Source organism: Amblyomma americanum, chromosome 3, assembly GCF_052857255.1.
Source record: "Amblyomma americanum isolate KBUSLIRL-KWMA chromosome 3, ASM5285725v1, whole genome shotgun sequence".
Classification (NCBI taxonomy): Eukaryota; Metazoa; Arthropoda; class Arachnida; order Ixodida; family Ixodidae; genus Amblyomma; species Amblyomma americanum.
The window spans coordinates 68,892,002-68,964,090 of record NC_135499.1 but is presented as its reverse complement, the minus strand read 5'-3'; the positions used below and the strand labels follow the sequence as shown (position 1 = coordinate 68,964,090).

Here is a 72,089-nt window from a genome sequence, read left to right as displayed (position 1 = left end):
GCTCGAACGGACTGTGGGAAGGCCTAACAGGGTGAAGTAGGCCAGGTGGAGCGGATGTAGGGTATTTGTTGCGCGGACACTGCGTGCAGCTGGCCACGTGGCGTTCTGTCGTTGAACGCACTTTCGGCCAGTAAAACCGCTCTTGGGCTCGACGCAGCGTGCGAGCCGATCCCAGATGTCCGGAGGCAGGGTCGTCGTGCATGACACGCAAAATGGTGGAGCACAGAGCCGTTGGAACAACGAGCAGGTATCGTGGGCCCACAGAAGTGTGGTTCTTTTTCCATAACAGACCGTCGCAGATACCAGAACGGCCTGTAACTCCCTGGTTGCTCGCGGTGGTTTTGCGCCCGTAACAATATTATCAAATTCGGCGGTTCTTATGATGTCACCACCCTCTAGACTTTTCAGGGAATTTCGCTATATAGATAACCTGGGTGGTTTTCGCAAGGCGGCAGCCTAAATGCTACCGTATTAATAATAAAGATGCCAATTCAGCACTGACTCTCAAAAGCGTGAAAATGTCAGATAGCACTAGTCCTTATTTAGGATATAAACGCTTTTGTAAAGAGCCTCTCCCAGATCGGTTCATCCAAGAAAAGGTTTTTTTTAATACTCCTTATGATTTCGCGTTCAGTGCGCCAAACGGGCATCCCTCTGGATTTGAAATCACTGACTAAGTCACATCTGGTGTTGAGTAGTTCGTGTGCGACTCGGTCAGATGCCAACTTTATCAGCCAAGCTTGGTGACGCAATCTGTTCAACTCATTTCCTTCTCCTTTGTTGGCTGCACTCAGCAGAGGCCTTGCCACTATATTACCGGCACACACAGTGCGCGTGTGCATTCACCACAGTAACCACGACAGTTCTGACAGCTCCTATTCCTATTTCTTGTTTTTCTTCTTTTTTGTTGTTGCTCCCAAGCTCCGTGGCTCTCTTCCAAGATGCCCACGCCCCAAACTACCTCGGCGGGTTTGCCAAATGATTTCCTTCTGAGCGCGGCAGCTATTTTTTTTATCCTCTTGTAGCAGTTCGCACCTGGTTGGTAAAGATAACGGCACTGTACTAAACAGCGGCGATAAGCAGCATATTATATGCTTAGTCTCGCCACGCTGAATATACATTGATTAAAAACGCTACGAAAGCTTTAACACTGGTGCGAACACAGCTGCCTCGATGCCTTTATGTGAACGACGCTGTCTCTCAGGAATAGGGATGCTATTGCAACAGGAGAATGCAGGGAAATTCTGAAGAGAAGTGAAATCAAGACGCGACGTCAAAGCGTGAAGAACTAGATGCAGTGGAATGTGCAGTAACATTTCATTTGTAATGTACACTTCCTTCAGGAACAATATTAAAATCTATGACAACTTTTTTTGCTTCATTCCTGCACAAATTGGCTTTGCGAGAAACATTAATGGCACAGACGTCGCCAGACCTGTTTTTTATACCCTGCTCTACTGCACGCCGCACCGTGAGTACGCACTGTTCATGCCGCGTATCCTGGCGCACACGCTTGACCAGTTAACTGACCCCGCCTGGTGCAGTTTACTGCCGCGATTAATGCGCCTGAATTCTCCTGCTCATTGACTCTTCTTTTCACTTTCGAACAAACGCATAAATCTTTCGTGGGCGTCACTTTTCGTCAGCCTTATCGGTTGGTTTATACTGAAGCTAATTTTTCACTCATTTCTTGCTTTAACCGGAGAATAATACTCACTGTTTCTTACCTGTCGTGCCACAACGGCTGCAGTGCAGCACAAAAGTCGAAACAGAAGGCACAATGTCTCATGATGTAATTTAAATGGTATAGTATTCATGACCACAGTATTAAACACTAGCTACACCTTGTTTATAATATCATACACTTTGTGAAAGCGAAGCAACAGCTTCTCAACATCGAAGCCTCTTAATGGAAATATTTTATGAAGCGTAAATAAATTGTAGAAGTAATAAATTGCGTGTTCCAGCACCCGAAGCGAGACATAGGCTACTAGGGAAGCCGTAGTGGAGGGCTGTGGATTAATTCACAGCAGCTGGGTTTCTTCAACTCGCGCTGACATTGCACAGCGCACCGGCTTTTTGAATTTTGTCTCCACCGGCAATAGGCTGCCGCGGCCGCGATCAGACCTGCGACGATGTTATAAGCAGCCGAACGCCAAAGTCACACAGCCACGGCGGCTCGGCTATGATGCGCAATCTAGGAGGCTGTACAGAAGGAAATACTTAAACTTCACCATTAGATGAATGATTGTATTGTGCCTTTCCGGTTTAGGCCGATCAAGCCGGCCTTCGCCGTGCAAGGGCCGATGAGGTAACATTATTCGGCACAGTTTCAGCATTATGATGCGTTATCTGAAGAACAGAGATAGGATTTAAACTTACGGCACTGTTTTAAAGCGAAAGCTTTACTGCTCCAGCCAGGGAGCCATTTTGGCTCGTCGCGCACATCGGCCGTATGGGCGTGGACTGACCTTGAGCCGCCTTTGCCTAGCAAAATTTTATTTTGTGCTGCGCTTACCCAGTGATCTTTGTATACAGTTTATTTCTTAGTGTCCCTGACAAGATAAACTACTGCATTCATTTATAACACATCACTTTTTAATTCGCACCATTTAAACGAATTGAATGATTTGTTGGAGTAAACAGTCACCACACTTCAATTTACGAACCTGCTGCTAAATACTTTCTCGCATACCGTAAGTGAAAATGACATAAACATCACCTGCCTGACAACGTTCACTGCAGGGCAAACGCCTCTCCCCTATCTCTCGAATAAAACTTTTCCTGCGACAATTGCAGCCACCATAAGCATGCAAACTTGATAAACTCATTCGCCCACCTAACTTTCTGACGCCCCTGGTAGGCTTTCTTTCTCGTGGAATCCACTGCGTTGCCCTTAAGCGAAAATAATTGTGTAGTGATTAGTATTTTGCGTTTTGCGAAAATAACACCTAAAGACTAGAATATTCTCCTTGATATCGCTATTCCTTGTCATTTCACCCAATATTACTTGCAGGAGGCCTCGCAGAGTATAAAATGTTATTGATATGATGACCCAGGATTGCACTACACGGGAGAACAAGGGCATTTGGGACAGGCTGGCTTTAAAATTACAAAAAGCGTTCCTACTGATCACGAAAACCGGGGCTGTCGCAATTTTTGAGCACAATATTGGTTCACACTTTCCTCAAGAATAATCCGGTTTGTATCACGAGAAATCTGCAGCGATGTTCGTTGTCGCACCCCGAGAGAGATGGGGCGATTGGACTTCTCCTGTAGGATCACAAGTATCGAGGCAATAAAGGTTTGGTGACTGTTCATTCCTTCTCGACCTTTACTGGGAAACTAATATCAGCGAACAATGTTCGGCTTCCTTGGTCGCCCCCTTTCCCTAATAACCATCACCTCTGCTCACCGAAAACAGGTAGCCACGCTTACTAGAGGCATTTGCGACGGGTTTTTCATTAGCCAGTCATGCAAGCCTCAACTCAGAATTGTTCCATGCCCGTTTAAATCTAATGCAGGCACATATGGGAGCTCGGGTAAGAACTTGCTATCCCGTACCTTCCACCAATGTACTACTGACTACGCGATTGTTTGGAAGAAAAAAGAAATAGGTATACAATGTCATTCGCTCCATCTGAATCTCCACAACTTGCGCTGCTATAGTGCACACAACCCGTTCTTACTCTGTAACAGTTAATAGTAAGCAAGGCAGCAATGTGGCCTAGTTGTTGTACATTTGGTGTGAATAACACGCCACACACTAACAAAAACGACAACTCGAAAGGGGGACAGAGACAAGCGCGCACTAACAACTGAGATTTATTCTGGTACGAGGGTACATAAATACATTTCATGCACATGCTGAAAACAATTAATTCATTGCCAAAGGCTGTGTCGCATGCTCCTTCGTTTCTTGATTAGATGACACTTGATGACAACACCGAGGGTGTGCTTACACACTCGTCTTCACCAGCCTCCCATATCTCAAAGGTTTCTTTTATTTCTCTGTCTACCTTTTCCTTTGCCCGAGCTAAAATTGTAGTCCGTTCAAAGTAAGGTGAACATGTGCGATTTGCACAATGGTGGCAAGGTTTCCAGGATTCGTTGTTTTTCCTCAGTTATTACTCTGCTCTTTTAACCTGGTGTTATAACATCTGCCTGATTGACCTATGCAGCACATGCCGCATGACAAGGGAATTTTGTAGACTATACCGGTGGCACATTCTACGAACTTTTCTTGGTGTGCGATACCACATGTGTTAGCTACTTTTTCCTCGATTTGTTCATTTCAAGACAAACGCTCACTAATTTTTGGGGTGCGGTAAACACCAGGGGAGCACCATATCTGTTTGCTACCTTGTTTAAGCCGTGCGAAACATTATGTATATAAGGAATGACAAGCACACCAGCACCCTGCTCTGCATACTTTATTTGCGGTCTTTTACTATCCAGTAGCTTTTGTTGATTCTTTTCAGCCACAAACGTTATTAGCGCGTCAGGGTTTCCACTCATCCTTAGCCTATCAACTTGCCTCTTGATGCTACGCTCTACCTGATGAGAAAACGACTTCTTAAGACACTGCGCCAAACTGTTAGTTGCTAAACTCCTTTTCACCAACCGAGAGGGCACGGAATGGTAACTTCAGAAGCTTTTTCCCGTTTTCGCCAGGTACGTCCAATATGTGTGCTTGCCACCTTCTATGTCCAAGAATCTAATCACAGAGTTCTGTGCCAGCTCCAACGTGAATTCCAGCCCGGCGAAAACCTCTCGGAAAACATCTAATATGCTGCTGACTGACAATCGGTTCTCAATCACAAAAGGGAAACAAAGCAGCAAATCGTCAACAAAACGAAAGGCCTTGAGTAGTTCAAACTGTGTCAATCTTGATTTCAAGGCCTGGTTTCCCCTTGCCATGGTTCCACTTGTCACAGCGCTTTCTAAAGTTTTCAGAGATAAAAGAAGGTGGGAAGCACACGTGTTGGACGTACCTGGCGAAAACGGGAAAAAGCTTCTGAAGTTACCATTCCGCGCCCTCTCGGTTGGTGAAAAGGAGTTTAGCAAGTAACAGTTTGGCGCAGTGTCTTAAGAAGTCGTGTTCTCATCAGGTAGAGCGTATCATCAAGAGGCAAGTTGATAGGCTAAGGATGAGTGGGTACCCTGACGAGCTAATAACGTCTGCGGCTGAAAATAATCTAGAGAACCTACTGGATATAGCAAAAGACCGCAAAAAAAAGCATGCAGAGCAGAGTGCTGGTGTGGTTATCATTCCTTATATACATAATGTACCGCACGGCTTAAAGAAAGTAGCAAACAGATATGGTGCTCCCCTGGTGTTTACCGCACCCCGGAATTTAGTGAGCCTTTGTCATGAAATGAATAAATCGAGGAAAAAATTAGCTAACACGTTTGGTATCGCACACCAAGAAAAGTTCGTAGAATGTGCCCCCGGTATAGTCTACAAAATCCCCTTGTCATGCGGCATGAGCTGCATAGGTCAATCAGGCATATGTCTAAACACCAGGTTGAAAGAGCACAGTAATAATTTAGGAACAATAACGAATCCTGGAAACATTGCCCCCTATTGCGCAAATCACAAATGTTCACCTTACTTTGAACGGACTGGAATTTCAGCTCGGGCAAAGGACAAGAAAGAAAGAGAAATAAAAGAAGCCTCTGAGATAAGCGAGGCCGGTGAAGACGAGTGCGTAAGCGCACCCTCGGTGTTGTTATCAAGTGAGGAGTCACATCTAATAAAGAAACGAAGGAGCGTGCGACACAGCCGTTGGCAATGAAGTGATTGTTTTAAGCATGTGCATTAAATGTATTTATGTACTCTCGCACCAGAATAAATCTCAGTTGTTAGTGCGCGCTTGTCGTGTGTCTCCTGTTCCAGTTGTCGTTTTTGTTAGTGTGTAGCACTTTATTCACACCAAAACGTAATCGTAGTTTACCATCTTTTGCATGACACTGCTTTTGTTGAAAGTAACATGTGAAAACTGCTCTATTCGACTTAGGTTGTTTCCGTTGCAGGGCGAAAACTAAAATGAAATCTTTACTGTGCTAGGGTTTCGTTATTAAAAGTAATGAGTACAGCATTTCTTCTGCGTAAGGCTATTTACACATTTTGCTAAGTGCAACGCCTCGGTATTAAACTTATATTTCGGAGACATTAGAAAAGTGATTTTTATAATATAGTTTTGGCTCACACACACACGTGTTCAGATCAAAAATTGTATACTGCTCTTAAAAGAAAAAAGGAAGCGACTACCGTGTGATGCACCTCTTTTTTTCTTACTGTGCATGGCATTCAGAATCTACAATTCTAGCGCAGCTGCGGGCGAAAGGTGCCTAGAAAAGTCATATTTTTTAGGTAAATCGAATATAGACTTAAAGAAACCTATCTGCCGATAAGTGTGTAGTAGAAATCGATACATGCAGAACCACCAAAGTGAATACTGTCACAACTGTAGAACGCTTCAGCAAGAGGAAGTGTTTTGCGACATGGGTTCGCTAACAGGATTACGAGAGGGAGTTATTTCCAAACAGTGTCAAAACAGTGCACCCACAAAGTCCACGTCGGCCTCGCACAGCTTCTTAAGAGTCTCGTCCAAGCTGTCACCCTGGATCTAGATGATAAACTTCGCCTCTCCCTTGAGCTGTGAAGAAAATAAGGCTTTAGAAAACTTCAGACCCTGCCACAGTACTGGAAAGAATGTGCTTAATTACTGTGCATGCACAGCGTATTTCTGGATGTCTGGTTGTCTGAATGCAGACAATGAGGACTAAGGGATTGACTAGTACCTCTGACTCAATGTATTCTCCTATGCACTGCAGAGTTACCTTGATATGGTCGTTGTTCAGCCCGGAAAAACGGAAAAAAGTGGCAGGTTGCGTACTATACGCTCAGAACACGATTAATCCTGTATAGAAGCAAAAAGGAGGTAAGCCATCCTTTATAGCGGACTTCCTTTTAGGTGCTTGGTATGCTGCACAAGTCCTAGGGTAGATTTCAATCACTAAAAATATGGAATGCTTAGACTTGGCAGCAAGGATACATTCCTACTTGAAAGCACAGTAACTTGATACATTTAGTAATGGGAGCAGGCATTTTAGCTCGGCGCCGGAGATCTGACCGTTACCAAACAGAGGAGACTGAAACCTCGGCCAGAATCTTGTTAACTGCTATAACTTTGCAAATGTTGAAGACTTAATTTGTTTCCTTTGCCAACCGTAGCTTTTTCTTATATTTAGTAATGGAAATCTACCCCACGACTTTGGAACCTACCCTGCCGCTCACAGAGAGTGCGCCGGAGTACAGCCTGCTTCCTTTATACTCTTATACAGGCTAATTCACGTTAATAGAATACGTAGTAAGCTCGCATTATGTGATAACTGCCTTGCGGTGAAGCCAAGCTACCTACAACTGGAGTTCCTAAATCGCTGCGACTAGGAATGGCCAATTTGTTTTTTCATTGGAATGCTGAAAGAAAAGGGCACAAAGCGGTCGGGCAATAAACGCGCTCAAAGCGAAAAACTAGCTCCATCAATCAAAGGTCGAGTAAGATGTTTAGAGTGCTATCGTAGGGTCATAAAGGCCAAATGCAATGTATAATCATGAATTGTCTTTGCTAACACGGAAAAAGTTGGTGCATCAAAGCTGGCCAATGAGTTATCTGTAATCTAGCAAAAGTACAATCGCAACGTCTAGCCGCGCAAAGAGAAAGCATGCATCTGAAGTTCAGTGGTTAATAACTTACCAGGAAGTAATACATGTTCTCTCTCAGACAATGTGGCTGTCCTTGAACAGCAAATAAAGAGCACTGTATCTTGTTTTCACCACTCGCAAGCTTATTTTTGTTTACAGGTGTAGCTTAACGCGAAAGCGACAAGACGTCTTTGATTTACAGTTTTTAGAGACTTGTTCCTCCCCTTAATACATTTGTGAGAAGCCCACGTTAACTGTTGACCGGAAACGCTTCCAAATGCCCAATGATTAGCAACCTTTTAAAAAAAAGCCAAGTGCAGGCTAGAAAAAAAAGTAAGAAGCCCTCGCTACCACCTACAGGGCCCAAGGTATTACAAGCTGCTTTCAACAGCCCAAGACAGCAGGACACAGAACAAAGAAAGAGAAACATGGCGCTGAGCTTACAACTGGATTATATTCGAAGTAAACAAGTAAAGTTATATACGCATAAAGCGATCCCACATACACACAGTCACACATAGATGCACTTATTAAAAATAAAAATATAAATGGCTCAAGCACACGTGTTGTACCCGTCTCGCATGATGCCCTTCGTGAAGCATTGCCATTTCTCTTGAAGATAAATCTAAAGGTAATTTGCTAACCCACCCATTACGTTTACTGGTAACATGGAAGGCCAAGCAACATCTCTAGTGGCGTGGTCATTATGAAAAAATAGCAGTTCAGTAACATCAAAGAATGGTACACTTTGAAACATGTTGCAATGTTTTCCCGGTTTTGTGGCGTTCTTTCCCAAGAATTCACGTGACCCATGAGCATGGTATTAAAGCAATGGCCAGTCTGGCCTGTGTACATAAGACCGCAAGACGAAGGAATTTACTATGCCATGCCCATCTTCCAGGGAACAAACCTATTCCTACGGTTTATACTGCAGGCGCTCCTTCGTCTCAAATCTTTCCACTTCCTCTCAACAGTTGCCCCCACCTAACCCAGTGTATTAGGAGCTGAGAAAAGTACAATTACGCCATACTTGGCCCCCATTTTCTAACAAAATGTGACAATGAATAGATATAAGGCATGAAATCAGCCTTCTTTCTTTCTTCAGGTCTACAATGCGATGTTCGCAGAACCTTGCCAGTAGTTGTCACAAGTACCAAGCCCGTGAAACCAGCCTCCCTGCATTTATGGGCCTGGGCTAAAATCTACTGAACATTCTATGAGGACATGATCTTTTGACAGCCATACCAACATACCCTGTGACAATATCGGATTTCATGTGCTTGGAATAAAAGAAAACAGTAGTTTACACGAGACTTTTCCTTGCTAGGAGAGTATTGCCAACACGCCTGATTTGGCTTTAAAGTGCGCTTTAAATAAACGAATTACAAGATGCTTTGCCGAGCCTTCATGGGTAAACTCAGTCCCGAACCATTTCGTTAAAAAAAGCAAAGCAACTGAGACACGAATTGAAGGAGTGTACGATGGGGGGCTAGTTGGTAATCCATGAACTAAGATCGAAAACCACGCAAAGGACGATGCACAAGGAAGAAGTAGACAGGACGAGCGCGGTCCTGTCTACTTCTTCCCTTTGTATCGTCCTTTGCGTGGTTTTCGTTCTTAGTTAACTGAGACACGCTTTCAGTATCCACGGACCCAACAAAAACCAGCGGATCATCCACGTATCAAAATATGGGAAAAACTTTCCAGCTAAGTTGTTGTCTCCTTTCCTTTTATCTGGGCATATATAAATGTTACTAAGAATGGAGGGCATCTGTGCATACCCATGACTAATGCATAATTTACCCTCCCTCAGAACATAAGTGTTCTTGCGATAAAAATACGAAAGTTCCAGAAACGTATTGTAGCGAGGTCTCGCAATTATTTTCACCGCTGATTCAAAAGGCGCTTAACGTAGCGTGTCTGTCCGTGGCTGTCTTCATTCGCCTTCATAATCGAAGGCATACGAATAGATTTCAATGGTTAATTCAAATTATGTAACAAGCAATTATACTGCTTAGCAAGCATTGTGATGCGCAGACGAGATCACTGAAAGGAATATTGTCTTTCGTGGTGCGATAATTCGAAATACTAAGAAATCACTGCAGGATTCGTGAGATTTTTTCAATTGCGAAGCTTCAGGGCTCTGTTGAGACTCACTGGAGAAGCACTTCTCCGAAAGATCACAATCATTCTTCTTTTTTTTTCTAATCACAGAGGCTAGAGCCTTCAGTTGACTGTAGTAACAGCATGTACTGCCGTTAGAAAATTGCGCGTTCGCAGTATATAAGGCATGCCTTTCATGTTCGGTAAGGTTGCACAGCCTGGTAAGGGACCAAAAGCCATTCCGGTTGTGTTGATTGAATGGCATTTGCTGAGAGATTGATCAGAGCGATATCGCTCAAGCTGTGATCATAGAGGCAATGAGTACAAACAAAGCTGTCGGATGTTGATTGTTTTCTACCTGTGACGGATCTTAATGCTAAGTACAGTAAGCGCAGGCAATTGCAAAGTCATCAAAAATGCATTCGAACACCTTTTTGCGCTCTTGCATGGGTTTTTATGGCTCCTCTAATAGACTACCAATCCAAAACCATTGCCGGACAGAGTGGCGGGAGTGTTAACAACCCCGGCTTATGGTGTTGTCGGTTTTCTGGTTATTCTGCGTTTTGAACCCGAGATCATTTCTGGGTAATGAAACTCTTGGATATGCGGTAATGTGAAGTGACATTTTTGTACTCTAAAAGTTGCCCCTCAGTTCTTTTCATTTTAAAGTCAAAAGAGCTACAACTGGGGCTAGTTGGAAATGCATCCTTGAAGGTATTGGTGAGCGCTACCAAAATACGGAAAGGGACGAACACACAAGACAAGCGCTTTGTCTTGTGTGTTCGTCCCTTTCCGTATTTTGGTAGCGCTCACCAATACCTTCAAGCATGCTTTTCATTTTATTCGCTTACACAGCAGCTGCTGCTTCTTTGCTAATTACTCACGCTGGGCCTGCCTCCGAAAGTTTATCGTTATGGAGTGAAATATCTTAGATTTCCTTGCTGTTAATGCACTCCGTGTAACCCTTGAGAACTATTCAGTTTCCAGCTTCACTCCGCATTCAGTTTGTGGACATTGAGCGCTAATAAGGGGAAGGTGTATTTAGAATTGAGACTTAATTAAGAGTTCCGAAGACTAAGCCACACGCTTGGGAATGCAGATGTCAAAAGACGTAGAATTAAGCCATTACATGGGTTATGCGCAAAGAACGCAGCAAGAAGCACAAGCAGACAGAGGGGATCCGCTGGTCTATTGGTCCATTTCATGAACGTGACTGGGAATGCCTGGCTCAATATTTGTGCTGTATGCAATAAGACCAGTGTCTGGGTCAGAACTTCAAATTCAAACACGAAATCAAGCACCAAAGCCTAAGAAAAGTCCCGAAATGTACGAAAATCGGGAGACTCGTTTCAGCATGCTTGCCGCAGAGTTCATGGGGGCACCCATGACGCCGGAGGCTCCAACCACGATGAGCGCACAGACGAGCACCACCTTCATTTTGAACTGGCTAAAACTCTGCGGCAAAAAAAAACGAGAGGAATAGAATGGCTGAAATAGCGTGCTCGACTAAGGTACTGTGCGCTCATACCCCTTATATATGCAAGCACTCTATATCACGATGACCTTGGCCAGGACGTCAAGCTTCAAGCCAACCGTCCGGGTTTTATTTTTCAATATTCTGCAATAATTTACCGCCTATGCTTGCGCAGCTCTCATCTGGCGTTGCGAACACGAATATAATAAAGAATATATATAGACAAGACAATGAAAGAGCAAGGTCCTTTTCTGTGCTGAGAAGCCGGGGCGTCGTTTACAGGAAACTCTGCCACCACTACGAGGTACGCACCGCTCGTTTTCATCGTCAGCCGGTTTCGCTCTGCCTGGCTGGTTCTCCGTGTTTTAACGCGACAGCGTTAGGACCCCCATGTCGGAAAAAAATTGTCCGGCGTCGGCGCTGGGGACCGTTTGAAGCCGCGCAGCCGGGACCGGCCGCTCCGGCAACTTAAGTGGGCCACCTAGGTCACGTGACCTTGTGGCGTCATCACAACCTGCCCACCAAATTGAGAGCAAACTCATAACCGTGGCAGATGATAGTTAAATAAATTACGTGTCATGAGAGGTTGCTCGGGAAGTGCAACCCGCTGCACCACTGCGCCAGGAGTGCTGTGAGAACTCCCAGGGATCTATGAATGTAAAGTCGAGAGTTGCCAATTCCACATGTGGGGGCATTGAACCATAAAAGCTATCGCGCCACACTCTTAACGCTAAGCTCAAGTGTCGAGTGTCACGCTCTTATCAATCCTTTTCGCCTCGATGTAACTCGCACTGAGATGCGCATCCAGCACGTGATCATTACGTTTTGCACCCTCCTCGCCTCTTGCGCTCACCACAGCCCTAACATTCGCGCAGAAGCCGGCTTCATTGTCTTTATTATCGCTTCCTGAAGAGATCACATGCCCTAGATTGCAGAGAATAAGAAAGCCAATCGATCTAATAAACCGGAAGGCACGGCAGCAAGGTCTTGCGAAACTGTCGTTTGAAAGCTCAGACATCGAAAGCTCAGGTGGTCGACAGCCTGTGTGCCACAATCGAGAAAGAGTGTAGAAAGAAAGGAAGAAGGGGGTTAAAAATCTCAGCGCTTTAAGAAACTGGACGAATATCATCTACAACCGTCTTTCGCTCCGCCGATTTTGCTGTCGAAGATTATTCGAGTTTTCACCGCTGTCATCGATGTGCTACAGTATGAAAAGTGCCGTCAAAGGTATACAGCGTAACAAACAGCAGTTTTGCTTACTTGCCGGCGAGTTCAGCATAGCCGCAATGTGGAACTGGACTGAAAGGTTCAGTCCTTGTGGGATGTGAGATTTGTTTTCTTTTTTATTTTTCACTGTGAGCCGAATCAATGTTAAGAAAGACTGAAAAGGAAGCACTTGCATGCACAACAATCGTGGTAAATATTTTCTGTATATTTTGCTCTATGTTAGTTATACTTCAAAAATGAGCTAAAAGAATCTTAAAATGCAAAATATGGGGGGGTGTGTTTTTGTACTAATTTATATCATAAACGGCTCATTTTTGCTGCTATATATGCAAGAAGACTAAACCCATTTTCGCTCGGACAGAACGATACAAGTACTCACCTTTGGTCCTGGCTATTGAAGAGTGGAATTCGCTTCCGTCTAGCATTGCGAATATCACTGGAACATCGTCATTCCAAACAGCTCTTTGGTCATACTTAGAAAATTCCAATGTAGAATGATGTGCGTTTCTAGTTTTGTGCGTTTTGTTTGCTTCAGTGTGTGCGTGTCGTCCCAAACGTTCCTCGAAATGTTAGATGCCATCCTTTTTAACTTCTGAAGGTGTAATTTTTGTTATTTTGATTTGTGGGATTTGTTACATGTGCATTTTTCCAAGCATCTGTTCATAGCCACTTTTTCCTATTATCTTGTACCCTACTTCTTAACTTGTTTATTTCTGTGTTCAGCCGTTTATGTTTTGTGTTGTATATTTAAGTTTTCCTTGATGAATCCCCCCCTATGTAATGCCCGCATTGGGCCTTTAGGGTATTGAAATAAATAAAATAAATAAAATAAAACAGCACAGTTGGATAATTTTGTGCTAGGTATTTTATTTAAGAGGACTTCAATATCGTGCAAAAAAAAAAAAAACTTCCCCGATCTACCTGGTCAAGCTAATTGCGACTTAAGTCAATAGTACATTTAACCTGTTATCTTTGTTTACCTTTTTATAAGCTTGAAAATTCGAGTTGCACGCAAATATTCCTGCAGTCTTTCCTGGGCTTTCCTCTTGCGATAAGCCGCATGAGCTGCTCGTTGCGATTCGAGCGGCAGTTTCTTCTGTTTGGCGGTTTCTGAAGCCGCTTGTACGCGCTTCTCAGCACGTTCCTGAAGCGACTTCATCATTCGCCTCTTCGTTCTTGTAGCTGCATGTGTACGCAACGACGTTTGCCCGAGTTTCTTCGAGACTTAGCGCGAGAAGTCGTGGCTTTTTCGCTAGTGACCCATCTAGTGCTGATGCACTAAAGGAAAAGCGTGACCTCAGGCTTTAGAACATTTTGGCAGTAAACATGAGGAACAGCTGCAGTGTGAGGAAAATTTACGTTCAAATGGTTCTGCACTTTGCGGACTTAACGTAACCAGCAGCATGTACTGTATATACTAACACGTCAGCGGCGTTCATGACCGTAAAAAGGAAACTGAAGCGAATAAGTCTGTTTCCATATTGCCTCAAACTTCTTGGTTAGAAGTTCATCAAGCACTTGCAGCGTCAGTAGGCTTACCTTGTTTGCGTACTTCTAGCATGTTTCTGGTGCGCCTGCACATGATTCTCGTTCCTAAAACCAGAATCGGTGTTCACTTGCGCACCGGCACGAATCCTTTAGCGGAAGCGTTCATAAAATGTTTATTCATATTGTATTTATTTTTTTAGAGTCAGGAAATCATAACAGCTTTCAAGAGGTGCTGAGGAACTCCAGCTGCTTTCGCTTCCGTCTGTGTCTGCTAAAAATTATTTTTTCATGACTGTACCTACGGCGTGCTATGATTAGGCCCAGGAGAGGAGGGCATATTACAAAGCATGCAAAGAAATAACTGCTGGTTAAAAGTTTATGTAGCACAAAAAAAGAGCATTCACGCACACACCACCATAAAAATTCCGGAATTCAACTAACCATTACTGCCTGTATATCAAAAAACTGTATTCTGTCGGCAATTGCATGATTAATATAAAAATAAAGCGGGTGAGAAAGAAAGCCGGCGATTGAGGCACCCGTGCATTTAAGTGCTCGACGAATCCGAAAAAAACTCTCAAAGGTACCAAAATGTTTCACGAACGCTTAAGTGAGAACAACCTTACCGAGTCGTATATATTCTGCAGGCCTTGGAGTTCTTCTCGTGACTCTTTTGACGGTGCCGATGGTCTACTCCTTAGTACCTGTTTTTCTGTACATTCGTGGCTGTTAGAACTGTCGCATGAAAACCAGAAAATTCCACTCGTGGCCCAAATTTGCACTGGAAATGATCAGCGCAACACCTGGTGCGTTGACACGCATTATGCCCTGGTAAGCCTGAAATTAGCTGTTCGGGATATTCTCATACCGATTGGAACTAGTCTTGTGCTTGCTTCCCTGATTTTTCATTCTTTTCTCATTCCTTTTAATGCCTTGACTTATTCAAATTGGCTCATTATGGCGGCGCTACGGCGCTGGCGATATGCCCTCTCGGCACACTTCTAAAAGCTAAGAAGTTTATGAAATTTCATACTTGGAATTTAGCCTATTGATCAAAAACAAAAAAAATTCTCTCATAATATATTTTTTATGACGTGCTTCGCTTTTCTAGCTTAGCCCCGACAAACTTTATGTGCTTCGGCATTCGAAAAGATGTGGCGCTGCAAGTATCAAGCGATCGGGTTTCAACAGTGCAACTTAGCACCAAAGCATGCCGCATCTCCTGTAGTTGGACCGAATTAGTAAATTATGATTGAGATCGTTTACATGCCTGAAAATAGCTATGTATGCCCGTTAGTGAAAGGTTTCGCGATTTCTAGTCGGCGTCGCAACGGCAATACAGCGGTAAAAGTATAAACAGGCGCTCCTCGTACTTTGAAGTTTTCAGTCATCAGGTTTAAGGAGCCAGACTCAAGAGCAATCTGCTTCGGCCAGAAACGGAGGATTCATAAATAAAGAAACGCTGCGTTTACGCGCTGATGAGAACCTGTGTCTGCGCGGTTTGCGCAAATTTTTCCACTTTGTTGCTTTTGTAAGGCTTTCGTGAAAAAGTGCGGATATGGCAATCTTGCACGCCTTGCTCTGCGCAATAACAGTACTTCAGTGCTTCAACTATAAACTAATGTTCTTTGAAGTATGCTATACGATGCACAACAGCGCAGTGTTTTCCTTTTACTTTAGTACTTCTAAAAGTACTTGGTATTTTATAGTACTTTAGTACCGATCGACCATTATGAACAGGCGAGAAAGCATTGCTGGGCCCACTACAGTGCTGCATGGGAGATTTTTCATAAATGAAAAAAAGGAGCACTCTTAACCCAAAATAAAATAGAATTATAAGATCGGTTACTTAGGTTAAGTGCTTTAAATTTGCACTGGAAACAAGTTTTCTGAAACTACTAGCGTGTCAGAGTGTCCTGCGCCACATAGGTTCTCGAAATACAGGACACTTCTAAATAAGAGAGTTTTTTTCAACCGGTGGAGCGGGCAGTGCGTCCAGAATTCTCCTAGACTTTCATTAGCTGAAGCTTCCGACGAATAGATCGAGAAATCGCGCATTTCTTCGGTCGCGTTTTGAAACCAAGTGACGTGTGCGAGTCCCCGAGTCTCGAGGCGAAGATATGATGTACTCGCGTTGTTCTCGACGTGTCAGGTAGGACTTAACTGTGTCTTCGTTGCGACGAGGTCGAATAGTCTTTGGAGAGTGAATCTCTGTAGCGCGTGCCTTGAAATAGCGAACTACTAAGACATTGTCGTAGTTCTAGAGCAAATCACTGCTTGTCAAGGGTCACTGTGACGCACATGCACACAGCTAGTTGGTTGGCGGCTGTAGAAAATTGTTGAAATTTTTAAAGAGTTGCCAAGGGGTACTAACTATTCGCTGGACCTCTTGTTATGCTCAGAACTATGCTTGTTAACTCCTTAGGTTCCGTGCCTTTTAACCATGGTTAGCCCGCTAATGAGGGATGCCAGTTTCAAATGCTTCCCCACCGTTCATGAACACGCTGTGACATCTGCCTTGCAGCTAGAAAACTGCAGTTTTTGTTTTCAGTTTGTCTCTTTCAAGCGTGGTGGCGATTTTTAAGATGCTCGTAACAGCTGTCTGTAGAAGGCTATAATGGGCCCCTCCGCTAGCGTGGCACAACCCCTCAAGCGCGGCAAATCACGTGATTCAGCAGCGTCCACGGTTCATTTTGTCGACGGTCTGGATAGCAGTGACTCTGGCGGCCGCCTAATCTTTCGACTCTAGCTCACAGGGCGAATACGAACCAAGGAACCTGCGCACAACATCGGTGGCTGCGCCTCGGTTACTTTTTAATTGCCCCCATTTGGCTCGACTCAGCGGCCGTCTTGAAAGGATGTTGACGTTACGCATGCTATTTGTATCATCTGTAGGGTTTTAACATCATATGGCGCGCATTTCATACTGCCTGCACTGCGAAAGGTTTGCTCAAATGCTCGCCCAATTGCGTGCCCAACTATAGGGCCTTGAAGGATTGTTTTCAAATCGGAAAACTGTAACAGCTAGATCTCTTCTTTCTCAGAAGTATTTTCTTTTGGATAGACAGGGATTTCGCATGTTCTGAACGATTTTTAAAATTTTCTTTTTCTATGTAATGCCAGCACATCTTTGCAAGTTCCATTCATATTTTATATAAAAACCTTGCCTTCACAACTATTGTTACCTAGCAAGAAACACAACGCTTTAACCAAGCTTGTAATATTAAATACAAATAATACCTTTATTTCAACATCAGGGTTGTTAGGGGTGCTCCCAAAAAGCGTATGACTGGCTTAACAGAGGGGCGCTCCCCGTATGTAAAAACCGGCAGCTACAGAACACGGACAGAACAATAGAAAAAAAGACTACAGTGCATAGGTAAACATAATATTCATAAAAAGTTAGTGAACATCCTCTTGCGATAATAAATAGGTGAAGTCAGCACAATTAACACGAAACGCTCAAGAACACTGAAGAATGCAAAACTAAGAATAACAATAAGAAAAAGGGTGAATGGAGCGAACTTGCAGCAAGAAAAAACCCGTATCATTAGGTCCTCAGGGCTCATTGCTACGATTAAGAAGAGTAGGAATTATATGTCGGAGCATTTGACGACCGTAATTAGTACAAAATGATGGCACATACCAGAAGTCGTTGTGACGTGTTTGGTAGTAATTAGCTTTGGGCCGTAAGTTAGCTGTGCCATCAAAGAATACGTCATGATTTTTTCGTTTTCTTTCATATCGTTTACTTAGCAATATATTATATAGGTCAATAATTGGAGTTACTTGTAATGATGCGAAAAGAGGTTGAGTGAGCTGCAAACGAGGCATTTGCAATGATACGAATGACCTTTTTCTGTATTTTCTGTAACCTATATGTATTTGACCATGTTGTTGTACGCCACACCAGATGAACATATAAAGGTTAGATAGAAATAGGGCGTTATAAACTAAAATTGTTACACTCATAGGTAGTAAAGAGCGAATTTTGTATAACATGCCTGTGCATTTTGCAAGTTTTTATAACCAGATTGTCGATGTGTATCTCCCATGAAAGATTGCACTGCAGTGTTACACCTGGACACTTTACTGACGCCGCTATTTCAATGCTTTGAGAACGAAGCGTTAGTGTAAGTAAATTTTATAATGGTTTGTTCTGAGGTATAAAAAGTACAGCTTTAGTTTTGGTAGCGTTAATTTTCAATAAAGATTCGGTAGTCAATCCGACCAATTTGCGCAGAGTTTCATTAGCTTTTAATGTAAAGTCACTAAGTGTTTTATAGCCCTAAAATATGCTGATGTCATCTTCATACATTGCACCTTTAGCGCTGTTGTCAATGTTCACAATGTCGTCAATATAGATATTAAACAGTGTAGGTCCAAGTACACTGCCTCACGGCACGCCAGAATGAATGGATCTTAAGTGCGATGAAGAATTGTTAATTACAACCAGTTACTGGCGGTGCTCTAAATATGTTATTAAAAACCTATGTAATGTGCCGCGAAATCCATAGTGCTCAAGTTTAAGGAATAAGATTGTGATTTATGGAGTCGAATGCTTTGGAAATATCCACGAAAGCCCCGAGAGTTATTTTTTTTTCTTCAAATATCTCTGATATAATTTCCTTCATGGTTAATAACGCTGTTTCTGTTGATTTTTCTGCGACAAAACCAAACTGGAAGCTGATATGACTTTGTGTTTGTTAATAAAGCTTATAATGCGCACTTGTAACAGCTTTTCAAAACATTTCAAAAAACTGGCAAGATCGATATAGGTCGGTAGTTGGAGAAATTATTTTCGCCTCCTCCTTTAAAAAATTACGAAAATCTTGGGAATCTGTAGCTTTTTCGGGAACGTTCCTGAGGAAAATGCCAGGTTTATTATGTATTCTAATATCGGTGCCAATATGTCCGATGTGTACATCGCTGGCAATATTAGGAGGCCGTCAATGTCCTTACTTTTACTATTTTTCAGCGACTGTAGGACCAACAGAACTTCGTTAGTTGTAACAGGGGTTAAAAATGCGGTTTCGCTAACCTTTTGACTCATGCTGTTGAGGTATTGGTTTTGTTGCGTGCCGTCTGCAATGGACACGAAAAAATTATTGAAAGCATCTGCTAGTTGAGAACCGGACAAGCGAGTGCCCTGTGCGACTATTTCATCTACTACAGTCTTCTCTTTTAAGTTCAGCAAATTACTGAGTCTCCCCCAAACAATATCAGAGTGCTCTATTACTTCGCCGTTAAATTAGTTACTCATAATGTTTCATTTGGCTTGCCGATTTATACTGTTAGCTTTATTTCTCGCAGCATTAAACTTCTTCAGATCGTCAAAATCTTTTCTTTTTAGAAATTGCTTAAAAAGTATGTTTTTAATTCGTATCGCCTTTAGGCATTCCTTTGTTATCCACGGCTTACGAGCCTTCGAAACTCGCACTCTTGTTTTTTATGAAAAAGACTCACAATACAGCTGCTTGTAGGTGGAAATAAAAATACTATAAGCTTCATCAACATTGGTGTCCTCATAGACGCTGCTCCAATTTACTTGCGACAGTTTATCATAAAACGTTTGTAAAGTAGTCTGGTTTGTGTCTTGAATACGCATAAGAAACTTTTTTTGCAGGTTTGTGAGGGGGGACTGTGAGATTTGTAATTAAATAAATTGGTAGGTGATCACTAAGATCAGCTGCCAGTGCACTGGATATTGACAATTCATCACATGCATTAGTAAGGAAGGTGTCTAGTAACGTTGATATTTCGTGCTTAATGCGTTTTGGTTGATTTATGATATTGAAAAATGCATTGGGCTCTAGTATAGCGCATAATTCTTATTGAAATGCTGAGTTTTCAAGCAAGTTTATGTGCAAGTCCCCGCCTAATATGAGTGTGCTATTTATGATCATTTACCCATCTGAAGTAATCGCCTATAAAATGGAGAACTTTGTTACTGCCTCCGCTGGATGGGCGATATGTGGCAGTAATAATAAAATAATAATAATAACAATAGGAATTAGATTTTAGGGTAAGCACCTCGTAGTCATTGGTTACAACACAGAAATTGTCAAGTAATTCGCATTTTAAAAACGTTTTCGGCAGCATCGCAACCCCCCCCCCCCCCCCCCCCGACCTCTCTTAGAGCTCCAGTTAAGGAAAAATGCGGTGTATTCAGGTATATTAAGATCAGCAGAGTGGCTTTCGTACTATGTCTCAGAGATCATGACAACTTCAAACGTAAAGCTAAAGCTGGAAATAAAGGCACATATATCATCGCTTTTGTTTCGCGCTGATCGAGCATTCAGATGCAGAAAAGAAATGTTACTGCTTTTTGTCTGATAACGGGTGCTCAGCTCGTAAGGTGTCAAGGAACCATAACTTGAAGCGTTCACTGATGCGATGAGCTCGGAGTTACGGTATGTTGCAGTCTTAACGATAGCCATACGAAGAAGCCAAAAAAGTTCAAAAAAACGAAGCTTTGAAAAAATGCAAATGTAAACTGCAATGGGCATACTTAGAGTATGGCACAGAAACTATTTTTTTGACCACGTCTGTGCACAAGTTGTACACTTTACAGGGCATGGCAAAAAAGTCAGTAATTTTTTAATCTAAAACGAGGAAAAAGGCACTACAAGCTCTCTTAGTACAGCCATCACACATGTATTTACAAACCTCATTAATGGTTAGTCTAGCATCATTGTAAGAAACAAGGGTTATGATGAGGAAGCAGTAAACAGCTGTTCTAAATGTCAAAGTGTCAATGTCTTTATACCGAAAAACACAAACAAGAGGAGCATATTCACTTGTTTTCATTTCTATCCAATCTTACACCTGTGAAGCAACATTCTATTTTGGCGGTCCATGTGCTGATAACAAAAACGCTTAAGCGACCTTCGCCAGGTCAGCCTCACAGGTAACATGCAGGATTGAAGAGTTTTCACTTTTTCGCATTAAAAACTTTCCTTGTAACACCCACACGTCTTTTCAGTTTTTCTCCTTTTTGAGTTTTCGAGCTTTGCCTAGCAGCATCTTGTTCTCGACACATAAAGGCTTATTTATGTACACGAGGTCACTTGTGTCAAATCCCAGCCTATCTGCTTTCAGAAGTTTCTTCCGAGCAGCTGACAGCAACTTTTCACGAGCAGTTCTTGAGACGAGCTTCATCACAACATTAGGTTTCTCCTTATCTTTCGAAGGCACACGATGCACTACATCAATGTCACCGTCAGTAACACTTGTGCCCAAACATTTTGCAATGTCCGCAACAGCCTTGTCTAGGTCTTCATTCATTAGCTGCAACCAGAAGTTCTTGAATTTCAAGGTGCATGCTTCTACTATATTGTTTCAGCATATTAGCCCCTTCCTTGCCTGTTTAAGCTCCTCCTTCAACTCTTCGTTTTCCGCGCGACGTTGCGCAGCTTCGGCCTTCACTCCAGCAATTTCCTTCCTGTAACGCTCAATATCCTTAAATTCTTCAGAACCATCATTCACAAACCCAATGGAGCTACGAATGCTACCAAGTTCAGTGTGGATTTCAGTACTTGAAGCATCAACCTTGGCTGCATCTTTTTTTATTTCTGTGGCGAATGCATCTAGCTTTACTCGGCAAGTACCTTCACAACACCTTTGATAGTGCAAGGTTGCTTTTCCAGAGCCTTTGCAACATCCCCTAGGGCACCCTGGTCAGTTCCCGACATTGCCGGATGGCGAAAGCCAACAGCTAAAACAGCACACCGAAGAAAATTCGACATCAAAGTGGACACCTGTGGCAGCAGCAGCGACGAGACTATCAGCGTTGTGTCTAGGAAGCTTTATAAGAAAGAATTCAACTAACCTGAAAAATTGCAAGAAGCTGGTTAGGACCAATCCGTACGCCGTCGCCGCTGCTGCCAGAATGACCAACATGCTCCGACGAATACACCGCCCCCAGAAGAAGCGATAACGGTCCGCTGTTTGCTTTAAACTTGCGTAGATGGCAGGCGTGTCGATTCAGTCACAGTGAAGTCATCGTGCAGAAGGAAAGTCCGCGATGCGTTGATGATAGACGCCCGATCCTCGAGCAGGCAGCAAAACGTTCTTGGAAACTTGCAGTTCACTTGAATAGCACGAGCCTCAACCTGAAAAATTGCAGGAAGCTGGTTAGATCCAGTCCGTACGCCATCACCGCTGCTGCCAGAATCGGTGCTTTCTGTGCCAGAAAGTGTGTTAAAGTATCTTCATTTTGACGTATTGCACTTTGTTTCAAACATGATAGTTTTTAGACCAAAATTTGCGAAAGCCAACAAATTATGGATATTTTATGTGCAGTAGAGAAAGATCTGAACAAGATCATTATACGTATGTCACTTGCAATGCGCGCAGCTCTTTTCAATGGGAGCCAAAGAAGCCCAATTCTTCTGGTCAATGAGCTTCCTGACCGCCTTTTCTTGATACCGCCCACTGCAACAGCAACTGCAGACTGTGAACAAGAATCAACCCAGATGGGAGTTTAAATGGTTGGCGCCACCCTTTATATTCCATATGCGGAAATATTTACTCCATCAATATGGAGTAAAAATGTGCTAAATTTGCTATCTTCCTCTTTGCACTAAATAATGGGGCATAATGACGGATTCTTCTTATAACTCCCATTTTAAATGGAGTTTCTCGGTCTCAATGTGCTCAAACTCCCCAATGAAGTAAAAAAAAACCACTTTGCGCCATCCGTCGCGCCACCTATAGCGTCTTGTCTGCTTCTGGTGTCAGTCGTCTGATAATGGCGGTGAGTGACGACCCCCTGGTTACCATCGTCACTGGATCTCTGCTCAGTTCTGCGCCTTCACGGGCGCCTGCCGCGGTACAGGATATCGGTTTGTCACCATTTTCCGCTACAATACGCTTGTGAATTGAACTGCTCTTGTGAAGCCCCCAGTGCTCTTACCATACCTGACCTTCCTTTGTTAGTGTCGCCACTCTGTTAGATCCCCGCTTAGGCCTAATTTTCAGAGCTTTTTTTCAGTGTGGTTCTTGCGGTGTGTTGTAGCAAATTATAGTGCGCTGCATAACATGGAACTTCGATATAACATAGTTTCGACGCCGATATCTTGATTGAATTGCTGAGGTTACCTTTTTGCCTCAGTTATATTGAAGTGTCAAGCATTAAAGAAGAGTGACTATGAAAGCAAACACTGGCCTAGCAAACTACCTTCAGGGGTGTTTTCATTTTCAACTTATTATGCTCTGGTTTTTAGTCAAATATATCGTGGTGCATGACCGTGAATGCTACTCCGCGACTCCTTTTCAGTTTTGAACTATTGATTATAATATTACACCCCTTTATCTACGAACATAGCCAGCCAAACAAGCTCGTACTGCAACAGCAGGCGACAAGCAGACGACTCCTGCTGCCTACGCCGACGCTGGGCTTGCAGACGGCGATAAGAACGCGTGACGCGGGGTCCCATTAGGGCAGCGCAGTTCCCTAAGTTGCCCCTGCAGCTACTGCCCCTCCCCCAGGCTGCACTGAAATGTCTCCCCCGAGCCACTAAAAAAGTTTTCATGAGCCTACGATAGATTTTGTTTTCTTTTTGCTGACTCTAGCGAAATGAGTGCATTTTTGAGTGAACAATGAAAAGAACACTGAAAAAAAGTAGATGATGTTTTGAAGAGAATCGCTCGAGAAATTGAAAATGCCGGACAATTCAACCTGATTAGGCCAAATACAAAATAGGTGCAGTAGCCTTTCGGTTTCATTCTTTGTTTTCAAGGTCAAGCAGGCTTCAAACAAGGATCGGCGAAATCAGACTTGAGCTCCGCCTGAAGAATACGAGGCGATAGCAATAATGTGCTAATGCCCATATATGGGGAATTGGTTACTCTGTACTTCACATTCATAGATCCCTGAGAGTGGTTCTACCGCTACTGGAGCAGTGGTGCAGCGGGTAAGCGATGCGCCACTGCCCTGCGACATCAGGCGGTGCCACCGATGGGGCTTGTGAGAACCAGGATGCTCTTCCCGAGCAAACTCAAGGTCACGGAGAAAGGTTTCGGGCAAACATCGTAGCTAGGCAGGCGAGTTGGTGATACATGTTGAAAAATAACCGCGTGAGAAACGAAGACGAAAGGGGAGAAAAACACAGGGTGAGTGCTCGTCCTGTGTTTTTCTCCTCTTTCGTCTTCGTTTTTCGCGCTGTTATTTTTAAAATAAACATCTGCGAAACCTGAGAGTCTGGGTTTTTAGTGCTAGAGCTAAATAATCTGGGACCGAGGCTACACTGAAGGGATTGGCCTCCAGTGCACAAGTGAACATTAAATATTGAAGAGAATATCCTTGTCAAGCGCGTTTCTGTTGAAGGGTTGACAAAGCGGGGAAAAGGATAGAGCGGAGCGCTTCAGCTACCCACGTCCACAGCTTGCTCCCTTCGCTGTTCGTGATGTAGTGGCCCTCCCTGTCTCTCCTTATGTCATTGCTACCCTGGAAGTGCGGCGTGGCGCTGACGCCACCCGGTTGCGCATGTATATCGTAAATTGAGATCCAAATTCAGGCGTATTATCTGATTATCTGACACGGGCGCTTCCGACAAGCCCGGTCGATGTTAAGGCAATGCGCATAGATTCTCTTTGTGTGAGCGAACGCTTGCTATCGTCTTTACAGAGGCGTTGCTGCCGCTTGCAGCGAATGTTGGTAATAACTTTTTCTTCTGTGTTTGTTCCTCCACGGCTCTAGCTGTACGGAATTTATGCAATTATATCGCTGTGTTAATTTTGACGCGTAATTTTCATTTTCTTGCTTGTACCCTATTTTAAAGTATGCCACTCCTACTGGGGCCAGAATATTGGTATGGCGTATTATGAAATAATAAAGTGGATAATATAATGACAGTACTGGTAATACTTTTATTCCCAATTTGCATGTTCCATTTTCGGTTACCGGCCTCTAAAAGCCAGAAATGCCTTCAGAGACTAGGTGGAGCAAAATCAGCTAAAAAAGATGTATCGAACACAAAGAGAGAAAAAAATTCGAATATTGCCTTTTCAGAAGACAGGGAGAAAAATTATCAGACAAAACTGCTACGCATCAATTTCGTCGCAAGAAAAGATGTTTTTTGTGGGGGGATTAACGTCCCAAAGCGACTCAGGCTATGAGGAACGCCGTAGTGAAGGTCTCCGGAATTTTCGACCGCCTGGGGTTCTTTAACGTGCACTGACATCGCACAGTACACGGACTTCTAAAATTTCGCCGCCATCGAAATTCGACCGCCGCGGCCGAGATCGAACCTGCGTCTTTCGAGTAAGCAGCCGAGCGCCATAACCACTTAGCCACCGCGGCGGCTGCAAGAAAAGAAAAACGCAGAAGCCAGTAACAGGGATGCTGGAGAACAACGCAGTCATTTATAGCACAGGAAGTATCATAAGCTCAGGATTACGCCGTACGCGGGAAATACGCAAAGTGGACATTTAATAATCGTTATTAACATAGAATCCAAGTTCGATAATCTTCTAGGGCTAGAGAAAAACAAGGTAATAATAACAACGATCCAGAAAGAAAAACAGTAGCGCCGAAAAAACACACACAGTAGAAGAACGACGTAGGACAAGCGCTAAAAGGTGGCAAATAGGCAAGTCCTGCCAGTCGTCTTTTTGGCTCCACGGAAGCTTGTTCAGCTCTGCGCACGTGTAGCCAGCGATGTAGATAGGAACGGTTGCAGCAAAAACTTAGAAAACACTTTGTGAAGTGCTGCACCGGTGTGGTCTATGAGATACCACTGACCTGCGGGAAGGCCTATGTGGGCCAAACGGGCTGGTGCATCAATGACCGTGAAGCAGAGCATGCGCGCTCGCTCAAAGGAGTAGGAGGGCGCATCTACCCAAACACTGCGCAGAGTGCAAGGTGCGTCACCGAGCGGCCGAACATTCGGCGGGGGAAAATTGCAATCAATGCAAAAAGTGTGAACCACGACTTGATGTGATAAAGATTCTTGGCAGGACAGACAGACAGACAGACAGACAAACAGACAGACAGACAGACAGACAGACAGACAGACAGACAGACAGACAGACAGACAGACAGACAGACAGACAGACAGACAGACAGACAGACAGACAGACAGACAGACAGACAGACAGACAGACAGACAGACAGACAGACAGACTTTATTGAGCAAGTGAGTTTTAGACCCAGCTGGGTCCCTGGTCCACTGCGCGGTCCCGCACTGCATCAAGTAGGTCATTTCGGGACATGACGTCGGGAGCCCGAGTCACCGCAGCAAGCTGCGATGTCGGGTCTGCAGAAATTAGCAGGACCTCCCAGTCCTACCAGCTCGAGATGGCGTGCTGTCCCCGCGGGGGATGGTCAGTAGGGCAGCCGAAAAGGATATGGGAGAGTGTGGCATAGGGTCACCGCATAGGGAGCATGCAGGGGATGTGCCGCAATAGTGGGATAAAAGCTGAGGGGATGACAGAGAGCGGGTCTGGAGGTGCCTGAAGAGGATCTGTTGGGAATGCGTAAGAGAGGGGTGGGGAGGAGGGTACGTCCGACGGTCCAAACGAGGTATTTGCGTGAGCTCCACAAAGGTGTGCGCCCGCTCCCTCGAGAATCCTGGATCGAGACTGTCCTGAGCCCGGCAAATCAAACCTCGGGCCAATTTATCGGCAGCCTCGTTTCCAGGGTTTCCGGAGTGAGCCGGCACCCACTGAAGCTCTACCCTGCGCGGTAAATTTTGGGTAGGGGTGTTCAAAAATTGCCAGGCAGTGGCGTGAATCCTACCCCTGGCAAAGTTGGACAGAGCCGCTTTGGAGTCGCTGAAGATGTATTCGGCGTCCGAATGTGCAAGGGCTAGGGCGATGGCGGTCTCGTCTGCCTCCTCAGGCGTAGAGCCCGAGGGAAGACGGTGAGTTAGGGGGTGAGGTAGGGTTGGATTGTAGGCAACTGCTACCGCTTCATGCGCTGTACATGCGACGTCTACCCAAACGGCATCGTGGGCTTGCCCATAATACTTATGGAGGGCATTAGCGTGAGCTACGCGGCGAGGGATGTGATATTGGGGATGGACGTTTCGAGGAAGGGCTTTCACAACGAGAGGTGTATAGATGTGTCGAGGGATGGCTATAAGGGTTGACTGGTTAGCAGGTATGCTGATGCGAAGGGAAGAGAGTATATGGCGGTCAGTGGCGCTCGTGGCAAGTCTAAGGTACTGTGTCTGAAGGTGCGCGTCAACTAGTTCCTGAATGGTGTTATGCATGCCTAGTGCAAGAAGTTTGGCTGTGCTAGTGCTACGAGGTAGGTTTAGGGCTACCTTCATCGCAAGGTGGATCATTGCGTTAACGCGTTCGGTTTCCGTGCGGTTCAATTTGAGATATGGGGTTGCGTATAGAATGCATCTAAGCGCAAATGCGTGCACTACTTTCATGTTGTCCGCTTCGTCTAAATCCTTGTTAAGGGAGGACACTCGGCGTAGAAGGTGCAACATGGATTGCGTGGAGGCCTTGAGTCTTTAAGGGTGTGTTCATTTCGTCCAGAATCCTGCAAGTGGAGGCCAAGAATGCGGAGGGCGGGTGTGATGGGGATAGGGGATCCTTTTAAATTTATTTGGATAGGTGAGTTAGCGCCAGATTTTGGCCTAATTAGGAAGAGCGCGGACTTAGACGGGGAAAATTCGAGTCCTATGGCCGACGCGTGAGAGGAGATGATGTCTGCTGCTAACTGAAGAGTTTCCACAATTTCCTCGTCAGAGCCATGAGTGGTTCACGTGGTAATATCATCAGCGTACAGGGTATGCTTTAGGTGTGGGATTAGAGCCAGTTTGTGAGCTAGGGGTATGAGAGCAACGTTAAAGAAAAGGGGAGAAAGGACCATTCCTTGAGGGGTTCCGAGCTCTCTGAGTGTATAAGGGGATGTGGTAATCTTATCTATGTGCCGGGAGGCAGTGCGGCCCGAGAGAAACGCGCGAGCGTAGTTGTAGGTTTTAGGGCCTACCTGTAGAGCCTGCAGTTCCCGTAAGATGGCATCTTGTCGAATTCTGTCAAATTCCTTGGTGAGGTCAACTGCCAGGATAGCTTTAGTGTGGTGGGGGATGGTATCATCAAGCACGTCATGCGTAATTTGAAGTAGGGCGTCCTGCGCAGATAGATGCGCACGAAAGCCGAGCATACTGTGGGGGAAAAGGTGGTTGTCTTCATGTGCGTTGTTAGCAGAGCAAGAATTATGTGCTCGAAGACCTTGCCTAGACAGGATGTAAGAGAAATGGGGCGGATGTTTTCTAGGGTGATAGGCTTGTGGGGTTTTGGAATAAAAATAATTTTTCCATGATTCCACGAGGCAGAGAGAGTACCTGCCTCCCAACATTCGTTAAAGTAGTTGAATAAGTCAGAGATGGAAGCATCGTCAAGATTTCTGATAGCTGCATTGGTAATTTGATCATCTCCGGGAGCGGTATTCCGTAATTTCAATAGGGCGGCGCGAAATTTTGATTCTGTAATAAGGGCGTCAAGCTCGGACAGGGGTGGGCCCGCATAATCAGGATACTTGCAAAGGAGACCGGGGATTGTATAGGTGCATTTCACCTTGGCGAGGAAGGCGTCGGTGTCCTGTCGATGGTTGTGAGCGAGGCGGCGAATGCTAAGGCGCGTCTGAGATTTGGATTTCGTGGGGTCTAGCATGTGCCGTAACAGATGCCAAGCGCGGGTTGTGGAGAGATTGCCGCGGAGACCGTCACAAACCTGAGCCCAGTTAGCTTTGCAAAGAGTGGCACTACATTGTACTATTTGGGATTGAATCTGGGCAAGTTTGAGTTTTAGCCTCCTATTGTGCTTCTGAGTCTTCCACCTTTGCGTTATGTTGTCCTGTGCTTGGAGGAGGTGGGCGAGAGCTTGCGGTCAATAACAGGGGTGTCTGGGGTAGAGTCGAGCGTTTGAGTGTGTTGGCGAATGTCTTTTTGCAACTGAATAATCCATTTGTCTAGGTCGAAGGGGGCCTGCGTTGGCTGCGCTTGTCTAAATTTGCGGAGCGCGTCCCAATTAGTGTGCTTAACGGTAAATTTGCGCTGAGATCGGCGATAGTTTAGCGTTATTTGAATTAGGTGATGATCGCTGCCTAGTGTGGAAAGCATTCTTTCCCACTGCAGGTGGTCCACGTTTCTACCAAGCGTGAGGTCTGGGCTAGTATTGGCAGTAACACTGTTACCAATCCGCGTAGGTAAGTTGAAATTACTAAAGATGGTCAGGTGGAGCGCCAGCGTCTCATTCTATAAAACTGTACCTCTGTGGTTGGTGCGCCGATAGCCCCAGTCCACGTGAGCGCAATTAAAATCTCCGGCAATAGGTAGGGGGTTTGATCCGGCCAACTTTGTTGCGGATTTGAGAAGTGAGGGGAGAAAGTTAATTGGCTGACGTGGGAGAAGGTAGCAGTTAAGAAAGAACAGGGTTGATTTTGCAGGGGTGGGCGGTGAGACTTCAATGAGGCTGTAGGCGATAGGGTAGGTATGTACGTGCTCCACGTAATACAACGATTTACTGACATATGTGACCACCCGAGGATGATCAGTGGGGCCTGAGGGGATAAAGCGCATCCTGGCAGCTGCCTGCAAACATTGGCGTCCTGAATGGCGATAATGTCTGGTGGGGATGACGAACTTGCGATAATTTGCCGTAGAGGATCGCGATTTCGCCGAAAGCCCCTGCAATTCCACTGAATAATCTGTAAAGAATTAAGGCCCGTCGGAGGAGCCATGTTGTTGGGTAGTGAGGGGAAGGAGGGGTGTGGAGAGTGGGACTGCGGGAGGATAGTCCGTTGAGAGTCCAGGGGTGAGGCGAGTTAAGCGCTCCTCTACCTGGGTCATGATGATACATATGACACTATTCATTAGACGGGTAATGGTAGATCCAATCATAAGCTGGCACTGTGCAGTGAGCTGCGCAGTAATGCGCTCTGTGAGCCTGGCTTCCAAATTTTGGGCGAAGGCCTGAAATTTGGCGTCTAGGTCTATTGGTTCGACTGGGCTCTCATCAGGCCTTCTTTTTTTTAGGGGGAGGTTGGATGGGTTTGGCGGGTTGGGTGGGTGAAGGGGAGGGGATGGTGAATGGGGAGATACAGCAGAGGTGGCGGTAGAGAGGGCTGCCCTGAGCTGCTTTACCTCCTCTCTCAGAGCCTTCACGTCCGGGTCCTGGGAGGTCCTGGTGTTCGTCCCGGCAGCCTTGGAGGCCCATGTTACAGTAGACGGGAGGGCCGTTTTCAGCGGAGGAAAGTCGCTCTTGTTTGTTTGCAGCGGAGGAAAGTCATCCTTGTTAGGGGGCATTGCCTTCTGGGGCGATGGGTTGCGTGGTTGGGCGGTGCGATTCCTAGCCATGCACGAGCCGGTGCCCGTGAGGTGCTGGCCTCCACAGAGAATGCAGCTCGGTATGCAGGAGGGAACATCTTGCGGTTCATGCTTGTCTCCGCACCGTGGGCAGAGACCTTCTTGGGGTGCGGGCACACGTCATGCCTATGGCCCGGCCGACGACAGTTCGTGCACGCGTCTGGGCTTCCCTTGTACGGCGTGCATCTGTACACTACACTCATGTAGCGTATGGTATAGGGGACTGGTCTGGGCAGGAGTGGTGATAGTAAGGCACGAGAGGTTCTAGAGGCGTACCACATCAGAAAAAGAGCAAAAGGGTGTGTCTGCGATACATATATGAACCTTGTTAAAGCTGAGATATCATATCTTGAACGGTTTTGTTGATCGCACGTGAGATTTCTGTCTGCGCATGCCTAGATTTTCTTTATATTTGCTCGCTTTTCGAAGAATAAAGTCAGATGAAGTTAGCGCTTGTCCTACGTCTTTCTTCTACTGTGTATGTTTTTTCGGCGCAACTGTTTTCCTTTCTGGATTGAAATTAACCATTTAGCCCAAATGGAAGTTCTTGTAATTAATATTAATAATACCGTTTATTACAACTTTTTAGAGGATAGTACAAAAATCAGGCCAGTCAAATCCAACAAACGACTGCGACATCTGGGCCCGGCAGTTACGGCAAATACGACAAAACGGCAAAATTTCACTAAAATTGTAATATAAAACGGTAATAGTAATATTAATCATTTTTATGGCGGAAGCAACATCGGCAAAGAATAACTGAAAATCCTTCGCTTTGCAGTTCTTGGCCAGGCCTACAGCGATACACCTGGTGAACTAAAGTGGCAAGAGCGACGACGATCGGCCCCGCAAGATAACGACACAAGCAGCGCCAGCCAGGAGCATATAAAAGGACGAGGCTCACCTGTGCCCCCCACACTTGCTCAGCGGCGGTGGCGGAAGCAACATCGGCAAAGAATAACTGAAAATCCTTCGCTTTGCAGGTTTGTGTGCTTTCACTTATTGAAGTCATAAGAAACCTTCTGCCAAACGCCGCCGCCGCTTGAGTCTGTGCTGTTGCTGTAGTTGTTTTCTATTGTGCCGCATGCTTTTCCATCGCGAGTGCTATGGGTGATCCTGTTTGTGATATATGCCTGGTTTGTAATCAGTCACTTCCAGCAGAGGGCTCGTCCCTTACCTGCTCAGAATGCCGATACGGTTACCACTTAGGCACTTGTTCTAATACGACGAAAACTGCCCACAAAGCAATGACAGATATCGATAAAAAAAATTGGAAGTGTCAAACATGCGTAGTTTCAGCTGCTCGAGGCTCAAAAATTGTAACAAAGGTACAGAATGAGCAGTCTCTGACAGAAAGGATGCTAATGGAAATCAACAAAAAGCTCTGTGAACTACCGGAAATCAAACAGAAGTTAGATATCCTTTTCCAGGTCAAAGAGACAGTGGAAAGTATGGAAAAGTCTGTTCAGCATCTTTCAGATCCGTATGGTGAAGTGCTGGCCAAAATGCAGCTTCAGTCGACTGAGATTGTCACTTTATCAAAAAGGGTTGAAAAGATTGAGGCACAGATTCAGTAAGAGAACACTAACCCGGAAATTTGCGAACTACGACAGCAAATAAACAGTCTGGAACAATACAGCAGGCGGAATAACTTGGAAGTACATGGACTTGCACAAACCAAAAATGAAAACTTGTTCCAAAAAATCAATGCTATAGCCCAGGACCTAGAGCTTCCTCAGTTGACTGAGCACGACGTTGAAGGCCTTCATAGACTGCCCGCTAAACGTGGTAAAACCCCGGCAGTTCTGGTTCGCTTTTCCTCACGTGTAACGAAGGACCAATGGATGGCAAAGAAGCAAAGTATGCGGGACGCTGAATCCACAGTGTACTTTCTTGACAATTTAACAGCGCAGAACAAAAGGCTCATGTGGATGATGAAGACAAGGGCCACAGAAAAGCAGTACGAATATGCTTGGCACAGTAATGGAAAGCTTTTTGTGCGCAAGTGCCAGGGTGAAACGGCAATACGGATCGCGTGTGTTGCTGACCTGGAAAATATCATCTAAGCAGGCACCGCCTCTACTTCGTCTTACTGATCAGTTTTTTTTTATCATTTTTCTTTTATGGCATCACAAACAAAGCCTCTTTACTACGATGCTTTATCTTTTAACTCTACGGTGCGCAGTTGTCTGGTTCTCGAAAATGAGAGGATGTCAGTCTTTCATGTGAATATTAGAAGTCTAAAAAATAAGCACTTTGAAATGCAATCAGCTTTGGATTCCCTGAATCATAGATTTGATATACTAGCGTACACTGAAACATGGTTCACAAATCAAAATGATGTTATTTTCTTTCGTGGCTACAAGTTTGAAGGCGTGTTCAGAGAAAACCGTAGAGGAGGTGGCGTCGCATTGTATGTTAAAGAAAACCTTGACTATGAAGTTTTATCAGATTTTCCTCTTGTCGATGCCAACTACGAATCGGTTGCTATAAAATGTCATGGAACACTGATAGCTTGTATTTATCGACCCCCATCTAGTGAAAGTGCCGAATTTATCAAATTTGTGCGTGATCTTCTTGAATATGCTTGTATCATAAATATCCCTGTTGTTTTGGTTGGAGACTTTAACATTGATCTTTTGACAAATAGCTCCTCGCGACGTCTCTTTTGTGAAGCCATTGATGCATTTCTCTGCACCAATGTTATTCAGTCACCAACAAGAATAACCTTAGAGAGGGACTCATTATTAGATTTATGTGTTACAAATCATGAGTTATCAAGTGTGCTATCAGGTGTGCTTACGTTTGATTTGAGCGACCATCTGCCTATATTCTGTTTTTTTCCTCGAGCGATAAGAAAAAGGAAGCAAGTACCACCTCCCCAGATAGTATATCGCAGTTTCAATCAAGAAAACTTAGCTAGGTTTAGATCCATGATGGAAAGCACTCCCTGGAGCGAAGTTTACAATGAGTTAAATCCTAGTATAGCGTACAATATCTTTCTTCAGTTAGTAAAAGGCAAATATGACACCGCATTTCCTTTGACAGTGGGAAAAGCTCACAGAAAGTCTCGAAAGCCGTGGGTTACGAGAGAGTTATATCGACGAATTCAAACCCGTGACAGGCTTTTTGACAAATTCATCCAATCAAAAGATCCAGTCATACTTAAGGAATATAAAAAACTTAGAAATAAGTTAGGCTCTGATATTAAAAAAGCTAAGAAACAGTATTATCAGAAAAATTTTCAGCAGTCTCCAATTGCCCTAAGAAAATATGGGATTGTTTGAGCGACCTCATGGGAAGGACGACGACCCATATTCCCAGCACATTAACATTCAATGGTGTTGAATACAGTGGCGCTGCTTTGGCAGACAAGTTTAATGCTCATTTCCTATCCTCTGGCGAATCATCTCAGAAGCAGGATAGAAATCTTGAAATTGCTCAGTATATTGCCTCTCCAATTGGTAGTTCCATATTCTTGAATCCTTGCAGATCTATCTATCTATCTATCTATCTATCTATCTATCTATCTATCTATCTATCTATCTATCTATCTATCTATCTATCTATCTATCTATCTATCTATCTATCTATCTATCTATCTATCTATCTATCTATCTATCTATCTATCTATCTATCTATCTATCTATCTATCTATCTATCTATCTATCTATCTATCTATCTATCTATCTATCTATCTATCTATCTATCTATCTATCTATCTATCTATCTATCTATCTATCTATCTATCTATCTATCTATCTATCTATCTATCTATCTATCTATCTATCTATCTATCTATCTATCTATCTATCTATCTATCTATCTATCTATCTATCTATCTATCTATCTATCTATCTATCTATCTATCTATCTATCTATCTATCTATCTATCTATCTACCTACCTACCTACCTACCTACCTACCTACCTACCTACCTACCTACCTACCTACCTACCTACCTACCTACCTACCTACCTACCTACCTACCTACCTACCTACCTACCTACCTACCTACCTACCTACCTACCTACCTACCTACCTATCTATCTATCTATCTATCTATCTATCTATCTATCTATCTATCTATCTATCTATCTATCTATCTATCTATCTATCTATCTATCTATCTATCTATCTATCTATCTATCTATCTATCTATCTATCTATCTATCTATCTATCTATCCACCCATCCACCCATCCATCCATCCCTCCATCCATCCACCCACCCACCCACCCACCCACAGGCGATTTTCGCCTGACGGCGCCGATTTGACGCCCGGCGTCGAGAAAAACGCCCGCCGCCGCCGATCAGGACCGGCTAGATTTTGACGCGGCGCGCACGCGTCTGACGCTACCGGAAATGCCTGTCGGAGTCACTTCCGTCTGTTTTCGGCGGGAGCGCCAGCCGTCTCACCGTTCCTTGCCGTCCCTTGAACACTTCGCGCGCGTGCGCTGGTCACCACCATGGCTACGTCGGCGAAAGCATCACGCGTGGAGTTTAACGACAAACTTACAGGCGCGATACAGAAGCGTCCCATATTGTGGGACAGCACAAGGAAGGATTTCAAGGAGCAGAGGAAGAGGATGGCGGCGTGGGCCGAAGTGGCCACCGAAGTTGGATGTGACCCGGAAGGTATGGTTGCATTGCTACTAGTATTTCTAGCAAGACACAGTGCAATAACTTTGTTTTACAACCAGGTCAGATAAAAAGGGACGCGCGGTATATCCGCGCCGACTTGCTTAAATAACCAACCACGTCAATGGAAGCCAAGATAAAATACTGGCATACTTCTGCAATAAACAGCTGTCATTGATATTACAAAAGTATTATATTTAACTGTTTTATTTGATGGTAATGTGTGGTAGTAAACCGAGGTTAATCTGTGCAATTCTACTTGCAGACAATAATCTACAGGGGCGGTAGAAGAGCCTTCGTGATACATTCACGAAGAAGCACCGCGCGTGGAAGACTGGTGCGCCAAGTGGCTCGGGAGCTGCTGATGCACAGCACGTGAAGTGGCCCTATTTCCACATGATATTTCTAAAAGATCAGGTGGATATTGGCAGGTATGTCCCCAATGCTTCGTGGGTTACTTTTCGAAATAACTTACTTGCAAAAGGAGCTGAAGAAAGCCTTAAGTAGCAACATAAGGATGCTGGGCAGGTAAAAGCATATTCTCAGTAAGACCAAATGTCATATAAACTGTTGTACAGTAGATGTTGAAATTTCTGTCTTGTTATGCACACACATTTGTTGGGCCCACCACTAGGCTAATCAATTGCATTTAAATACGAGGCCTGTGCTTCCAAACAAGGAAATCAATAAAACATTCGAGAAACCAAATTGTGAAATGTAAACCGTGTGGTGTTCCGTGTCATCTGACGCTTAATTTTTCTTTCAGCACCTTCTCAAACAGCCATGTGCAGGACAGTGAAACTGCAGAGTCGGTCCTGGAATCGATCTACAGTGAAACAGAAGGTGCAAATTTACATTCCAGTTATGCTGCTATGCACCTGCAAACACTGTCGTTCACAAGTACCCACACTTGCAATATAATGAGCCAGCAGTGAAGTCTCTCAGATGTGAAAATAATTTATTTACTTCTGATGCTGAAACACTGCAAGGTGGTTTAGTTAAGAGCAGGAAGTGATCATTGTATGCACTGCATTCAACTTATGCTGAACACCATCTTGTCCTGTGTGGGCTCTGTTCTGAAATACATGCTTTCATTTGAAGAAGCAGCATGGGAAGTTTACAAATCATTTCTTTACTTTTCCACTCTTTAAAATGATCCAAAAACCTTTCTGAGTGCTTAAAATTTGCAATTCTTTTCTTTATTCAAGATGGAGCAGAACCTCCTGAAGATGGTGCTTTCTCTCCACTTGTGCCCTCAAGAAGTACCAGCCCAGAGCCACACACACCAAACGGGAGCTCACAAGCCAGCACCGCTGCAAGAACCCTGGCAGCCCCTCGGTCTGGCACAGGAAAGAAAAGGAAAGAGAGGTCTCGGTGGCAGGACGACATTGAAAAAGTTGACGCCTTGATAACTGAGGACAAGGACCAAGCGTCAGTCTATGGGCAGCTAGTTGCCCACAAGCTGCGTGCATGCCCGAAACATGCGAAACGGGACATGGAAATGGATTTGCTGCAATTCATAGCGAAGTATACATTTCATGATAACCCTGAATAAATGCACATCAGATAGTTTTCTAAAAGACCTCGTATAGTGTCGTGTCCGGAAGTTGTTGTCAATGCAGCAAAAGACACGCGATAATTTCACACTGTTTATTTACTACTAAAGAGGGTGCGACCAGCGTCGACCGAGGCGGAAGCCGAACTGCCGCCCGAAGGACAGAGGGGACGGCGCGGCGTCCACACGAGGGAGTGGCTTCCCAGAACAAGAGGGCGCGGGGGCCCGCCGTGGGGGGCATCTTGCGACGGCGCGCGAAGAGGGGCAAGTGGCCGTTAGAATGGAACACTGGTGACACAGAACAGAACGAAAGAAGGGGACACAGCACAGGGGACACAACATATAGTGACAATGGGTGCTTTAAATCAACTATGGATTCTGTGGCACTGCAAGTCCAGTGTGAGCCCACTGCCACGCAACGGCACCTTCATTAAAAAAGTACTGGGCGAAAAGATTTCTTGTGTCCGCAGCACTTGCTCTGTAGTTCCTAGACTGCGTTGTTTCAAGGTCAAGCAGGCTACTTGACACAGCATCACTTCTCCACTGGCCTGGGACGATATTCCCATAATCATCCTCGGAATCCACATAGCCTGGTGGACAGTAGGTTGTTTCCCGGGCAGAAGAGATGAAGTTATGGAGAGCGCAGCAAGCCAGGACAGCAAAGGTTGCATTTTGGGGTAGAAGGTTCATGGGCCCAAGCAAGATTCTCCAGCGAGCTGTCAAAATGCCAAAGGCATTTTCCACGATGCGCCTGCACATTTTGTAAAAACATGATTATTTGTAGCTGTGCTTTAGCATTACACAAGTTATTTTACTTGAAAGAAGTTTCTCTGAGTGCACTTCATCTATTAGTAATTAAAAGAATATCACATGAGAGAACATTTGCTAAATCTTGTTTCAAAGGTGCATACACACCAAACTTTAGTGCTTTATTCACTGCTTCATTGCCTTAATTCACCATAAGACTAAATAATGCTGCCTCAAAAGAAAGTGTGACAATGAATGAAAAAAACGGGGACCATATTGCAGTTTTCTTGTGCCTCATGCGACCTGTGTATAACTGTAGTATCGAAGCCACCATTTGGCTATTTATGCCGGAACAGCGTGACTAAAGGAATTCATTTTTAAACTATGCATTGGTCGTAGACAAATACAATGTGGTGATTTATGTTTATAATGCCTCATGAATCATTACAAAGAAGAAAACACACTATCAAGAAAAGGTGTTTAAAACTTAGTTTTTTACAGGCCGGAACGAGAAGTATGTACTGCAGAAAACAATTTTCTCTTGCTTCCTTCTCACTCAATAAGATACTTGTCACTCAATAAGATACTGTACTGAGCCATCGCTGGGCATGAAAAGCAGTGCAAGAAGTTCGTCCTTTTTTTTCCAACAACACAAATAAAAAAATGCCATATTTTTACAATGGCATTCAATACCTTGCTCTGCTCAGCCGGTAGTTGAACACCCTCTGGATTGGCAGCATGCCTTTGGCCAGGAATGGACGCAAAAAATCTGTCCTCAATTGGAATGCTTCGTCCCCGACAAAAACATGCGGCGCAACCTTCTGGCTTTTTGGAAGGCGTGCTGCTGCTGGTAGGGCCACGACGCCATCATTGAGCTTTTTTCCAAATGTGCACGATTTGAAGACTCCGCCGCCACTGTGTCGGCCTGGTGCACCGACATCTACCATCATGAACTTGTACTTTGCATCCACGATGGCCATCAACACAATAGAGAATGTCCCCTAATAAAAGGAGAACATTAGACATGCATGAGCACCCCTTGTATATGTATGCCATCTGGTTCAGCTTATGGAGTGAACAGTACCTTATAGTTGAAAAAGCTGCTTCCAGAATTTCGTGGTGCAGTAATCTGGACGTGCTTTCCGTCTACTGCTCCTACACAATGAGGAAAGTTCCAACGCCTGCTGAATTCTTGTGCAGATTCCTCCCATTGTGCAGACCCTGGCTCCTAAATGAAAAAAAAGAGCAAACCTGAATATTTGGGCGGATGGTTTGGGAGTGAGAGATGCTAAAAATGGTCTTGCTTTCTGAATTAGTTCATTTAAGCCACTACAATGCTCTACACTTTTGCCCTTTTGGCTCTTTCATGCAAATTTAAGATTGCTACATCGCCTATTAAAGTTCCACAACCAGAGTCAGGAACAGAATTAGGCAAGAAATACTTACAGGCAGGTAGAGCGGCTCCAAGTGCTTCCAGATCACTCTGCAGGCATTGTGAATCACAAGCTGACATGTTGCTGGTGCAACTCGAAATGTCAGTGCTATCTGCTTGATTGCCATTCCCGAGGATAGGTACCTGTGTACGATAAGAAAGTAGTTGAAAAGTTGTGTGAGAGCGTCACTGCAGTCACAAGTGCTACAGTACCTGAGGGTTATAGCAAGTCTCTCTTCAGAGCAAAGAGGCTCCCGGCAAACAAAATTCCTCCTCAGGTCACTGCGAACAATGCTGTGCAGTTCGGCAAATTGCTTCGGACTCATCCGATAGTATCGGAAGAACATGTCTTCATCTGTCTTCATGACTTGAAACTGCAATGACAACAGTGAAACAAAAATTACCAACTGACACCAAATATTTACCCCACCCTTCATCATTACACAAATGGTAGGTGACGTACAGAGATGTGGAGCTTATTTTGTGATTATTAATATTGGAGTGGGCATTCTTCTAGCGACGCGGACCACAGTTTACATCGTCCCGTTTTATAAAGTCACACCGCCAGCCTCTATACCAAGTACTGTTTCCTAACAGCGTGTGTTGACATTAACGCAAAATCGGGAGTGGTACACACCAAGCGTAACAAAGGGACTTCCGAGTGCATTCTGAGCTCTCGGATGCGAATCTTAATCAATGCGAAAACGCCGCAGGTGCTGAAGCAAAACTGGTCAAGGGTACGTTGGCCTACGCTGCCGACGCGGCAACCAGTTTCTCAGGCATATGCGGAAAAGCAACGCTAGAGAATGCAGCCGCTTACAATGACACACCACGGAGTTCCTGGATTCATCGCAATTAATACAGCTCGTATGAAGCCATTCGTGCACTTTTAAAAGTGATAAATACATAACGTGGGTGGCATTCAGCTGGCATCCTAAGCATGGAAAAAAAAAGGAAAATATGCTAGTTATGAATTACGACCTCCAACTGGCACAAAATTTGATTATGGCAAGCACAAGCCGCAAAACATTCAGCTGGGCGAGTTGCTACAGATACATCATGTAAAACATAGCAAAAAAATGACGAACACAAGAAAAAGGAAGGAAGCAGGTAAGACAAAACGAAGAGTTGGGGGTAGTTAAAGTTCCCGAACGCACAACAGGAGATCCATCGCTACAGACCGACAAGTTACTTACCGCGGTGTGGTATTCACCCTCCTCCTTTCTGACTTGCCAGATGGGGTGCACCCAGAATTTCCTCTTTCTTTTCTTCTTTTCTTCTAGGTCCCTCATCTTCATCGGCAATAATCTTTTCTTTAACAACAAAAGACGCCGATGTACCCCCATGGACACTGGGTTTGGTCACAAGAATAGAAGCGGCGCGTTCTCCCTAGCAGTAACGCTTCCTGCTTGCCGTCCGCGCGAAGTAAATGAAAACTCTTTTTAAAATTAGTTTTCAGCAACGAGAGCCACAAGCAATGTACAGAACGAAGCTCAGATAGAACTCTGCGCAATCCGCAACGGTCCACCGTTTCAGTCGCACAAGGTCGCCAGACGAAACATTTCCGGCCAACTCCCTCCGCTGAACTTCCACAAAAATATCGATACAATACTAAACATACCTGGTAATGTGTATAGACATATTAGTAGGGCATTTATTGCATAATTTAATAATTATAACACAAGAAAACAACATAAAAGCATTGTTTGTTCATTTAGTTGTAGCCAAAACATTTTTGCCTTGTCTGGCCACATTGCGGCGGCGTTCGCCGCTCGTACGCCTCATGTAGCCTGGCCGGCATCCCGCCAGCGCGTTTTTTTTTTTTCGCGTGCGATAATCGCAGGAGAAAAACGCCCCATGTAGCCCCCGCTTAAGGGTGCCTGGGAGCGCACGCAAAGTGTGCGAACTGGTGACATTGACATTCGCTGTCAACTCAGAGCGCCCCGAAAAAATTTATCTGGGATTCACAAAACACACAGTTGCCGACTTCACTGAGCTCATCCACGGTGTTTTAGATGCCAACGTTTTGGGCACGTGGCGAAAGTTTGCACAAAGGATCGACGCTGTAAGCGGTGCGGAGGCGACCACGACTTTAAAACCTGCAAGGCCGATTTTGCTTGTGCCAGTTGCGGTGGTGATGATCCAGCGAGTTTCGTAGGCTGCTCCTTCCGTGTGAACGCTCTGCACCGTCGCATATCCTTTATTCCAGGTCCCAGAACCCAACCGTCTGAGACGCCTGTCCCAGGATTAGACGAGTCTGATGTCTGATGTTGTTGCATTACCCAACAATGTCCCTAAGAGACCTGAGTCCAGCAAGACGCCAAGGTCTATTCTGTGCGAGTCGGTTGTTCGACCTCCAGCAAAAAGTGTCCATGCTGCTCAGCGACCGGATCACTGCCCGACTAGACGGCAAGGTGGGCTCTCATATGCACAAGTTACAAAAAAAAAGAGCTACTGCAGCCAAGAGTGTGTCCCCGTCGGCATCATTTGTCGATGTTGTGAGTGCGTTGCGCAAAATAAGGACCTCAAAATTCAAGGTATGTCTTACCTTCTTCATGTTTTGTTTGGGGCCCTGCGTTCACATGTTCCAGCCATGGCGCCTGGTAACCTGAAGAACTTCCTACAGCTGGTGCTTTCTTTTGAGCGCCTAATTGCCACCTTCGCAGCGGACTTCCTTGCGATCTAATATTGATGGGGCTAAACCTCGTGGATCTAGTATGCTCCGAAAAGTGCCGTTTATATTGCAATGGAACTGCGCTGGGATTTTAAGTCGGTTAGCTGAACTAAAACTATTCTTGAGACTTGTATGCCAGTACTGGCCCTGCCAGAAGTTGGCCTGCCAAGCGAGAGATGTTTTACTGGATATGTCGCCCAAAAAAACTGCAGCATAAAGTCATTTCCTGCAGGAAGTGGCGCGCTTTACATAAGAAGGAAAATTCCGCATGTTTCTCTAAGCATTGCCAATTTTTGCACGGATAAAATTGAGGTAGTGGCTGTGAGAATACAGCTAGGCTTTCGAACCCTATCTAGTGCATCCATGTACGTGTGCCCGCGGAAGAAGGTAGCATCGGGTTTGTTTCTACAGCAGCTCTGCGACCGCTGCCCAGCTCCTAGAATCATCTGCGGTGATTTCAACGCCCATCATGCCGTCTGGGGTGACAGGAATACGGATTCCCGTGGACGCAAACTCGTAGACGTTATTGACAGTTTGGACCTGTGTGTTACCAATGACGGAAGCTCCACTTTCTTCCGGCCTCCAGCCTCAGCGATAGCTATAGACCTGACACTGCATTCGCCTGACGTCCGCGTGAGTTTGTCAACAGCGCCTTACCGCATGGGAAGTGATCACTCTCCGATATTTGTGTTTGCTGCCGACTTTCGTATGCATGGTCCGAAAATCAGAAATGTGGTCAACTGGGGCAAATACTGAGAGCACCTGCAACGTGTTTCTGGTGATGCTATTGACAAAATGATTTCTAGTAAGCTGGCAGCAACTACGGCAGTGAAGTTACCTGATCATTTTCCGGCCCCGGATTTAAAACTCGGGAACGTTTGCGCCGCGAGAAGAAGGGCGGAGCGTCAAGTCAAGCGGAAGGTGGACGACAGGGACTTCAAGGCGACCTTCAATAGGCTGAATTCTGCCACTCGACGGCACACGAACAAGCTCTGCAGGTTGCAATGGGCCTCATTCTGCTCTAGTTGACTGTGTTGTCACCGATGACGAGAATATGGCAAGTTATTGGCAGCCTTGCTGTAGAATCTCGCCCTTTGAAGCCTTTTGAAGGTCTTGAAATACGCAAGGAAAAACCTATTGCGTGCTTGGCAGAGGAATTTGCAGACGCACTCGTACGTGCTAATTCTGGAATATATATATATATATATATATATATATATATATATATATATATATATATATATATATATATATATATATATATATATATATATATATATATATATATATATATACACCACCTGCTTCCTCCAGGCCTATCATGGACGTCCCATTCGCGCTTCGTGAGCTTCAGACTGCGCTCAGTGGCCTGCGGCGCCGGTGTGCACCAGATCCCGTCGGCATCACCAATCAAATGCAGAATAATCTGCCCTTAGAACTCAGGAAGGAGCTCCTCAACTTCATCAGCTGAGTTCGGGAGACTGGCGATGCTCCTCCGTCATGGAAGGTAGCACATGTAGTTGCAGTACTGAAGCCTGGCAAAGACATCACGGCTCTTGCCTCGTGTCACCCTGTGCCATTGACCTCCTGTGTAGCTAAGTTGATGGAGAGGCTGGTAAATGAGCGCTTATCGTGGTGGTTTGAGGACAGCGAGGCACTGCCAACATGTATGACAGGATTCGGCCGAGGTCTTAGTGCCCAAGATAGCGTTTTATACTTGGTGAGTCACATTGAACACCAAAGAGCTTTCGGCCTTTCCACCTTAGCCATTTTTCTTGACGTTGCAAAAGCTTACGACAACGTGCTTCAGAGCTCAATTCTAAACAGTTTGCAAGGCATGGGCTTACACGGCCATATGTTTAGATTCATTTACAAGTTTATAAGCGATCGCGCGGTTCGTGTACGGTTAGGGAGTACCTTAAGCACCGAAAGGGTTCTTTCACAAGGTGTACCTCAAGGAAGTGTTCTTTCCCCACGCTCTTTAACGTCGTAATGGCTGGCCTTCCCGATTCGTTGCAAAAAAAAATTGCAGGCAAGTGCTTATGTCAATATAGGCCGACAACATCTGTATTTTTATTACTGGCTACCAATACAAGCGATTAGCCCTGATAGCTCGACAGACTCTACTTTCGGCACAAGCTTACCTTCAAGGTGTGGGATTGTCTCTGTCAGTCGAAAAATCCGGCTTTGTTCTGTTTGCAGGTGTAGGAAGACGTCAAGCGCGGTTGAACATATACCTTGGTCACTCTTGCGTCCGCCAATTCGACCACACACGTTTCCTGGGCGGCATTGTAGACTCCCGTCTACAGTGGCGAAAAGCTGTAGACGCGATTGTTTCATCTATATCTTTGCGTCTGAATGTGATCCGCAGAATTGCGCGTGAGCATTGGGGAAACCATTCTTCTTCAATAGTCAAACTTCATGAAGAGCTGGTGGTCAGTCGCATAATGGAGCAATTACCTTTAATTTCCCCCTCGGCATCACAGCTTGAACGACTCGAAGTTGTCCACAGAAAAGGCCTAAGAAGAGCCATTGGAGTTCCTCAGGCGGCTACGAATAAGGCAGTACTTCATGAGTCTATCGAAACCTCTTATTTTCGTCGCTTCCCAGAGAATACTAATGCATCTTGACCGCCTAGGAGAGACGGTAGCTGGGCGATCCCTTCTCCAGCGGCTCTGCAAGAGATATGAGTCGAATGTTTACTTGGCACTCAATACTATTAGTTCTTTAGGTCTTAACGTCCGAAGGCAAAGGAAACGGTTGAAACCACCTTGGTGTTTTTCGACCCTTGACTCTAACGTCACAATACCCCATGTGAGCGCAAAGCGCAGCTCTCCTTTCGCAGCAATTTTTCGCTCGTACTTGAACATTTGGAAACAGAGTATGCTCGCCATCTTCAAATTTTCACGGATGGTTCTGTGGACAAGGTCGAACAAGCTAGCGCAGCGGCTTTTTACATTCCTCCTTTGGAGTGCAGGTGGTCCGTACGCTTTACTGTGGTCGCATCCTCCACAACGGCGGAAACTGTTGCTATTGAGGCGGCTTTACGGAAGTTTGGGTCTTGCCCGGCTAAACCTGTTGTCATCCTAACTGATTCAAAATCTCCCTTCAGAGGTTAAAGCGCGGATTCCCTACTGATGCCTTGTCTATAAGTTCTCTGAGCTTGGCGCAAAATCTGCACCAGCAGAGGCTTTACCTCCTATTTTCAATGGGCGCCCTCTCACATAGGAGTCAACGGTAATGAGGTGGCAGACAATCTCGCCCATAAAGCTCTCTGAAGGAATGCATTAAAAAAATCATTTCAAGATGGAAACAGTCTCTACAGGAAAGCGGTGCTCGATCATTTCAGTACCCTGTGGAATGCGCCCCACAAGCCATATGTGACCAAGGGACTGAGAAGATCGCAGGCGACTCCACTAAAGAAGGCGACTCCACTCAGGCAGAATAAGCAAGGCTAACCCCACCTGTAGCATTCAACACCTCAACTCATCTCAACTCAACTAAGCCCGTGCAATCTGGAAAATGGAAGCAGTATATTCTTCTTCTTTCTCTTTTTCTTCTTCTTCTTCACCCCAGGTATATGGCACATACCCACGCGGGGTGATTCGCCAAGGTGTAGTTGAATAAACAAAAGTTTCCGTGGAATATGACGACAAAATTGTAGCACCAATCGTGAATTTTGAAAAATCAATGAATAAAAACAACAGAACAATATTGACAGTTAAATAACAAGTGGTATATTCAGTCGGTGTTCTTCATCGTTGCCAATGCCAAGTAAGCATGGCGAATGAACCAAACACGAAAGGCACAATAAAAAACAGCATGAAAAAAATCAGGCGATTGGGATGATACGACCAAATGCAGATATGTGTGCTACCATTGTATCTTTTCAAAACTGTATCTTTTCAAATTGTATCTTGAAAAAACGAAGCAGCACGAAAAAAAAACGGGGACGAAAAAGACACACATACGACAGGAGCATTCGTCATGCATGCAGGAGCATGCAGCATTCGTCCTGTCGTATGTGTGTCTTTTTCGTCCCCGTTTTTTTTTTCGTGCTGCTTCGTTTTCTCAAGATGGATCATTACCAACTGGCCCAAACTTCGGTGCTTACCATGATGTGTTTTATGGTTTATGGGGGTTCAACGTCCCAAAGCGACTCAGGCTATGAGAGACGCCGTAGTGAAGGGCTCTGGAAATTTCGGCCACTTGGGGTTCTTTAACGTGCACTGACATCGCAAAGTACACGGGCCTCTAGAATTTCGCCTTCATTGAAATTCGACCGCCACGGCCGGGATCGAACCCGCGTCTTTCGGGCCAGCAGCCGAGCGCCGTAACCACTCAGCCACCGCGGCGGCTGTGATGTGTTCTGGTGCTGCGCTCTTCTGCTTAAGGTTAAGGTAGTTGGTGTGGTGTGTGTTCTCTCATGCACATGTGAAAAGAGAACATTTCATGGTCATAAACGTTTATTGGACTTGAGTAGATGAAGCGCCCAAAAACACCACGCTGGTAAAGAATAATACGAGACCGGCGCTAGTTCCAACTGTTTATGGAATTCAGTAACGGCTTATTTGTAGCCAAAAGGAAGGCGTGATGGAAAGGGAAGAAAAAACAATATAACAAACAACAGATAAATGACATGTGCGAGGGCAAGGATACCACAATGGAGGGTACAAAAGTGAATCAACTCTTTCTAAACTCATCTAAAAATATACGTTCATTCGTATTGTTGCGGGAAAGAATATATTCACAGCTATGTACACCAGCGACGGAACAGCTACGAGCGGCACTCAGAACACAGAACTTCGTTGTCGTCTTCGTCTTCGTCCACCCGTTCACTCGCTCAGTCTCGTCGTCGTCTTCCCGCTTCAGTATGAATGACCAGCAATGGGGTGCTAAAACAAAAACTCCCGGTTTTTCTAATCCGGTCGGCTTCTAGCAATTCACAGGCAGTCTAATATTTGCTTCTACATAATATCTGAGTGTCTTGTAGCTTTGATTCACAAATTTTCTGCTCCTCTTTTCCGCAGTATTTGAAATGATGCAGCAAATGTGACCCGGTACCAGTTCTTAGGGAACGTTTATGCTCAATTAGACGCTCATTAGTATATCCGCCAGTCTGGCCGATGTACACCTTTCCACAAGTAAGCGGGATGTTATAAACTACCCCCACAGCACATTTCACAGGAGGGTTTCCGTGCTTAGCTTCGCATTCTGTTGACTTGGCGTTATCATTTCCAATCTTTCGACACAGCGATACAAGTTTTCTGGGTGCAGAGAAGGCCACTGGGACTTTGTATTTCATGAAAACATGCTTAAGATAATGTGACACTTTGTTGGAATATGTAATCGCCACCAGTTTGATTTTCTTTCTAGATACTTCCACCCTCTCGCTCTTTCTCTTTCTTTTTCACCTTTTGCAGCCATGCTTCCGTGACAGAACAAATCACCAGGGAAGGAAAGCCTGACTGTTTAAACTTTCGGATCTGCAAGTAAGAGCTTTATCTGCAAGTAAGAGCTTTCCTGTACTTTATGACAGCACGATTTCTCTATAGCGTATTCAAGGCACCTCATGGCAATGACACGTTTCACAGGTTTTGAGGGCGTCGAATCGCATGGAAACAATTCCTTGCGGGCACGAGGACGATACATCCAGCAAACGCCTTCGTCAGTAACCATTATGTCAATATCTAAAAGCGGTAATTTGTTTTCTTTTGCGAGTTCGTTAAGTAAAATTCAAACCCTTGGCATGTTGTTTAAAATTCGATAACATATCCTGCACAGTTTGCGAGTAAGTCAAGGGTGATTGTTTAGTCAATATAATTAAAGAATCGTCAACGTACCTATGCATCGAACATTGCCTGCGTCAAACGCCCCCGATAAGGTTCTGTCAATGCCTGCAAGAAAGATGTTGCACAACACGGGAGCGACGCAGGAACCAATACATAATCCTCTTTTCTGCACATACATTTGACCTTGAAAAGAAACGCTGGTCGAGGACAAATAAAACTCTAAGAGTGCTAGGAAGTTATCCACAGATATACCACCAGTATTTTGGAAAGAAATCAGGCCGTTCGTTTCGATGCAGGCCAAGACAGTGCCATCAGCTCTGCATGCGGTATAGAGTCCACCACTACAGAAAAAATACAACCAACGGAGTTGTTCTCCCGCAGAAATTCAATGACTTCAACACTTTTCTTGACGCCAAACGGATCTTCTACAACTAGGGTATTGAGCTGTTTCAAAAAGTAGCAGCTAACTTGATTTTGCCAAGCACCTCTTTCGCTCACTATGCACCTATGCAAGACGTCGGCACGGCACTCGGGGGAGCATGCATTCCGGAAGACATCGTTGAAGTCCTCAAGAAATGTCCAAAGTACAGCGTCGAGCCGAGGATCCCGGGACATGAGCCTCTTTACCTGAATCGACGGATTTACAACAAAGCTGAAGTGGAGGACAAAGAAAGGTGCTTCCTTGACGGTGTTGACAGCCTCATCAGGACGGTACCTACTAACGGACCTCTCCAAAGAACTCCAACGAAACAGGTCGTAGACTTTTTCAACGACCATGACCTACGACTCATGCAGGCCGACAAAGAAAGAGGCTTCATCGCCTTGCCGTCAGATATGTTCACCAAAAAAGCGGTCCAGGCTATCCACAACAATTTCAAGACCGCTAAACAGAAACCTGGAAAGGTAAAAAGTCGGGAAATTTCCTTATGTGAACAACACGCTTTACAGAAGCTCAAAAAAGGTATTCAGGACAGCAAGCGCAATAGGTTGGATGTGTTCTTCCCTGCGAAGACTCATAACAAAGGTGTACCTTTCAGGTGCATAGTGAGCGAAAGTGGTGCCTGGTAAAATCAAGTTAGCCGCTACCTTCTAAAACAACTCAATACCCTGGTTGTAGAAGATCCGTTTGGCGTCAAGAACAGTCTTGAAGTCATCGAATTTCTGCTGGAGAGCAACTCACTAGGTTGTATTTTTCTGTACATGTGGTTGATCTCTCTTATTCTATACCGCATGCAGAGTTGATGGCATCTGTCTTGGCCTGCATCGAAACGAACGGCCTGATTTCTTTCCAAAATACTGCCGGTATATCTGCAGATAACTTCCTAGCATTCTTAGAGTTCTATTTGTCTTCGACGCGCGTTTCTTTTCAAAGTCAAATGTATGTGCACAAAAGAGGAATATGTATTGGTTCGTGAGTTGCTCTCGTGTTGTGCAACATCTTTCTTGCGGGAATTGACAGAACCTTATCGGGGGCGTTCGACAAAGGCAAAGTTTTCAAGCCCTTTAGGTACGCTGACGATTTTTTAATTATATTGATTAAACAATCGCCCTTCACTTACTCGCAGACTGTGCAGAATATGTTAGCGGATATTAAACAGCATGCCAAGGTTTTCGATTTTTCTTCTGAACTCGCAAAAGGAAACAAATTACAGCTTTTAGATATTGGCATAACCCTTACCTACGAAGGTGTTTGCTGGATGCATCATCCTCGTGCCCGCAAAGCATTGTTGCCGTACGATTCGACGCCCTCGAAAACTGTGAAACGTGGCATTGCGATCATGTGCCTTGAATCCGCTCTAGAGAAATCGTGCATTCAAAAAGTACAGGAAAGCTCTTACTTGCAGATCCGAAAGTTTAAACAGTCAGGATTTCCTTCCCTGGTGATTAGTTCTGTCACGGAAGCATGGCTGCAAAAGGTGAAAAAAGAAAGAAAGAACGAGGAGGTTAAAGTACCTAGAAAGAAAATAAAACGGGTGGTGATTCCATATTCCCAAAATGTGGCTCATAATCTCAAGCATGTTGCCGCGAAATATAAAGTCCCAGTGGCCTTCTCTGCACCCAGAAAACTTGCATCGCTGTGTCGAAAGATTGGAATTGATCATAACAAGTCAACAGAATCCGAAATAAGCATCGAATCCCTTTGTGAACTGTGCTGTGGGGGTTATTTTTAGCATCCGGCTGACTTGTGGAAAGGTTCACATCGGCCAGACAGGCCGATGCATTAATGAACGTCTAATGGAGCATGAACGTTCGTTAAGAGCTGGTACCAGGTTACATTTGCCGCATCATTGCAACGACTGCGGCAAAGAAGAGCAGAAAATGTCTGAAGCATAGCTCGAAGACACTCAGATAGTATGTAGAAGCAAAGATAAGACTGCCCGCGCATTGCTAGAAGCCGACCGGATTAGAAAAAGTGGGAGTTTATGTGTTAGCACCCCATCACTGGTGATGCATAAGAATTAAAGTATGTTCTTTACATAAGTTTAGAAAGAGTTGAATAATTTTCGTACCCTCAATTGTTGTATCCTTGCCCTCGCACATGTCATTTACTTCTTGTTTGTTATATTGCTTTTGTCTCCGTTTCCACCACGCCTTCCTCTTGGCTACAAATAAGCCGTTCCTGAATTCCTTAAACAGTTGCAAGTAGCGCCGGTCTCGTGTTATTCTTTACCTGTATGTTGTGTTTTTGTGCGCTTCATCTACTCAAGCTATGCACCAACTTGCCCCAGAGAGTGTCCTACTGCAATACGTTTATTGGACACAGTGCTGAGCAGTGTGTTCTTTATACAGAGCATTCGCTTTCATAGCTAACGCTAGAAGCACAGTCTTGTGGTCCCTAAAGTAGCTCGAGAGGGCTTTGATGCCGGACACTACAGTTTTGTTGTCGGTTTAAAAGACGAAGTTTATACATGTCACCCACTACGTAGTGGGCATTCCACTTGGATTAGGCAGTGTCAGGTTACAGTATGGCCTTTATATGCCATCACAAAGTTGGCATGCTTGTTGCTATCTTTGTTAATATCACCCGCTAGAAGCAAGATCTCATTCCGAAACTGGGTGGGAATGCCACTCCGCAAGATTTCAACTGCAAGGCCACACTGACAATCACACTGTTCTGTAGGTAGACAGCACACATTTCATTATCTTGAAAATAGTCGTCAGGTCGACAGCAATGACACGGAAGCCAAGTTTTGCGTGAATGGCGACTCCAGCACATTTTTTACCCTGACGTTGAGCGGAACAGATCTGCCCAAACCTGGCGACTTGGATCGGGTACTCTGTTGCCATGTCGGTAACTGTAAGACAAAACAGTTAAGCTTGCTATAGAATGTGGTCTTTGGCAATATCGTTTTATGGGCGCTGCAGTGAATAAAAGTTTATCAATGCCACGATGGGACGCCGGTTTGGACAATAGTTTTACACGAATGAAATGCAGCTGTCAACTTGTGTCGCTCCAGCCGCCTCAACTCGTCGGACAAGGCTCGATCTTTGTTTTCACTGATGTGATATAAGTAAAACTCATTTTCTTTGTTTGTCAAGTATAGGCCTTGCAGTGGCGTGGCTTGTTTCAACGCCATGTACGCCATCCTCTGTGGGTGGCTCTTGGCGTAGTCCACATTTGCCTGCTCGTACGTTGCGCCCTGTAAGTTGTGGATTGTTATGGCGTTGGCCTGGATAACTGGTAACAGAGTCCGGCTGATGGTCATATGTTTTAATGCACTGAATTTTTTCGAGAACGTTGCGAATAGCAGTTTTCGGCGAGTGGTGCGCAAGTTTGGGGATTTGACTTTTTTACAAATCCCTATGGCCGATGCACCTTCCAACCATAATCTTAAGGAAATGCCGTCGACATACACTGTGCCGTTAGCAAAACCATGGGTAACATCGATATTTGTGAGTAACATACAAGGTTTTCCCACACAAAGTCTACTTGTAGCCGGGAGGTTGGCCGTATCAGCTTTGCCTAGGCAGGGGACTTCGTGAATAGCCATTTTCCGTTTTTTATTGTAATGATGCACAGTAACCACGTCGTCAGCGGGACACTCGTTGGCAGAGTGGTTGGCGTCTGCGAAAGTCTGGTTGAAGTCAGTGTCGCGATTCGAGTAGTATAGTCGAACTGCGGGGGGACACTGGTATGTTTGATGCTGATTAAACGGGCCTCAAGGACCGCCTTCTCTTCGTCAGTTAAGGCGTCACCATTGCCAATGTTGGTTAGTGTGGATGAGAAGAGGGCCGTACCATTTGCATTAAATAGTAGTATGATAGGGTATGCCACGGCATGACTGAGGTGTCGTAGAAACTGTGTCTCATCTTAGGCCGTTTCAATATCTCAGCTCCTCTTACGGGTGGCAGCAGTCACATGTCACCGCAGAGGATAACATCAAATCCCCCAGAAGGCTCTTCCATGTGTGTAGGCCGGATTTTTTCCACTCGTCTATCTAGCAGGTGCAATATATCTGAAAACATGCTTTCGTCGTTACCTATGACAGACGGAACTTTTCTGAACAACATTCGAAACATGTTCAGGTCGCTGGCGGACAGACCTCGCTCATTTCCTATATGCGTCATGGCCAGCTTGAAGGCAGAGGGGACAGTAATGCCACCAAAGGATACAGCAGCCATCCCAGGAATCGCACAGGCGATGATTGCGTTGATAGAAGCGTTGTTTGACGAGAGCATGACATGATCAGTGTACCAGTTATAGATGTGCATTACGAGCCACGAAGCCGCCGCGGTGGTTCAGTGGTTATGGCGCTCGGTTGCTGCCCTGAAAGACGCGGGTTCGATCCCGGCCGAAATCGAACGCATGGACTGCATGGACCGCATCAATTCCATGCTCACTCACTGATCGAACTTCTTTTTGAGTTCTAGAATCTGGTTCATGTTCTTATGCAATGTCGTCTCGAAGTGGTTGCCGTCCAAGATGTCAATCTCTCGAAGATACGGATAGTACGGAGCTCGTGCGCTCATTCGCAATCGATCGCTCTAGTTTCATAGTAGGCGCGGTCACACAGGATGGTAGGCTTCTGGAGCTTCCTAGTCTTGGTCTTATTATATTGCGTCTAGAATTCGGCGAATGTCACATGCTCCAACTCTTCGGCCCTTTCCTCGTACTTCAGCACCGCAGTCTTCATTCACACATTTGTGCTTCCATCAGGCAAGTTTTCCTGTTCCATCTGGTCTTTCATGTCTCCAGTGCGGAAGCGTTCTTCTGGCCACACCGTTTTCGTGTACACTACTTCCCGACGAGTTTCGCACAATTTTAAGCGTAGAAGTTACCAAGTTGGTGAAAGCTGGCCTTCTCACTCCGCTCAATTGAGAAAGTCGGCCATGTGGTCCACCCGACGGAATTATTCCCAGCGGTCCAGCTCCAAATGCCCGCGGATGCAGTAAGTGCGCTTTGCCAGTTAGCTTATAATTGCGCAAGGTGTAGGGCGGAAGATGCGGGATGAAAACTCCGCCGAAATGAGCTCAACCCAGGCTCATATTTCGGCAGCCCGTAAATATTTTCCGCCACCAAATGCTCGGGCAGTTCTCGAAGGCCAGGTGCAAAGTATAGCGGTGTCACATCGATAACAGGTGAGTTCACTCGCATATGGCAGATCATTTCACGAGCGCGGGGATGAAGTTCGAAAGGAGAGTGCGAATGGGTAGTTGGGGATGCGCTGTCACAAGCATCCAAAACTGATACCCAACTGATAGGTGAAAGGAACTCGTAACGAGGAACGCTTCATCTGCGAAGCGCCGAGAGCATGCGCACCTCGTTGGAGGGGGGGAGGGGTGCCCGATCCTCCTCGATGTCGCGTTCAAGAGAAAAGAGCTGGCCAAGGCTCACTAGGAAGGCTCATTTTGTGGGGAGTTGATCAACAGTCGTAGTGACGAGACGGACCCTCCGACGAGTCAGGCCAAATTGCGCTGTGAAGCCAGTTGTTGAGTTATTGGCATTGGGTATTGCGGCAAGTGTGGTGGAGGCTTCCTGCGGGTATCATGATGGGGCTTTGCTGAAATACGTGCCAGCTAAAAGAGGCGTCAAATGAGCGGTTCAAAGCCGTTATTTCGCGCATGTGAGCGAGCGCCGAAACGGAAATATCAAACCACTCCTGAGTGCATATGCGAGGTCGCATAATGTCTGTAATGCACACGCGCCGAAGTGAAATACACACAAGTCCCAAAATGCATCCCTATTTTACCCACAGCCAGCGAAATCGCTGAAGGAACGGAAATGCCGCCCATGTAAGATTACGTACACGGCTAGTCCGTAGTATCGCTACAATGACCGAACCTGGTGAAACAGCTGAAAGAAAGGGAAGTGCCGAGGGCGTGAGATCACGCCCTCAGCGGCTCCGGCGGCGCACGCCTAGCAACTCGAGATTGATCGGATGACGGTGAAACACCAGACGCGCGAGTTCGCGCACGGGCGGCCCTTATGCGAGGAGGTCCTTGCACTGGGAAGCAAAATATCCGAACTCGGCGAGATTGCGGAATGTCAACAACCTGCAGACGACACAGTAACCTGGCGTGAGAGGTCTCGTGCCAGAGAGCCAGGCCCAGGCAGCTACAAGCCGGTGTAGTTCCAATCCATGGAGGAGGGCGAGACGCCGGCTTGGACGGAACGAGACCCCCCGGCTTCCCTGATTTACGACCCCCGGAGTTCTGCGGCAAAGGGTTCAGCTTGCGTTAAGGAAAACGCAGCGAGCTAAGGAGAGAAAAATGGAACGTGTAACGTTAAGAGGCCGGAAACGGGCATAGTGGGTGAGGGAACAAACGCGGGTTTATTATATTCTAGTTGAAATCAAGGGGAAGAAATGGGCTTGAGCAGGGCATGTGATGCGAAGCTAAGGTAAGCGCTGGTCGTTAAGGGTACCGGAGTGTATTCCAAGAGAAGGCAAGCGTAGCAGGGGATGACAGAAAGGTAGGTGGGCGGATGAGATTTAAATGTTTTCGGGATACAGTGGCCACAGCTGGCAAAGCACAGGGATAATTTGAGAGACGTGGGGGAGGCATTTTCGCTCCAGTGGGCGTATTGAAACCGATGAAGCCGATGATGACGATGATGATATCCGATAACTACCGACGGCCATGCAATTTGCTATTGCAGTTCTAATCGTTTTTTGTGGGTTATCATTGCTTCTTGTGGGATATCACAAACCTAAATTTTTCATGGAGCCAGTATTGCACCTTTATGAAGAAAAACCTAACGTCTCTCGCTCACCCACTCAGAATCATGGCCGGAAAATCACAGGGCTTGTCACTTCAGTCACGGCGCAGCTGTGCCAAAAGTAAGACTTGCACCAAAAGTAAAACTGGGAGCGCGAGCTGTGGTCAAACTGGCCAAAACTGCATGCAGCGCGCTCTATCAGCAGGTGCGCAGCAAACAGCGAGGGTGCGTCGGCACATCCGGCTGGCCAATGTCGATTATCTGATGCTTGCCTTATCGCCGACAAGAGCGAAGCCGCGGTGCTGCCATCACTGCTCGTCAGGGACGCTTTCAATGCTGCAAGTAAAGGTTTATTGTTTGCACGCATCGTGCAGAATAGTTGGCCTTCGTCGGCGTGCGCTTTCTGCTTCATCAGGAATGGCACCATTTTCAGTCAGTGACCGCCGTAGTTCGCGCTTCACTTGGCGGCGAGTTTGTTGCGCTATGGAGTATAATTTCTCGTGGATCGGTTTAGCAAATGCGATAAAAATTTTGCTTGGCTCAAGGTAACGCATGAAAAAAATTTAGCGTGCATGTATCATGTATTGCGTTCGTTGTCTTTATGATACAAATAGATGCTCAACGGCATAAAAAGTTTAGAAATAGAAGACCACTTGGTTGAATACAAATTGGCTTTCTTGAAGTGGAGAACACTAAGTTAAATAGACTTTAATAGACAATAAGCTTATACTTTGAGCATTTATTTATATCATAAACAACTCGGACAATGCATGCTATGATGTGCACACGAAATCGAGGAATTTTCAACGCGGTTCGTCGGACAGCGGAGCGCTGCGCGTGCCAGCCCAGCGTTGCGCGTGGGCACGTGCAAATGGTGTGTGCGAGGCGACGACGACGAAGAGCGCAGCGAGCACGAGGAGCTGAGAGCTGACGAGTCAGAAAACCGAGGTGTGAAGGGAGACAGCGCAGCGGAAGCCGGGTCATTCAAACGTGCAGGTGGCAGCCGTCGGACGCTGGGTCCGTGCTGCCGGGGATCTCCCTTGGATCACGGACGCAAGCCTTCTGCGTCCCTTTCATGTTTGGAGGTGGCAGTTGATAGATTGAGGGTCCATGCTGCCGAGAAGCTCTCTTGGATAGCCTGCATAAGCCTACGGCGTTTCGGGAAGCCGTCGACGGGCTCTGGCTACGCTTTTCCTGTTGCCAAGTTCCTGAGGCGGCTGACGTGAGTCCATTGGCGTCTCCTGACAGTTCTCTTCCCTCCCACTATCACTTGGCTTTCTTCCGCCACTTCCTTCGACGCAGCAGCGGCGACGCGTCGCAGTTCATTAACACGCGTCCGTCTTGTCTGCAAGGCGTCCCCGATTCACCTGGGACGCTCAATATCTGGTGAACTCTTTCCTTTAATCTGTAGTCGTGTATGCGTTTTGAGTGTGGTTTTCTTGTTTTCGTTTCTTATTGGATGTTTTCCTCTAAATTATAAACACGGCCTCGTTCTGTTTTGTCTGATCCGTTTGTTGTTTTGTTCGAACCTACACGCGATAGCGTTCCCGGCACTTCGGAAAGTTGGGGAGGCGTTACGAATTCGCGACAATTGGCGTCCGCGCAACTGGATGGAGCAGTGGTTGTTTTCTCTTTTCTTTCGTGTCTCTGCAAAAAGAAACGATGACAACACTAAGAGATTTGGTCGAGTTGGGTGAACGCATGAGGTTGAAAGATGCCGAGCCGCGTACGTGGGTGGCGGTCGAGCAAGAGAATGAACGCTCAGCATGGTGCAGCCGAACGTCGGGCTCAACGCGAGCATGAAAAGGCGCTAGCAGAAGCTGAAGAGCGTAGATTGCCGCTCCCATTAAGGATCGCAGAAACTGATGGGGTTAATCGATAACCCACACCGGGACTCTCAGCAGGGTTAGCCCACACAAGTTGATCCCGCCTTTCGACGATCGCAGGGATGGCTTAGATGCATACCTCAAACGTTTTGCGTGTATTGCAGGAGGGCACAACTGGCCCAAGGAAAAATGGGCTGCAGCACTCAGTATGTCTTTGACTGGGGAGGCTCTCCATGTGTTCGGTCGACTGTCTCCAACAGATTTAATGGCCTATGATAAAGCAATACTAGCCCTGCTTCAACGTTTTCGGTTCACAGCAGAGGGTTATCGCGAAAGGTTTCGCGAAAGTAAGCCGCTTGATAAAGAAACAGGCGAGCAATACGCAGCACGCTTGGCTCAGCCTTTTCGATCGATAGGTCGAGATGTCGGGAACGGCCACGACGTACAATGCTTTGCGTGACTTGGTGGTGGCTGAACAGTTCATGACGAACTGTCATAGTCGTCTGGCGATTTTCCTTGGAGAAACAGAGTGCAAGACGCTGGACAAAATGGCTGAGGCAGCAGCCAACTTTCTAGAGGCCCAGCGACAAAGAAACTTGTTTCGTTCAAAGAATCGTTCGCGGTAGGCATTCTGAGATAGAAGGTTGTACCATCAAGTAGACAGTCAGGAAGGTGCCTCATTTGTAACCGACATGGACATAACGCTGCCGGCTGTCACTCTAAGCCCAAACAGCTTTATTGCTTTGCTTGTAGAAAAACTGGGAATGATGTCAGTCTCTGCTCAAGAAGGCACGAAAACCAAAAGCAATCGTAATGTTGTACTCATTCAGAGATTGTTGCGTCTGAAACCGTGTCCACAACAGCAGATAGGCTTGAATCAGCTGATGATAAGGTGGTGGTCGGACTTGTCCGGGCAAAGTCTGCAGGCGCACAACACAAGCCTGTCCTAGAGGGAGAGCTGCAAGGCCTGCCCGTGCATGTTTTACGGGACACGGGGAGGTGGTTGTGCGGAGAGCCCTGGTTCCTGACTCAGCTCTCACCGGCTCGAGATCTACGGTGATCCTTGTTGATGGCAGTAGTCTGGAAATTAAATCAATCATCAATCAATCATTCTTTTTTTCTCACTATACAGTGAAAAAAAGAGGGAAGGGAAAAGCCGTTCAAGCACGGCATGAGTTGTCCTTGGCCCCACTGATCAGACAGTGGCAGCAGCGACAAAAGCACAAAAAGCAATGTCCCAGGATGGAGCTAGCTCAGTAAGCATAAAGCAAAGTGTACAGCAAAAAAAAATGGAACCGCAGCCCGTGGTACAAACGTTAAACTTATTAAAATAAACTACATCACACGGCACTAATTGAGCACATATCACATGCTACACAAAATGAAGATTCAGTGGATGAACAAGGCGATGAGGTCAGAAAGTTACATTATAGAAATGTCGATACCTTGATTTATATAGTCATTTAACATACGTGGTAACAGATCATGCAGCATTTGTCGACCGTAATTAGTCCGGCAGGTAGACATTTTCCAAAATGGGGCAGACCTGGTGGCGTATACAGAATCGGCTAAGCATAGTCTGGCAATGTCGATAAGGGTATTGCTTCCACGCTTTTGACTAATATAATATTCTCGTAATAACCTAAACCTATATAGTTCACTAACTCTGGGTATACTGAACTGTTTAAAAAGCTGAAAGGTAGATTGCAGGTATGGTACGTTAGCAAAAATGCGTAGGAATTTCTTTTGTGTTATTAGTAACTTCTTTAGATTACCTCGGTGGTTGTGCCCCATACTAGAAATGAATAATTTAGGTAGGATGCGAACAGAGACGTGTATATGATTACTTCACGCTCTCAAGTAAACGACACCTGTTTCGATTTACTATCGCTATCGTACTGCTCAGTCTGTTCAACACAAAATTTACATGGTCATCCCACTGCAAGTGTTCGGAAAAATGTACTCGAAGAACTTTAACGCAGTGCATAATTTCAATCTTTGAAGATTAAAGTATTAGGTCAGTAATCATGGCGGCCTGTTTACATCTAGGTCGAAAAATTATTGCGTTTGTTTTTGTAGCATTAACCTTTAAGTGCTTATTTCTGGTCCAGATATCTAACGCTCGCAAGACTTCGTTTGCTTTTACAATTGCGTCATTGACATTTGGAGAGACAGTGAATATGCTGGTGTCATCAGCATAAAGAATAAATTTAGTTACTGACGCTATATTAACCAGATCCTTTATGTAAAGAATGAAGAGCAAAGGGCCCAAAATGCTGCCCTGTGACCGGATATGAATTGCTTCTTGCTCGATACCAATGTGTTAACAGAAACAAGGTGACACAAATATGTGAAAGATAGCTTTTCAACAAAGCGAAAGCCCACTGATGCCATAGTGCTCCAATTTGTCGAGGAGAATGTTATGATGGATATATAATCAAATGCCCGAGTGAAGTCAACAAATCCGTCTACAACGAATTGTTTAATCTGGAAATTGTGCAAAATATACTCTTTTTGTTCCAGTAGTGCCAAATCCGTAGATCGGTTCTTTTGAAAACCGTACTGGGAGGTTGTTATAATGCCATTTTTATTGCAAAATGAATACAAACGGTTATGAATTACTTTTCCCAGGCCTTTATAAAACACGGAAAGGATTGATATCGGCCTATATTTGTTGACTTCATGCCTCGAACCCTTTTTATAGGCAGGCATTACACGTTCTATTTGCATTTCTGACGGAAATTTACCCGACGATATTTAAAGATTGTAGATATAGGCAAGCACGGGGCTTATTATGTCAATAACATATTTAATCGGCGTTATCTGTACACCGTTTGCATCAAAAGTGTGAGAGTTCTTGAGGCTTAAAATATAAACTGCACTTCGTTTGAATGTGTGGGTTCTCAGAAGAATGAACTCGTATTAACCTGACCTAATACGTTATAAGCAACCTGCGATACAACGTTAAAATCTCCACGAACAAAATTATCAATAATGTATCAACCATAGCCAGTCCAATAATTGTTTTGATCCTGGTGGATAATTTATTTAGCTGCTTCCTTCTCTGAATTCCGTCCAATGAGTGAATTTAATTAATTCCAAAATACATCTGTGCCTGAACAAGATGAAAAAATTCGCAGATAGTACATATCCCTCGCCCTCTTCAGCTCCTTACTTAACGCATTGCGAAATCTTTCAAAGGCGCGAAGGTAAGCTTCATTTTTGGTCCGTATAAGCTTCTTAAAAAGGGAATCTTTTCTATAAATTTTTAAAGATGCGCTCGAGTAATCCATGGCTTATGAGCACCTTTAACACTCGAACTATGCTTCTGGACAAATTGTTTTTATAAATAGGAACAAATTGTAACAATAAGGTCTCATAAGCGGTTTCTGGGTCCGTTTCAGTTAGGACAGTATTCCAACATGTGTGGGAAATTTCTCCTCGAAAAGCATCCAGGACGGCTTGAGTCACATGTTGATATGTTAAAGGTGTATCAGCGTTCGTAATGTTAAGACACTTTGTTTGAACACAACACCAGACAGGCATGTGGTCACTCACAGGATAAATAAGAACACAGCTTTTTACCGAAGAAGTGCCATAATTGCTTTTAAACAAACCAATTATGGTTTCCGAGGAGAGTGTCACTCGAGTCATTGAATCAATGCAGTTTCTGCAGTCATTGCAGGCAAGAAGGATTTCAAAATCAAGTTTTGCTACTCTGTTACTCCTGAAGTCAATGTCAAATTCGCCACCGATGATAACATTAAATTGAATTTCATTAATGAAAGTTAAGAAATGATCCATGAAGCTAAAGAACTGATATGCTTACATCGGGAGGATGGTAGCAGGAAGCTAAGATTAAATTTTGTAATTTTACCCAGACCATCTCGTAATCATTTTTGATAAAGGTAAATTCATCCAATAAATTCGCTTGCAAGGAGTCCTCCACCAGTAGCGACACGCCACCTCCTCTACGAGTCGACATATGTACGCTAAAGGTTTTCATTGCGGGCATGTGAAAAAATCGAAGCTGCTTGTTTGCCACGTTTCAGTAAACGTTACTGTATCGACTATATCGAAAGAGTTTCTTAACTCACTAAGCAAACTTTCAAGTGCCGAGACCTTGTTTCCTATGGATTGAACATTTGAATTACCACAGCGAAGAAAACCGCTTTTTTAATGTGGAAGGATTTAAGCAATTCTGTTAATGTAATGCGCACTAGATGAGCCATGTTCGGGCTACTCTTGCACACAGTAGAACAGTTTATCCGCTCAAAGCTGACAAATCACTCAGGCTCCTGATTACAGCTGCTGTTTCTCCACTTTTTCTGCGGTGTAGCACTTTACCATTAGTGTGCCATACAAAATCATAGCCCGCCTCTTTTGCCCAAGTTTTCGCAGCCGTAAGGATGGTCCTAGAGTGCTTAGTCAGGTTTTCAGAAATGTACATGTCCTGTTCTAGTTCTTTCAACTTTACCTTTTTTAGAGTCAGCAATTTCGCATGTCCTGCTGCGCAAATGCAACAATCGCTCATGGCACCTTTCCTTTCTTTGCGGGAAGGCGATGAAGAGCTGTGACATCGCACTGCTCAAGTTCTGTAGTCTCTAGCTTTGCAGCAATTAGATTCACCTTTTCGAGCCAATCTTCTTCAGCTGTTTCAGGAACACCATGAATTTCAATGTTAAGGCGTCTGTTGCGCCATTCGAGATCGTCAACTTCAAGTTTCAGCTGGTTAATTTCTTTCGCTGCGTTGTCTCTTTCAAGTTTGTCAACCCTTCCTTTGATGTGTTTAATTTCCTTGTCTTGTGTGTCAAGACGTTTCCGAAACTCCTCAAACTGACTGTTGATCATGTTAACAGACTACTCTGTACTGTCAATTTTCTCATTCAGTGGAAGAAGGGAAGTAAGCTTTCTGTTTATTTCTACAACAATGACCTTAAGGTCAGCATCCTCCTTGTGGTTCGCAGCAGAGCCGCTATCTTTTGCGCCACTGGCTCGGTATGTTTCACATTTCCAACGCTTCTTTTTAGGTTCACGCATTGCCAAAAATATCCTTTCACTCATTCCTGAACACGCAGAGCCATACAAGCTGAATTCGCATTCACTGCAGACAATGACGTTTCCGTCATCCCGCAAGTTCGAGCGACATACATAACAACGCGTCATTATGAAGTGCTCTCAGCTGCGACTTGTTAGGCAGAGAAATAACGCAAGCAAAAACTGCACTGTACAGAAAACCGAAAACACTGGAAGCAGCACGGCAGGAAACAGGAGTTTAGGGAGGAAAAGAGGATCACTACATTCAAAACTTGCCTACCTGCAAAAATGCAAACAAAGTCAAGTCGAAGTTAGGCCACGTCTTTTCGCTGCCGCTACCGCTGCCAGAGTGAATTGTCCTCCGAGCACACCACCAGTCGAAAGTTACGGCAAGAATTCTTCTGACGACAAGGGGGCGTTGAATCCTCAGCGAAGGGCGATGCAAACAGTCGCAGCCGTGCGCAGAAAATCTTCGTGACACCGGTGGCCGAGCGATATGCTGATAGCAAGGCGCCGCAACACGATGTGCAGGATGGGGTGCGCCAGTCAGCCCACCGCAAAGCACTGCAAAAATGCAAAGTCATGTAGAAGTTAGGCCACGTCCTTCCGCTGTCGCTACCGCTGCCAGAACCCTGTATCGCTTCCCCTCATTTCACTGGCATGGCCCTGGTAAAGTGCATGAAGACACCATTGTATAACTTCATAATTGGAGATATACCAGATGCCCATGAACCGGTAAATGCAGATATTAATTGGAAGAAAACGGAGGGCGTTCCTAAATTATGTCCAGCCTCCGCGGGGGCTCAGTAGTTATGGTGCTCAACAGCTGGCCCTAAAGACGTGGGTTTGATCCGGGCCGCGGCTGCTGAAATTCGATGAAGGCGAAATTCTAGAGGCCCGAGTACTGTCCGATGTCAGTGCACGTTAAAGAACCACATGTGGCCGAAATTTCCGGAACCCTTTACTACGGCGTTCCTCATAGCCTAAGTCGCTTTGGGACGTTAAAGCCTCATAAACCATAAATTATGTCCTGGCTTAGACAATGACGAGGTTGCCACTGAAAATGGCGAAGGCGAGAACCCAGAAGTGGTGCTGGCTGCAAAGGAAGTTTCAAGAAGAAGTAGGGAAAATTCTGGTTTAAGCGTTGATCCCCGGCGGTTCACCAAAGAAATGCTAGAAAGGAAGCGAGGATGGGTGATTGAAGGCGTGTTAGGTGAATGTAGGAAAGATGTTTCATGGCAAGCATGGCACTGCTCACTCGTATTCTTTTGGGAAGGGTTTGCTGTACCGCCTCTATCATATCGCTTCCGGCAAAGAGGTTCGACAGGTAGTACTTCCAAAGTCTTGTAGATCGCAGGTGTTAAGCCTTGCCCACAATAGCCCGTTGGCAGGGCATCAGGGCATTAGGAAGAATACAGATCGAGTTCTGGGAGAATTCTACTGGCCGGGAGTGCAGGAGGAGGTTGCGAGGTATTTCAGGTCGTGCGACACCTGCCAAAGGACGTGCCCGAAAGGCAATGTAACGAAAGCTCCGTTGGGACGCATGCCTCTTTCAACATCCCATTTGATCGGGTCGCTGTCTATATTATCGGTCTGCTGTCGCCCACATCGGTGAAAGGGAATAGATATATTCTCACTCTCGTCGATTTTTCCACGCGGTATCCCGACGCCGTGGCTCTGCCAAAGATAGATTCAGCAACCGTGGCAGAATGTTTGTGGAGATGTTTTCCCGCATAGGTTTTCTGAGCGATATCCTTTGTGACAAGGGCTCCTGTTTCACTTTAGAAATTATGAGAGAGCTCAATGATGTCTTGGCGGTGAAACATTTCAGCACGAACCCTTAACATCCAATGGGACACGGGATGTTGGAGAAATTTAATGGCACACTGAAGCAGATGCTGCGGAAGCTGTTAGGAACAGCCCAAAACATGTGATCATTATATCGCTCCGCTTCTGTTCGCCTACAGAGAGGTGCCGCAGGCGAGTCTGGGGTTTTCTCCGTTTGAGTTGATATTTGGACGACATGTGCAAGGACCGCTCGCAGTTCTCAGAGAGATTTGGACAAGGGAAGAACTGGGGGAAGACACGAAGACGGCATATCGTTACGCTCTCGATCTAAGAGAACGTCTCGAGCAAACTGTGAGAGTGGCATGCCAAAATTTGTTGCGTGCCCAAAATTCCCATAAGGGATATTATGACAGGAACAGCAAGAAGCGTCAGTTAATGGTTGGAGATCGTGCCCTCAGTCTTTTGCCGAGTAGCCACAATAAACTCCTGATGCAGTGGAAAGGTCCATTCGTAGTTTCTAGAAAAAGAACGGTGAGGATTGTTGTATCGACTTGGGCTACACTAAGAAGTTCTTCCAGATCAATATGCTGAAGCGATACGAAGAGCGTGTGTCCCAAGAGACTGTGCAGGCGTCATCTTTCGTCATAATCAAAGAAGGTGACTCAGAAGAACAAGTGCCTACCCTTAGCAAGGACCGCGGTACAGGAATTGAAGCCGTTCAGATCTCCACCAAGCTCGATGACGACAAACAGCTCGAGTTTAGCAGCTTACTTGACACGTATGCAGATTTCAGAGGAACCAGCGCAAAAAGAGCAACGGACAAGAAACAAGGAGGCCGACACGGACAGAAGCGCTGAGCTTTCAGCTTTATTTCGGAAGAATTATTGCAACCTATTTATACAGTAACCTGTCAGAGGCAGTGACGCACAAGCAGAGCAAAACAATATTTGATCGGACAATGATTCAGGAATTAAATGACGGGCAGTGGCAACCAGCAAGCAAAAACCAACGCAGCTCTTTACTAAAAATATCGAGAAAAAAATTTGAAGATGAATGACCAACAAGGAACACGCCATAAACAAGCAGAGCCAAAAACATGGTCATGAAGACAAAAACGATAAAAAGTATAAAAATATAACGAGTTAAAAGGCGAAAAAGTAACACGGAAAAAGATAAAACTAAGCTATGCAAGCAGATTGACGATAAGATGTGGTCAAATGGGATGAAAGTGCTAAAGAATCCTGTAGACATGGTGGGAGGGTTGCACAGCTAATGCCTCGAATTTCATGTCAGATAGGCAAGTTCTTTTTCTGATAGACAAATAGAAAGCTTGCTAATGCAGTTGTCATTTAATGATGCTGTGTTGACTGCTTCAATGATCTCACGGGGCATCTTGTTTCTGTTCCTCGCTATTACTACAGTTTTTTACAAATTGGGAAAACAGCATGTTTCCATAGCTTCACAATCGGCAATGAATACCAATGTGGCGACACTTTTGAGCACTTACGTTATAGTCATGCTCTTTTAGTCTTTCATTTAGACAACGTCCAGATCATTGAGGCAGTCAACATAGCATCATTAAATGACAACTGCATTAGCAAGCCTTCTATTTGTCTATCAGAAAAAGAACTTGCCTATCTGACGCGAAATTTGAGGCATTAGCTTTGCAACCCTCCCACCATGTCTACTGGATTTTTTAGCACTTTCATCACATTTGACCACATCTTATAGTTAATCTGCATGTATATCTCACTTTAATTTGTTTGTCGTGTTACTTTCTGGCCTTTTAACTCGTTATATTTTTATACCTTTATCGTTTTTATCTTCATGACCATGTTTTTATCTCTGCTCGTTTATGGCATGTTCCTTGTTGGCCATTCATCTTCAAATTTTTTTCTTGCTATTTTTAGTAAAGAGCTGTGTTGGTTTTTGCTTGCCTGTTGTTACTGCCCCTTCATATAATTCCGGAATCATTGTCCGATCAAAAGATTGTTTTGCTCTGCTTGTGCGTCGTTGCCTCTGACAAGTTACTGTATAAAAGGTTGCAATAATTCTTCCGAAATAAAGTTGAAAGTTCAGCGCTTCTGTCCGTGTCGGCCTCCTTGTTTCTTGTCCTTTGTTATTTTTGCGCTGGTTCTTCTGATATCATGGCCTACCAACTAGCCAAACAACAAGTTTTGCTGAAATACGTATGCAGACATCTTTTCTGAGATTCCCGGGAAGACTAATCTAGTGGAGTGTCAGCTCAGGTTTTCGACTTCGGAAGTTGTGAATTCCCCGCAATACCCGTGCCTTTTGCCATGAAGGACGTGGTCGAAAAGTAGATAGACGATATGATCAAATTAGAGGTCATTGAATGTTCCAAATCTTCATAGAATTTCCCTCTCGTTCTGATTAAATTGAAAGACAACACCTGTGAGACTTGCATCGGCTTTCCACGCATCAATCATGTTCTTGTGCCTGATGCAAAACCCTTTCCAAGAACAGATGTAATATTTACCGAGGTTGGAATAAAGGTGTACTTTTCAAATTTTGACCTTGCTAAAGGCTACTGGCAAGCAACCTTGGAGGAAGCTTCGGTACTGAAAACAGCGTTCTCTACCCAGTCCGGTCATTATCAGTTCGTCTAAATGCTATTCGGTATTAAGACAACTACGGCTATCTTTTCGCGCCTTATGCGCACTATGCTGCAGGGCATAAACAATGTCGTCCATTACATCGACGATTTTCTAGTACCGACTTCTTCCTGTGAAGAACATCTTTGAACTTCAAAAAGGCTATTTAGCAGGGTGGGCGAGGCCGGCCTCATGATCACGCCTCAGAAGTGAAATCGGAGCTACTGACATCACATTTCTTGGACACCAGCTTGGAGAAGGGACCATCCGACCGTTGGAAATGGTGTTCGAAAAGCTTATCAACATACCGCTTCCAAAGACGAAGAAGCAAGTACGTTCCTTCTTAGAGCTTGCCGGGTACTTCCGCGATTTCATCCCTGCTATGCCGACTAACTTCTAGCCGCTTAAAATCTACTTTCCTTTCACCGTCCCTAAACCTCAATGACTTGGATAAGTCAGCCCGGCTGCTTTCCTCTGTAGGGTGAAGCCCTTTACAGAAAATTATCAAGTGTTCAGCCGTTCCCTCCTCCTCTCCGCACGCAACGCACAACGTGTCTATCTCGTGGTACCTGACTCTATATGTCTTAGTCCGCAAAAATCCCGTCCTGGCCTCAAACAACAAAGAGCTTCCCCTACAATTATCATAGATATTTTCATCGGAAATTTCCTGCTTAAAATTCCTGTAGGTTCGCAGTGCTGATTTCGTCAGAATCCCTGTTTTCCACAGAGCTCTCTCTGTTTCGTTAACCTTTTTTTTAACCGATAATTGCTGATTTGCCCCCTACTGCTGTCCAGATATTTGCTTGTCAATTTTCTAGTTCGCTTTCTCCATTTCGTGTCAACATTCCTTATATACAGGTATCTATACAGGTAGCAGTCGAGAAGGGGGTGCGCCCCCTGCCGGCTGGGGCAACAACCGATTGATTGTGGGAAAGTTGTGTGGTTCTTTAAAGATGCCCTTTCTTCTGCTAGCTACAATAAAAGCAAAAGGAAGAGCCATCGCTCCTCGAACTGAAGTACCGCCAAAATACTACAGTAAGCATCAAAGCTAACCGCAGCGCACCCACACGGCGCTCCAGGACATCGGTTGCTTGTTTGTCCGGCAAGTGGGGCAGCCTGTCTGGTCAGCTGTCTGGTGAACACTTGATACTTTTCTGTAAAGGCTTCACCCTGCAGTGGAAAGCAGCGGGGCTGATTTATTCAAAGCATTTGGGTTTAAGGAGAGTGAAGAAAAAATAATTTTATGCGGGTAGAAACAACCAAGCGAAGGTTATCAGATTAGTGGCTAAAATCAAGACGAGAAATTTTACGAATCATGGCTAGGTGGCTTGAGCCACCGCCTGATTTAAAGGGTTCAGCCTTATCCATCCATCCATCCATTCATCAAACCAGCCAGCTGCTTGGCTCGCTTTGCGGAAACTGCTCTCGCAGCCGAAAGCAGATTCTGCTGCCCTTCCCTTTCTTTTTCTGCCTAGGTTCTTTCCCACGTGTAGGGTGGCATACTGGGAGTCGCCTAGTTAACCTCAAGGCAATGCTGGCAAGTACCAATGTTTCATTTCGCCCCAAAGAACATACACCATAATATGATACTTTGTGAGCGATGTTTTCTCTCGATTAAACCAGTACTTTGCACAAAGAAAACTTTCATTATATGCGTACAGATAAATATAGAAATCTATGTACCAGCCGCCGTCGACGCCATCGCGATAGTTGGCAGGCGTCATGCCACGTGACGCAGGCTTGCTAATTACGCTCTTATTAGCCGGGGAGCTGCAGTGCAAGTGCCTGATAAAAATTATGTCGAGATGAAGAAATCTCCTGGCCGACCTGAATGCAGCAAACTTTTGGGAATTTAAATTTGAAATTTCTGAGGATCATGGCCACCTTTCCGCTCAGGAAAAACTTGGGCAATGTTTCAGAGGTATAGTTTATATATACTTCTATGCTTGCTATTTCCCTTTACCATATAGGTAAAGGGAAATACCTCTCGACCCGTTGCTAGGGGTGCGCTTGCCATCTATTCGTGCACCCAATCAGCAACTGTTTGTGCTGAATTTAAGTTGGAATTTTTTGTTACCGAGCAATAAAATGCCTTATTGGGCTCCATATCAAATAGCTTCTTTGATTTGTGCCGTGGACTTAAACCACATTTGGGTCAGTTCTATTTCATTGGTTGTGGCCTCGTATGCAGTAGTAACACACTCAAAGACAAAAATGCATATGGAAGCGTGGTCTCAAGCCACAGTGGTTAGCCAGGGAAAAAGGAAATCAGTAATATTATTTAACAAATTTATTCTTGGCTCATATGCTTGGAGACTTTGTCCAAACTTTAATAATTGTTATGCTTCTACTGAGAATGCCACTTTCTGGGTAATTTTCTTTTCAGTTTGCTTGGAGGGCTAGGCCCAAGTTTCCGAGGACGAGAGTTACGAGCACTTACAGCCATGCGGGTGAGGGTCCGTATACTGTGCTGATAAGAAAGCAAGTGGAATAAAATGTTTTTATGCTTCGTTGCAGCGAGAGCGATTATATTCGCGCTCAAAAAGTGTCTCTGGGCTGCAGTGTGCTACATACACACCACGCATGCGCTGATCTGTCATATCATATCTTGCTTGGCGCCACAACCGTCATAGGTTAGCGTGTAAAGCATGCGCGGTTCGGCTGCTAGTTTTTTTTTAGCTTCACCGGACCCGGAACGTGGTACCGGATCCAGTGAAGTTAGATTCGCAGAGACCAGTGAAGTCCTAACAGTGGCCATCATGGCATCTAGCGGAGAAAGGGGCTGCCTTCTGTCACTGCCGAGGGAGATGATCATCCACATCTTGGGATTCCTGGGTCCGGTAGACCTGATGGCCATTGAAAGAACTTCGCGCGAGTTGTCAAGACTTGCTCGAGTCCCGAACGTGCTGCGAACGACAAAGTTTCTTCCCAACTACTCGGCATACTCCCTTCAAGTCTACCTGGAAGAAAGCCGGGCGGTGCAGATATCTGAACTTGACTTGAATGGCTTTCTAGCCGCCAACACGATCACGCTGGAAAGGTGCGTCCAGAGCTGCGTCAATCTGACCACACTGCGCTGCGCTAACACGCGTCTGTTGCCGACAGCGATGATTCGCCTCCTTCGAGATAGGCTTCGTTATCTGCAGTTCCTCGAATGGTCAATTCTGGGAAATGCAGAGTACCAGAAGGACGTGGATAGTTTTTGCTGGGAGCCGCCCAACGATGGCAGGCCGCCAGTAATCCCAGAAACCCTGCGTGGCATGTACGTTGAGGTCTCATCGAGCAGACGCAACAACCTTTTCTTGTGCTCCTTTCTCAAGCGTTGTTCCGGCCTTCGAAACTTGCACTTCCATGAAATAAGGTATTGGCGAGAAGTTGCAACAGCCGCGTACAGTGTGCTCCAAAGCTATCACGATGGCACAGCAGGAAAGTTTGAAACATTCACCTTTACCGCCGACGCCGCTGATGTAGCCTGCGAACCGGAAAGAACGACGCCCGATGACGAATGGAGTCTGTTGCACACGCCCGAAAGTCTTCTCGGCGTGTTAAAGGCAAGTCTGAATATGTCTCCGAGTGTAGTCGTCAGGCAGAATTTGATGCCATCAGCAAACTGTGTGGTCCTGGACAGTTGCACGGCACATCTGGTACCGAGTGATTTTTCGAATCTCTTCATTCTCATCAAATATGATGCGTTTGCAGCTCTCGAAGCGGCGTCTCATTACCAGTGGCACCTCAACACGCGAGCGTTGACGCTCAAAGTTTGCCCCCCAGAGACTATGGCTAGAAAATATTCCGCCAGTGCCACTGATGCCACCTCCTTCTACCGCTTCTTTGCAGGATGTCAAAAACTGACAGAGCTGAATCTCGCTGCGTTCCATTTTGAGGTGAACTTCGATTGCTGCTCCGTTATGGTTGACGCCGGCCTCATCTTCCTACGCGCACTGACTCTGCCATCATGCGCCCTTCGTTGCCCGGGGCGCCTCGAGCAGCTCGCCAGGGCGTCCTTCAGGCTGGAAGAGCTAGACGTGCGTGCTGCTCACACTGCACGGCCCGTATCTTGCGTCTTTTGCAGCGATTCTTCTACCTGCACCGAAGAGGTGTTTGGGGCGCTACGCCTAATATGCCCCTTGAGGCGCCTTACGTTGTGCGATCTGCCCCACGTCCGCGGCCTGCAGTTCCTCACGGGCTGCTTGGTCCGTGAACTCCGACTCCGGAACCTTGGCCTCGGGGGCTTCGCGACTGAAGAAACAATAGCGGCTCTGAAAGAGGTAAGGACACTAATTTATTTGCCCAGACTAAGCCTCAATTATTGTGCTGTGCCGATAGCCAAGTAAATCTACAAAATGCCTTTCTTCCGCCTTTTTTTGTGATGCAGAATCCAGACAGGTCATTCTTTGTTTGGTTTGGTTTTATGGGGCCTTAACGTTCCAAAGTGACAAGCTATGGGGGACGCCGTAGTTGTGGGCTGCAGAAATTTTGACACCTGGGGTGCTTTACCGTGCACTCACATCGCATACTACACGGGCCACTAGCATTTGGCCTCCATCTAAATGCGAGCGCCACGGCCGGGATCGAACCCTTGTCTTTCGGGTCTGCATCGAGCGCCATAACCATTGAAAAACCGCGGCGGCTCATATTGCGTTGTAAGAAATATAGAAGATATAGGCTAAACTTGCATGTGTGCAATATATTCAACAGATGTAAGCATCAAGCTGTGTCTGCCATGTTCGCTCAATCATTTGAACGAAAATAATCGACGCTGCGCTGTTTTCAACATAGTGAACTTGCTAATTTGACGGAATTGTAAAATAATGCAGGTATCTTGGCGAAACTGAAGTGCTCTTATAATATAAGTGGTCAGGTTAGTCTTAAGTTTTTTTACGTAGCAAAATAATTTAGACGCATTTTCATCATTAATTCCGAGCGCTATCTCTTCTCCGATGCTTCACGGCCTATGCATAGTGGTGGCTGTCATCAAGAGTTCAGTGTACACTTGTACACTGCAACCGCTCATAGGAAATGAGAACTGGTTTTAAAGAAAGTATAGATTAAGTATAGCTGAAGTAACTGTCTCCCTTGTCGTTTGACATCTGAACCGCGCCTTCTGACAATGCAGGAAGGAGGAAGTGAAACATGGAAAAGGGAAAGAGGCGCCGTAGAGGAGGGCTGTGGTCAATTTTCAATCACCTGTGGTTCTCTACCTTTCACTGAGATCGCAAAGCTCTCGGGTGTCCTTTTGCCTTTCCTCTCTATAAAAACGCGGCCAGCGCGGATCGGACTCACCCGGCGTTGCGTCCAACCTGGGTGCCTACGATAAAGCGTTCTGCATGGCGAGCTAGACAGGCCTCATTCATGGCGTTGTTCTGCATCATGGGCTGCCATTTTCTGTCCTTAAATCACGGCACATTGCATGTTTCCACGCAGTGCGAGACTGCTACAGGGTCTTTTCTACCAACTGCTAACAACTTGGACACAGATGCGCACTTCGTGCTTCGGGAATGCGTCGTTAATTTAGAAGAACCAACGCAGCCACTGCAGAGGGAGTATGCTCGTTTCTCGTCCTGTGCTGACTGGAGGCGTCGAGCGCAGCTCTCGGTCCTCTTCAAAGTTGCTTCCTTCGGTTGCTAGGCTCTGTGGCGAGGAGCGCTGACGTTTCGCTGCCAAATGCAAAAGATGTCGTGGGGTGAAGCTCTGGCCAGTCGCATGGAGGAACTAAAGCTGGATCTAAGAAGGCAACGTGGAAACGAGCGGCCAAGGCTCGCATGCTTAGAGAGGCCCAAGCAGAGCAAAGCCTTTCGTGTCGGCATAAGCGTTCACGGCCAGTGCAACAGGTCGAGACCAACCAGAGCGCTCGCGATCCCCAAGGTTCTGATGTGCGAGCTGCCTTCCACAGCGTTTTCTTTTGGTGCAGCGCGGATGTAAATTTGCACTTGATCTTCACAAGAGCAATCGGAGTATCCTTGACAGCAATTTCCTCAATGCTCGTTGCAGGTGATGGAGCAGCTGGAAAGCCTGAAGCTGGAGAGCAGCGTCGTCCCCTTTGACCTTTCCTTCCTCAGCCGAGGGCCGAGGCAGGCTCCACGACTTCGCCGGCTCTGCGTTAAATCGACCGGAATAACGTTGAGACAATCGCCACGTTTGATGCGCAACCTGTGCCGACTGTTCCCTGCTGCCGAGTCTATCCATGTGCATGGCTTGATATCCGACGTGGTACAGGAGAGATTCAACTTGATTGTGACCCCCGTCAATGGCCCCGACAGCAACTGCGTCAGCTGGTACACTGAACCCACGTATTCCGCCGACCACGCTGTCCTCTGTGAGACTCGTGACCTCGTTTCCTCCCTGAGGCCATACAACTGGCACCCAGGCCGCTGAAAAGCAACCCGGTGAAAAGCAAGCGGACCTCAATACCATGCCTGCAGACCTGCTCGCATTGGCACCAACATACAAACTGCGACCAGAAAGCTAAGCCGTTAGAACACATCGATCTGCC

General features: G+C 45.5%; 1 protein-coding gene and 1 pseudogene across 1 annotated transcript; both read left to right on the top strand.

Annotated features, from left to right (window-relative positions):
• The first annotated feature begins 31,689 nt into the window (after window positions 1–31,689).
• Window positions 31,690–32,397, top strand: LOC144123807 (uncharacterized; annotated as a pseudogene).
• Window positions 32,398–35,274: 2,877 nt separating this feature from the next.
• LOC144123033 (uncharacterized) lies at window positions 35,275–37,273 on the top strand. Its single transcript, XM_077655955.1, has 3 exons — window positions 35,275–35,402; window positions 35,738–35,814; window positions 36,180–37,273. Exons 1-3 carry the CDS (start codon window positions 35,368–35,370, stop codon window positions 36,524–36,526), a joined length of 459 nt encoding a protein of 152 aa, XP_077512081.1. The 5' UTR covers window positions 35,275–35,367; the 3' UTR covers window positions 36,527–37,273.
• Window positions 37,274–72,089: the final 34,816 nt, after the last annotated feature.

Coding starts and splice junctions, on each gene's coding strand:
- LOC144123033 (XM_077655955.1), top strand. CDS start 35,368: ATGATATTTCTAAAAGATCAGGTGGATATTGGCAG. Junction 35,403..35,737: donor GATCAGGTGGATATTGGCAG/GTATGTCCCCAA, acceptor TTTTTCTTTCAG/CACCTTCTCAAACAGCCATG. Junction 35,815..36,179: donor GATCTACAGTGAAACAGAAG/GTGCAAATTTAC, acceptor TCTTTATTCAAG/ATGGAGCAGAACCTCCTGAA.